The sequence below is a fragment of the Brachyhypopomus gauderio genome, chromosome 1 (genome assembly GCF_052324685.1).
Source record: "Brachyhypopomus gauderio isolate BG-103 chromosome 1, BGAUD_0.2, whole genome shotgun sequence".
NCBI lineage: Eukaryota > Metazoa > Chordata > Actinopteri > Gymnotiformes > Hypopomidae > Brachyhypopomus > Brachyhypopomus gauderio.
The window spans coordinates 50215828-50287916 of record NC_135211.1 but is presented as its reverse complement, the minus strand read 5'-3'; the positions used below and the strand labels follow the sequence as shown (position 1 = coordinate 50287916).

The 72089-nt window shown below is 41.8% G+C and overlaps 2 protein-coding genes across 2 annotated transcripts; one reads left to right on the top strand and one right to left on the bottom strand.

Annotated features, from left to right (window-relative positions):
• Positions 1-10252: 10252 nt before the first annotated feature.
• Positions 10253-30230, top strand: LOC143523642 (uncharacterized). The gene is made up of 6 exons (XM_077018202.1): positions 10253-10288; positions 10474-10578; positions 12761-14419; positions 27521-27663; positions 27739-27845; positions 27946-30230. The coding sequence occupies exons 2-6, from the start codon at positions 10482-10484 to the stop codon at positions 28094-28096; spliced, it is 2157 nt and encodes a 718-aa protein (XP_076874317.1). The 5' UTR covers positions 10253-10288; positions 10474-10481; the 3' UTR covers positions 28097-30230.
• A 6632-nt stretch (positions 30231-36862) lies between these two features.
• On the bottom strand, positions 36863-64544 carry LOC143526031 (uncharacterized). Its single transcript, XM_077020598.1, has 7 exons — positions 64376-64544; positions 57838-58071; positions 55953-55955; positions 39244-39585; positions 38743-38867; positions 38446-38552; positions 36863-37123 (listed from the first exon to the last, which is right to left on the bottom strand). Exons 1-7 carry the CDS (start codon positions 64542-64544, stop codon positions 37012-37014), a joined length of 1092 nt encoding a protein of 363 aa, XP_076876713.1. The 3' UTR covers positions 36863-37011.
• Between the last annotated feature and the right edge of the window lie 7545 nt (positions 64545-72089).

The following is a 72089-nucleotide window of genomic DNA, read 5'->3' as shown; positions in this document are numbered from 1 at the left end:
CACGCTCTCACGCCACACATCCGATTTCTCACGCCGAAAAAAAAAAGTAGTTTATTTACCTCTGATCCATATCTATGATTCAATGAGCTAATAGTTCGCTCTGGCGCCTCGCCCCGTAACAGTTACCGTTCGCCACCCCCCCCCCCCCGTCAACAACTTACGTTCGCCACCCTCCAGGTTCAAATCTCACTCCAAGTGATCTTGAAAAGTTGGCAACCCTGTGCTAGTGTGTCATGAGATAAACTACACACACCCTCACATACACATGCTAGTGTTTCATGAGATACACTACACACACCCTCACATACACATGCTAGTGTTTCTAGAGAAAGTAAAATCAGTGATGTAGGTCTCCTAAAAGGGTAGTTTTATTGAGAGGTTTGAATGAATGAATGAATGAATGAATGAATGAATGTTCGATTTATATAGCGCCTTTCAGAATACCCAAGGCGCTTTACAATTTAACATAGGTACAAGTCACAGACAATCAATCACACACACACCGGCGTTTGAAGTCAAAATGGAAGATGAATTAAGGCCCTTGACATTAGACTAACAGTTTCAGTCATCTTCTGTACTTTAGATATCAAAGGGAAAGAGAGAGAGAAAGATCACAAACATCCAGCCACAAATCTGCCCAGGGAAACACAGGTGCAGATGAGGAAAGAGTGGTAGCAGTATCAGAGGTAGTACAGAGAGAAGAGAAGAAGAAAAGGGTGCTTGCTGAAGTTGTGAACTTTACTTCTCTATCACTGCATTCAACAGCAGATGAATAGCTTTTAATAGCCCTCCAGAGCCCCTAGTGCAGGGGTACTCAACTGGCGGACCGGGGCCCGCGACCCGAACGCAGTCCTGTCCGGACCCAATCTCATTCCTGATTAACTGGATACGGACCAAAAAAAACCATATTTATTCATTTTGACGGGAGAATTAATTTTAAACCAGAGCATTTATTTCAGGGCTATTGAAAAAACACTCCATCACGAGTGTTACATTCGCCACCCCCCCACCCCCGCTGCCCCGGACCTCAGGTCACAGCTATCTGCCAAAATTGGACCGCGGAAAAATTTAGTTGAGTACCCCTGCCATAGTGTATGTTGCTGATAATGACTATGTGCAGCCAAGTTTAAAGAGACCACAGACATCCTCCACTCATGTGAGGGTAGTGCAGAAAAGTACCAGCAAACATAGAGCAGTGCTGAAGAAAAGGGAGAAGTTAAGGTTCATAAAAATAACCTTATTAGGCAGAAATTGGTCAGAAATTGGCCCACCAGGGCAGTCGTGGCCTGGTGGTTAGGGAACTGGTCTTGTGACTGGAGGGTCGTGGGTTCGATTCCCTGACCTGAGGCCATGACTGAGGTGCCCCTGAGCAAGGCCCTTAACCCTCAATTGCTCATTTGTATAAAAAAAAATGACATAAAAATGTAAGTCGCTCTGGATAAGGGCGTCTGCCAAATGCCCTAAGGAACTTGAGTGAAAGAATGAAGGCAAAAAAGCTGCAACGGAAAGTTCATGAACTCAAAGCAAAAAAAAAAAAAAGAATGAAAGTGCATGTGAGAAACAAAAAGACAAAAATAAAATTGCAAAGGAGAAAATGGAGAGTGTTGTCAAATTTCTCACTGAGATATGGATGTTTGGAATGTTCAAAACATCTCGCATGTACAATTTGAATTGAGTTTTTCTTCTGTCTGCTAGATATCATCTTACATTTGATTGTTTTTAATGTAATATGATGAATATGATGATGATGAAAGGTGTATGAATTGTTCTTACTGTATAATCAGAAACGTTAATTGTTACCAGGGCGGTGTATATATACAACCGTCAATGCAGATGGACGATAGCCTGTTATTCATCCACTATTTTTTTATGTCATGCGATCTACCCCCATTCCTTCGCGATTGACCGACACTTCCGTCGATCGCGATCCGTGTAATGGGCACCCCTGGTCTATAGCATATTATCTTAGTTTACTGAAGAAATAAAATATTTTAAATATAATTTGAAATTATATTTCATAATAAATCACTTATTTCATCTATACACTTACATATCTCCTTGGTATGGTAAAAATATCATATAAAATGCTATGGCACCAACAGAAATGCAAACTATACATCTAAACAAACATCTAGCATCTTGTTTTGACATGTTCAAAGCCTATATGTTATTTGGACGTCATACCAACCCTTATTTGTCACTGACCCTGATACATCTCTTATGGAAACATGCAGAGTTGCTGGTGTCAGATATATGACAAGATTATTTTTGTACATTGTGTGCGACCGAATTAGGAAGTTTTAGGTCACCCTTGGGTCAAGGGAACAGACTTATTTGGTCAAATTCATTAAAATTAATTGGTCTCCCTGTAAGAACAGTAAAAAATGGGGATTAGGGGAAATCTAAAGATGCCGCACCAAAATTGTACACCACCCAATGTTAATGATATAACAAATTATGGTTTAGAGAGTGTTGAACAATTTTGACAACAATTCAATTATGACAACACTTGTGATATGGCCAGCGAGAACGTAATTCCCCAGGTGTGGAAAACAGGAAGGAAGGGCAAAGCCGAACTGACCATGGTGCACTGTCGGTGCACCCACGCTTGGGGTCAACGTCGGCGAGGCAGAGGGAGAGGCAGGGAGAAGCTGCCAGCTAATGCCCCCCACCACTCGTGATGGCCCCCAAGGCCAGCAGGCCATTTATAACAGAGTTGTGGAGAAAATGGACATTTTGCTCAAGACTGTCCAGAACGGATCCGTCCGACTGATTAGAGGAGACCTGAGTATTGGGAGACTGGACAGGGCAGGTAAGACACAATTTTCTACTAAAAATGCACACACCACATCTATTGATACATTCCAACTGGTAGAGAGGAATAAAAAAGATCAATGTTATTGATGCTGAGTGCAGCGTGATGATTTGTGAGGAGAAGTGCAGGTTCAATCCTGTGGATGTTTCCCTCTATACAGATCCAGCTGCAGAATCAGTTGCCCGACCTGGAGATCTGCCCCCGAGACTTGCTGAGGTTCCCCCCGTATTGTGGGCATCAGTGAAATATGATCTCTGCCTTGTGAAAGGTGCCACAAGGTCATAAAGTACACAATGATGTGTTCGACTAAATGAGTTAGATATAAAACTGAGTGATGGTAGACGGTGGAATGCTTCTTGTCTTTCTTGCTGCCCAGAGAACACGGTGAGGTCATCAGAAGATGGTATAACAGAAGAAACTGTTACAGAGACTCTGAAAAGAGACAACACTCGGAGAGTGTGACTAAGCGTGGACTAAAGCCTATGTGTTTGGTAAGGACTGGGATAATGCAAGTGCAGGTAAACAATTTATTTAAATAAGAAAACGGAAATAATGTCACGAGACATGGGGTTATAATCAAGGTGCAGGAGTATGCTAGAGCATTAAACATAATCAATACTAACAATAGGAACTAACGAGGGAAAAACCTAGTCTGACTACATGAAAAACGAAACCAATAAGAAGACATAAGAAACAATAACGTGCATAGCCATAAAACATAAGACTAAGGGCAAGGAAACAAAGGACAAAACCCAAATACCCACTACAGTGAACTAACAGACAACCACGATAAACAAGAAGGCAAAACACGAAAGACTTACAACCACAGAGAGACCAAACGTAGAAAGGGGCACAGACACACAAAAACAAAACTTAGATAAAGACAGATCACCAATCAGCATAGAGCAGGGCAGGGCACGGAAAAGGAGAATTCATGGATGGGCAAAATACTGGGCAGAGGACGATGTGCACTCTCTCATAGTCTGTTTTGAATACCGGCGCGTCTCCCTGTTTGTTTCTTACTGCGCTTTCTATGAGGCGGTTTGTCTCCATTGTTGTTAGAGTCCTCATTCCGCAGGACATCTGTTCCGGAGGATATCTGCCAAGTCGAGCTAACGCATAAGTCCTCAAAGAAAAGGTAAATTGACCTGGTTCTTATTTCCAAAAGTGTACTGAAGTTATATGTAATCAATGCCAGTGATGGAGTGGTAAAATAACTAAGAAAAACAAAATTGTCACGGTACGGCAGGCCCCCTACTGGTCGCCCCCGTTTACAGCGACAGATGTCCTGTTATTGTTGAGTTATGTGCATCCCTCAGGTGGGCGGAGCACGTGATCCATCTCACCTGAGGGTTGTTTGTTTGTCTATATATGTCTTGTCTTTGTACCAGTTGACCGCTGGCACCTATCCTTAATTTGGATCGAGTCACGGGTTTTTGGTTTGCGCACTTTACTATTAAACCATACATTTTCCCTGAGACTTGGCATGATCGCTTCCATTTTATTTCGCTCATCCTGCCTGTTACATAAATAAACAACTATTATATAGCATAGTCTGGTTTCACGCCATCTGAACTTTAACAGTTCAAAACACCGTAGTTTAACAATAGAAATAAATTTCATTCTTTTTCATTGTCTCATTCCACTGCTTCTTCTAACTCTACACACAAGCAAATATCCCAAAGCTGTAAGTGGTATAGAAGATTAACTTGCACTAACATGTTGGATAGCTTTCTCTTGGTTTAACATATCCATTAACACAAAGTGACTGAGACTTTGACTTCCTCTATGTAGCACACTAGGTACCTGCCACTGGTTATTCCCCCTGTGCCATTACGGCCTGTCCCTGTGATTAGCAGCCCGTTTGAATCCATTGTTATTGATTGTGTGGGGCCAATTATATTTTTGACAGGAAATGACACAGGCATCTCCCAGGAGATAATACAATGATGTACAAGAGGCATCATTGTGCGGAAAAAATATTTCTCAGCTTTTATTCACATTTGAACAAAAAGTGACATGTCTAAAATTATTCATACCCTTTTAAAACTGTCACAGTATATGGGGAAAATCCAAAGTTCTATACCATTCCAAATAGTCCAAGCTGTTTTAAAGCATCCTAATTACTCTGATTCATTGGGAACAGCTGTTTTAATCAACTCAACAGGAGAAAAACAGCAGCTCTCTGCAGTTGGTTTGTGGACAGTCATGGCTAAGACAAAGGAGCTCACTAAGGACCTGCAGCTGTGCATTGTGGCCGCTCACAAGTCAGGAAAGGGCTATAAAGCCATATCAAAATGTTTTCAAATTCCAGTGGCTACAGTGCAAAGTATTATTAAAAAATACAAGAAGTTCACGGTGTCATGTCAAGGTGGGGAGGCCGGGTTGCCACCAGAGGGCGCGTGTGCCCGTTAGTGATCGCACACCACACACGCCCCCGAGCACTACACCACTCCCACCGTCACTTTCTCCGGAGTACTAGCACCTGTTCCCTATTATGTTGTGCACCTTTTTATCCCCACAGGTCGTTCGGTCCAGTGCTGCACATTGCCTCGCTGGTTGTTGGAAGCTGGATCCCTCAACACTGCTGAATCCCTTCACTGCTTTGTCCGTTTTGAGCCTTTCTGCATTGCCTTTTGCGGTGCTTGTTTTGTTTGCCTCTCGGAGAATAAACTTCCTTAGTTGCAACACTCGTCTCCGGCCACCTCTGTCCCTGTCTTGCAGACGTCACACCGCACTGTGGAAAATCTCAGAAAATGTGGCCGGAAGCCAAAAGTGACACCTGTGCTGGCCAGGAGAATAGTGAGAGAGGTGAAGAAAAAATCCAAGGATCACCACCAACGCCATCCTGGTGAATCTGGGCTCTACTGGTGGCGACATCTCAAGGCAGACAGACCAACGGACCCTGCACATTGCTGGGTTCCACGGACACAGACCAAGGAGGACACCACTTCTCCAGAAAAGGCACACAAAAGCCCGCTTGACCTTTGCAAATGCTCATCTGGACAAAGAAGAAGACTTCTGGTGTTCTGTTTTATGGTCATATGAAACAAAAATTGAACTGTTTGGCCACAATGATGTGTCCATTTGGCGTAAAAACGGTGAAGCCTTCAACCCTATGAACACCATCCTCACTGTCAAACATGGTGGTGGGAACCTAATGTTTTGGGGGTGTTTTTCAGCCAATGGACCAGGGAACTTGATCGCAGTAAATGGCACCATGAAAAAAGAGCAATACATCAAGATTCTCAACAACATAAGGCAGTCTGCAGAGAAACTTGGCCTTGGGAACCAGTGGACATTTCAGCACGACAACCACCCAAAACACACAGCCAAAGTGGTGAAGAAATGGTTAGCAGACAAAAACATTATTGTTTTGAAGTGGCCCAGCCAGAGTCCTGACTTGAATCCAATTGAGAATCTGTGGAGGGAGCTAAAGATCAGGGTGATGGCAAGGAGACCCTCCAACCTCAAAGAGTTGGAGCTCATCACTAAAGATGAATGGACAAAAATACCAGTGGAGACATGCAAAAAACTGGTCAGCAATTACAGGAAGCGTTTGATTTCTGTAATAGCCAATAAAGGCTTTTCAATTAATTATTGAGAAGGATATGAATAATTTTGGACATGCCATTTTTTGTTCAAATGTGAATAAAGCCATGCAGCAGTTCCATATCACACACAAGACCTCCAGTGCATAACATCCTGAATCAGGGCGCTTTAGAAAGGTTTCATCAGACATTAAAAACAATGATCAAGACTTTTTGTTGCTCGAAAGAAAAGGATTGGGATGAGGGACTCCCGTTTCTGTTGTTCGCCGTACGCACTGCTACACAGGAGTCTCTGGGTTTTAGCCCAGCCGAGTTGGTGTTCGGACATATACTTAGGGGACCGTTAAAGGTTCTACAAGAACAGTTGCTTTCTGCAGTCCCGCACACACTGAGCAATGTATTGGACTCTTTTAGTTCATTCCGAGAAAAATTGGACACAGCATGTGAACTGGCTCATAACTCTTTGGAGTCCATACAACGAAAAATGAAATACCGTTTCGATAAAAGAGCGGTTTCTCGAACATTCGAAGTTGGGGATCGGGTGTTGGTTTTGTTGCCTGTGTCTGGGTCGGCCCTATTGGCAAAATTTGTTGGACCGTATGAAGTTGTTTCTCGCCTCAGTGAGACGAATTACGTTATTAAGACACCTGATCGTAAGAAGCAGAAGCGGGTCTGTCATGTTAATATGCTTAAACACTACATATCCAGGGTGGATCAAAAGGGAAGCCGAACCGTCGCCAACATTGCTGTCGTGAGCCCTGTCAGCCAGTCTCCTCTTGAGTACACACCAGAGACAGATGGTTTGGCGTTTGATAGAGCCTGCCTCCCGACTGCTCGTTTACTGAATTCCGAGAGTCTGCAACATCTTCCTTCGATATTAGCCCACTTATCCTAGTCTAATCGGTCAGAGTTGGTCAACTTAGTTCATGAATTTCATGACCTATTTCGTGATACACCCACAAGGACCCACAAATGTTGTGATACACCCACAAATGTTTTAAAGCATGATATTGGTATTGGTGACAATCGCCCGATTAAGCAGAACGCTCGGTGTGATAAGCAGTGTTGCTGCTTATCGCAGCAACCCTGCTAAACGGGAAATAAGGAAAAAGGAGACGGATTATTTGTTGCAGAACTCGTTAGCTGTTCCTAGTTCAAGTCCGTGGTGTTCTCCATTTGTGTTGGTGCCTAAGCCAGACGGTACCTCTCGGTTCTGCACTGACCAAGGGTGGATGACTGTATCGACCGTATAGGGAAAGCCAGGTTTGTGAGTAAATTGGATCTATTGAAAGGATACTGGCAGGTTCCCTTAACGGACCGTGCCGCAGAGATTTCTGCCTTTGCAACCCCGAATGTGTTCCTTCAGTATGAGGTTATGCCGTTTGGATTGCGCAACGCCCCTGCTACTTTCCAACGGCTTATGAATATTGTTTTAGCAAATGTGGAAGGATGTGATGCCTATCTAGATGACGTAGTGGTGTATGCAGAGACATGGGAAGAGCATCTCTGTATACTCCAAGAGGTGTTCACACGACTCAGGAGGCCCCAACTTATGCTCAACCTAGCCAAATGTGAATTTGGCCACGCCACTGTCACCTATTTAGGTAAACCGATTGGTTGTTGTATCGTTCGTCCCGTGGACACTAAAGTTGATGCCATAGCTGCATTTCCAGTCCCTTCAACGAAAAGAGAGCTCTGACGTTTTTTGGGCATGATTGGTTACTATCGCAGTTTTTGTAAAAACTTTTCAAGTGTTGTGTTGCCCTTGACAAACCTCCTGTGTGGGTCCTCTCAGTTTTTATGGACACCTTCATGTCAAGCGGCATTTGAGGCAGCTAAGACCCTTCTCTGTTCGTCCCCTGTGTTGGCTGCTCCGGATTTCGAAACCCCGTTTACCTTAGAGGTGGATGCTAGCGATGCTAGCGATGCTGGCTGTGGTGCTGTACTCTTACAGACAGATGGGACTGGAATGTATCACCTTGTTGCGTATTATTCCTCTAAATTCAATAAACATCAGTTGCATTACAGCACCATAGAAAAGGAGGCCCCCGCGCTGTTGCTAGCACTCAGGGCCGGCGCCACGGGGGGGCGAATGGGGGCGTCGCCCCCTCAGGCGAGGTGTCCCGCCCCCTCAATGTAAAAAATAAGACCCATTTATTTTACAACAATCGCTACATGGTGCCCCCTCGGCCGCTCGACAATCGTTACACGCACCCCCCCCCCCCCCCCCCCCGCTCAACAACTTACGTTCGCCCCCCCGAAATTTTCTGACGCCCCCTCACTGTATATGTTCTGGCGCCGGCCCTGCTAGCACTCAAGCACTTTGAGATTTACCTAACCTTATGCTCAGGTTTTCCCATTATTGCATACACAGATCATAACCCCTTAGTGTTTCTGCACCGCATGTCAAATTCAAACCGATTGGCTGTTCTCCACCCAAGACCCACAGTGCCGCCTTAAAAGACCCACAAAGCAGCAAGATGGGGAAAAACTTTCTCCATATTGATGTTTGGTGTAGTTGGTTGTGTAGTTGCTGGTTTTCTGAGATCTGATTTCCTGGTTTGTTTGAATTGTATTGTACCCCGATCTTGAGTTTGGAATTGCCTCTTTTGGTTTGGTAGCTGATGTACATATTGTATGTGTATATGTATATAAATAGAGTGTGTATAAGTGTAAATATCTGTGTAAATAGTTGTGTTTGTTAATTCGGCCCAAACGGGAAGAAAAGCCTACGATGCTCTTTTTGGTTATCCCGTTCTCTTTGTTTTGTTATAGGTAGTCAGGGTAAGTTATTGTGTTTTACTTTCATTTCTTTAAACATGCTTCAGGTAAGGTAGTCAATATTATTTTGGTTAGAGACGTTTTGTTTATTGTTTTGAGCATTGGGTCGTGTCCTGGAGCTACATCCCTTGGCCATACTTTGAATAAAAACATTTATCATTTCATCATATCTATCACAATCTCCCCATACTTATTCTCTGTTAGGGCTATATTGCCTAGATTAGTCGTAAACACTGCGTACTGCCAGTTGTCCTGATCCTAGAGCTTCACCTGCACCTGCTCTAGTGGAGCTGAGATGGAGAATAAAGACTCCAAACTTTCTCTCAGCTTGGACCCTCCTTGCTGCCAGTGTCACACTGGCCTGGTCTACTGTGTTAGACATGTTGACACTGTAGATTGTGACAGATGTTCAAATAAAATGTAAATTGTGTCTAACTAACCGGTCTGAGGTTTAGATGAGAACTCAGCAAAGCAGCATCTAACACCATCTCTGTGTGCATCACACTCAGAGTCTGGACAATAGCAAGATGCACTTCTACTATCAGTAGGATCAGACTGACTCTCTCTGAGTAGCATTATTACCGTCATGAAAAGTTTATCATAATGGTCTAATTTACAGTACATTCCAGGCATTGATTGATATTGGTGTTACCGGCTAGTACAGTTCAACACAGACACGGTGTGTGTGTGTGTGTGTGTGTGTGTGTGTTCTGTAATGCTGATATAACACCACTGCTGTGACCTCATAGTCTATTATAAAAAAATAATTTATTATAAACAATTGTGTATTATTCATTATACAGCTATATAATATTCTAATTTCTCCATTTTTTATGTTGTTCTCTGCCTGTGTGTTGGTGTTATTGTCTCATACATCATCTACACTCGCACAGCTCTAGTAGATGTTCTGTAGACGATTCTATGTGCCACACTGTTAGTTACAGAGGTACAGTAAGAACTTACAGAGTAAGAAATGTACAGAGACTGTACAATAATTTCTGCTCTTCAAGTTCATGAATGAAAATGAACTCTCAACATCATGCAGCGTCAGGATCCCGTATGCAGTCAAGTTTTCTTGTTTCCTGTTTTTGTTTTGGGTCACATGCTCAAAGGGAGACTTCTTGAATTCTCTATTTAATAAGTGAGTTTACATCTTAATTTTACATATCGTGTCACATGCAGATGCCCAGGAAGCCACATTGGTGAAGGAGTTAGTGAGACACATTTATAGAAGGAGTAGTTTCAGCCAGCAGCTTTTCTCTTAGTTTGATCAAAAATAATTTGAACACAAACTGCTTCATCTGTCTAAACTGATTCATTTTACAGAGAGAAAAATGGAAATGAATATATCTATAAATAAAAATAGAGAAGTTCCTGAAGACAATGAACTGGAGACTCACAGGACCAGAAACAAGAAAACTGAGATCTCAGGTCAGTACATTCGCATGCTCTCTCTCTCTCTCTCTCTCTCTGTTTCTTATTTATGTCTTTGAAACAAAAAAAGTAAGATACAGTGAGAAACATTTAGATAATGTGTCCATGATTTACTTCAGTCTTAAATTTCAATCTTACAGAATGTAACAGAGTAAAAATAAATATCCACAGCTGACTGTTGTCACGAGAGGACAGAGAGACACAAAGGCCAGGGTGCATAAAGTTGCCATATTGTCAATTTTCACAAATTTCAGGACAGCGAGATGAAGGCCAGGGTGGTAGAGGCAAATCTTTATTATCCATCATCCATAAAGTTATTAAATTTCCATATTGTTTTCACCTCAATCAAAATTAGCCCTCTGAAATGTACCCAACTGTGCAATGAGAACACACACACACACACACACACACTAGTGATCACTAGGGGGCTGTGGTACACACATGCCCAGAGCGGTGCAATGTCCTAGCCCAGTGCCTGGGTAGCAGTTGGGATTAAGTGCCTTGCTCAAGGGCACTTCAGAATTTAACCCATGACCTTCTGGTCACAAGATTGGTTCCTTTACCACCGTGTCTATCCAAACAGACGGTGATGCTGGCAACACAGGACAGAGTCCAAGGTTCACAATGAACTGAATAATATACTCAAGTCAGTTAAAGAGCAGATCAGAGCTGTAGCAGCAACAGATTTTAGCAGCACATCTGAGTCACAATGCACAGCACTGGAGGCTTGAACCTGGGAGTTGAGATCCTTTTTAAGGATCATGATTTTAGGATCACTTCCATTTCACTGTTGCATTAAACTTTCACCAAAATATTATTACATATGCATTAAGTTATGGAGGGTCCAAGATGTGTCAAATACCTGTTCATGTACATTAATGCATTAATAGTGATTGTACACTATAACGGGTTAATTGTTGGGAAGTTATTAGCCGTACATCTGCAGACTCTGGCTTTATTCATCCTCCAACAAGATCACACAGCAGAAATATTCCAGCTGTAGTATGTCCTGGATCTCCACTGAAATAAGAGCTGAAATGGGAGCATAACTTTTCGAACCATCGGAGAGTAATGAGAGACAGTGTGAGAGAGAGAGAGAGAATTTATGGTGTAAGTAATGGTAATGGTATAGGTAATGGTAGCCTGTATAGGTACGGTACCCGCTGTGTGCATATCTGTCTATTGTCCTGTGTATAGTTGATATGTTGCCATTCCCTCTTGTTAGCTGTCCTGTTTGCCTGCACCTTCTCCCTGTTATGTTAGGATATTTGTGTTTGTCATTGTCATGGTGTATTTGTATTTGCAGCTGTGTTTGTCTCATGTCAGTAAATGTTCATCGTTTGCACCTCTCTCAGCTTCCCCTTCCCCGCTAACCGTGACAGATGGTAATTATTTCGGACGTGAAATCCGCCGCGGAGTTTTGATGCTAAGCGAGTGCCAGTGCACGTAAAAAACAAACAAACTGGCCGAAAAATATTCAACACGATAAACGAGAGAAAAACCAAAACACATAATTAAACGCGAAAAACGGGAAAACTGAAATACTCACGGAAATTATTCAACACGAAAAAGGAGAAGAAACTAAATAAGGATGCCAGAAAATAAGCTGGCTCTCTCACTAAAGAACAGCAACAAAAGGAAAATTACCCAACCCAACTAATAAACCCGATAGAGAAAAATTAAAGAAAAAAACTTGAGAAGCCAGAGAGAGTGGCACAGGAGTGGAATCACTTGAACAAACAGAAAAATATAGACATCTCCCAACGCAGCATGAGACCAAGGAGACCAGGGTGAAGGTTGGCAGCAATTGATGACATACAACTCAGCAGTGAGACATTGCCTCTGTCTTCCTTAAGAAGCAAGGAAGACAGGTGCAGGTCATCACTGCTGATTGCGCTGCGGTCTGGCTAGTGGGCTCCCCCCGGTGGTGACAGAAGCCCTGACACACACTGTGGTTTGAACTAGTATAGTGTTATATTAGGTTCTGTAGGTCCCACACATATACACACTGTTTGTGGTCTGAACTAGTATAGTGTTATATTAGGTTCTGTAGGTCCCACACATATACACACTGTTTGTGTTCTGAGATTCATGTGAAGCCTTGACTACTCCTCCCAGTTCAACATATGAAACATTTCAATGTATTTACTTAATTCTTAAAAATATGATGTATCTTCAGAAACCAACAGTCCAGGGAGCAGATGCTACAGACTGACTGCAGTGTGTCTGGGGCTGCTGTGTGTTCTCCTGCTGACTGTCATCATAGTGATGTGGGTCAAGTTACAGACCAGATACAACAGCCTGAATGCAGAGAGAGACCAGATACAGACCAGTTACAACAACCTGACTGCAGAGAGAGACCAACTACAGACCACATACAACAGCCTGACAGCAGAGAGAGACCAGCTACAGACTATATACAACAGCCTGACTGCAGAGAGAGACCAGCTACAGGCTAGACACAGCAACCTGACTGCAGGGAGAGACCAGCTACATACTAGATACAACAGCCTGACTGCAGAGAGAGACCAGCTACAGACCAGACACAGCAACCTGACTGCAGGGCGAGACCAGCTACAGAACAGTTACAATAGTGTGATATTAGAGAGAGACAAGCTACAGACCAGATACAGCAACCTGATGACAGAGAAAGGCCTACTACAGAACAATTACAATAGCCTGACTGCAGAGAGAGACCAGCTACAGACTAGATACAACAGCCTGACTGCAGAGAGAGACCAGCTACAGACAAGACACAGCAACCTGACTGCAGGGAGAGACCAGCTACAGAACAGTTACAATAGTGTGATATTAGAGAGAGAGAAGCTACAGACCAGATACAGCAACCTGATGACAGAGAAAGACCTACTACAAAACAATTACAATAGCCTGACTGCAGAGAGAAAACAGCTACAGAACAGGTACAATAGTGAGATATTAGAGAGAAACCAACAACAGACCAGATACAACAGCCTGACTGCAGAGAGAGACCAGCTACAGACGAGATACAACAGCCTGACTGCAGAGAGAGACCAGCTACAGACTAGACACAGCAACCTGATTGCAGGGAGAGACCAGCTACAGAACAGTTACAATAGTGTGATATTAGAGAGAGAGAAGCTACAGACCAGATACAGAAACCTGATGACAGAGAAAGACCTACTACAGAACAATTACAATAGCCTGACTGCAGAGAGAGACCATTTTCAGAACAGGTACAATAGTGTGATATTAGAGAGAAACCAACAACAGACCAGATACAACAGCCTGACTGCAGAGAGAGACCAGCTACAGACTAGATACAACAGCCTGACTGCAGAGAGAGACCAGCTACAGACCAGACACAGCAACCTGACTGCAGGGAGAGACCAGCTACAGAACAGTTACAATAGTGTGATATTAGAGAGAGAGAAGCTACAGACCAGATACAGCAACCTGATGACAGAGAAAGACCTACTACAAAACAATTACAATAGCCTGACTGCAGAGAGAAAACAGCTACAGAACAGGTACAATAGTGAGATATTAGAGAGAAACCAACAACAGACCAGATACAACAGCCTGACTGCAGAGAGAGACCAGCTACAGACGAGATACAACAGCCTGACTGCAGAGAGAGACCAGCTACAGACTAGACACAGCAACCTGATTGCAGGGAGAGACCAGCTACAGAACAGTTACAATAGTGTGATATTAGAGAGAGAGAAGCTACAGACCAGATACAGAAACCTGATGACAGAGAAAGACCTACTACAGAACAATTACAACAGCCTGACTGCAGAGAGAGACCAGCTACAAAAAGAGAGAGAAGGATTCCAAAAAAAGTTTTTTGAAATGGGTAAGTGATCATTTGCATACTATTACAGTCTTATGCACTCTAAAAATTATATTATATATTATATCCTGTATATGTACATATAGAGACATCAGTGTGTCAAAGTTGATTATCATCAACATGCTGAGACATTGTCTAAATCATTTGGACAACACTGGAGGTGCAACAGGCTAGTAGTGTGAAATTATATTGTATTATGCTGTTTGTAATGTTAGCAAGTACCTTTTGCTTTTGTCCTTTGCTTTTCTGTCCATGTAATTCAACAATGAAATGATTCCTGTATATGTACATATAGAGACATCAGTGTGTCAAAGTTGATTATCATCAACATGCTGAGACATTGTCTAAATCATTTGGGCACCACTGGAGGTGCAACAGGCTAGTAGTGTGAAATTATATTGTATTATGCTGTTTGTAATGTTAGCAAGTACCTTTTGCTTTTGTCCTTTGCTTTTCTGTCCATGTAATTCAACAATGAAATGATTCCTGTATATGTACATATAGAGACATCAGTGTGTCATCAACAACATGATGAGACATTTTTAATTAATTTGGGCACCACTGGAGGTGCAACACACTGGAAGATCTACCTGAACTTTCCATTAAAAACAAAGAAAAATCACTACTGCCACATTTCACTGTCATAATCATAGTATTGTAGAAAGTATTTATTTGCATTAATGACAGTGTTACATGGCAGAACAGGACAAACAATTATCAAAGCAAAAATAATTTGTCCAAGCCAGATGGAGAATCTAAAAACCAGAGAGTAATGCCAGTAAACAAACACCAAACAAAAAACAAAATAGAAAGACAAAAATTACAAGGCAAGCAAGTCAAAAGTTATAATAATAATAATAAATATAGCTGCAAGCGGCAATTACGGGGTCCAAGCGCGAGGCATGGGCATCCTCTGGCACGCCTGGCACCATGGCACATGAAGGTATATGAACGGACTCCATGAATAAGGTGGCTGTTCAAAAAACACAAGCCACATGTCAGTTTCTGTGTGTTTTGTATGTGGTCATCACTGAGGTATGGGTAGGTATGGCTTAGGCATTGTATATGTGAAACCTATAGAGAAGCAGTTGTTTGTGTGTGCATGTGTATTACACAGAGATATAGAAGGAGAAAGGGAGCATGGGTGGTTAAGTGTGTGTGTGTGTGTGTGTGTGTGTGCGCGCGCGCATGTGTGTGAGTTTGTGTATAATGGGCAGTGTCAATTGTCACAAGAGGGTTTTCCATCCACCGAGTTTTTGCGCATTTTGAAAATGCGCATGAAAAAAGCTGGATGGAAAAAGACCAAAATTCGAAAAAAGCTCCAAATATCGCAAAAAGATTTTTACGCTAGGAGGAGGTGGAAAAGTTAGACTATCGCATTGCCAAAATTCGGAAAAACTGGATGGAAAAGGGTTTTTCGCATAAACGATGACGTATCATGCCTCAAGTCATGTGGTTCTGTACATGATCGCGATGTAAAGATGACAAATGCATACAAAAACAGTTCTGGAGAGAGTAAAAATTGAATTTAACTTCTCCATGTATAGAAAAGAAAAAGAAAAAAATGTTTCAAAACCTCAACGTGCAAAAATGCGTAACTGCCAGATGGACGTAAAACCACTATTGTTTGGCGTCCTCTCACGTGATCTAAAGTTTATTCGCATAACTGTAATGAATGGAAACAAGGCTTAATTCGCATTTATTTCTGCCGAAACTTGGAAATTGCGCATTATTTTTTCGAAAGGTTTGGATGGAAACCCGGCTACAGTCAATCAATCAATCAATCAAATTTTATTTATATAGCGCTTTTTACAACAGTTGTTGTCACAAAGCAGCTTTACAAGTGCCGAGTCCTAGCCCCCAGTGAGCAAGCCAAAGGCGACAGTGGCAAGGAAAAACTCCCTAGTTTTTTGCATGAGGAAGAAACCTTGAGAGGAACCAAGACTCAGGGGGGGAGCCCATCCTCCTCTGGCCGACACCGGTCACCATGACAACAACAACAATATAGACAGAATGTAGACAGAATGTAAAAGATGCAATAATGTCCATTTAGACCGAAAAAGATGTAATAATGTCCATCATGGTGTAGGCATCCGGTTAGGCAGGAGGTGGCCGGCCAGGATGGATCGCTTGTCTCTCCTCATCTCATTATTCCTCAAGCAGGCGGGCAGCCATGTGGAGAAATGAAACAGGGAAAATTAGCTCTGTATGAGGACATATACAGGACAGGTAAAATTATAAACATTTCTGGAGTGTGGCAGCAACTCCGGCACTAAGTTAAATTATTACAGCCTAGCTAAAAAAAAAGGCAGAACCAGAAGGTAACATAGGCTTGGGGGCATTCTGAGACAATGGCATCCGTCCACTGCACTGTCAACAAACTTGAGTGACCACGAGCAGTGACAGGATGACAGCACCAGCACCCCAGTCTACCAAAAAACCCTTCGTCTATGAACCCCTGGATCTGTACCTTTATCTAAGGGGGATATTAATTATCAAACGCTAGACTAAATAAGTGGGTTTTCAACCTAGATTTAAAGATTGTGACTGTGTCAGAGTCCCGGACACATTTAGGAAGATTATTCCTAAATACAGTGAACTCACATGTCTGATGTTACGGCCTGTCTAGGCGTGAGGACTGTAACAGTGGTGTAGGTGAACAGCAGCACAAATGTTAGTGACCATGGGACTACAGAAGTGGGTGGTTAAAGGTGTATTATATTGAAATTGTATTTACAAGATGTATACATACATGTAACTGGTCTTAGGTTCAGGAGTGGCCCAGGCCAACATAAAAAACAGAACAGAACTATAAAATAAACCAAACACTAACTACTCTAACAGAAAACAAACATTCAATACTACCCTAACTCCCTAACAAAAACCATACAAACAAACCCAAACCCCAAAACAAAATGGCAGCCACTCCCTACTTACCAGTACACCAAAAGCACAGAATTTACAAAATTTACAACCAGCAGACAATCCGACAGGGACAAAGGCAAAAGCATAAACGAGTACAAAAGCAGTCGAAACCAAATTTTCAAGACGATGTATATAAATGCAGAATACTAACAACTACCAACTAACAACACAACCAAGGAGCAAAATGTCTCGCTAGGAGGTACTGGGAAGCCCCTTTTATAAGGGTAGAAAGACATGGAGTGGAGTCTGGAGCGGAGTCTGGAATGGAGTCTGGAACGGAGTCTTGCACACAGAACAGACAGCAAACACTACATACAAACATCTTCATAGGACATAACACTGACAAGACAGGAGTGTGCCTGTGACGTTTGGTGTGAGTACATGAAAGCATTCATGAGCTAGAGCTGTATTTGTTTGCATAGGAAGGCCTGTGTGTGTGAGAGAGAGAGATAGTGAGTGTTATCAAAAACAAACTAAAAGTTAGTTTGTGCATGTGATTGTTAGTCCTTGAAGTATGGATAAGAATGGCTAGGGCAGTGTAATTATGGGGCAGTTGCAATATGAAATATATATGTCATGAAGAGGTTGTAGCAGTGTCAGTTGTCACAGACAACTCACATGTCTGATGATGGTGTATGTACTCAGTGTATGTATGTAGTGTATGTGCTAAACCTATGACTGAGATGCGTAAGCATGTGTGTGTATGTGTGTGTAATCACTGGGTAGGCATGGGTGAAGCAATGTGTATATGAAAGCTATAGGCCAGTGCATGTGTGTGCATGTGTAAGAAAGATAGAGAGAGAGATAGGTTTGTTGTGATTATGTGAAATTGTTCATGAGTTAGGGCTGTATATGTGAATGTGTGTGTCTGTGTGTGTATAATGGGCAGTGTTAGTTGTCACAGTGAACTCACATGTCTGACATGACAGAGTATGTGTTCAATCCATGGTGAATACTAGGGGTGTGATGAGATCTCGTGTCATGAGATCTCGTGAGACGTAACTCCGCGAGATTTCTTGTCGCGTTAAAAATCGGTCTCGCGAGATTTGTGATCCAGCAAGCAGCCAGATTGACGTCGGAAAATACAGGTATTACTATTGAAGATGCCCCCGTCACTTTCAAAATGTTTGTTTGGCAGCATTTTGGGTACCCGGCGGAAATGATAAGTGGCAAGAGAGTGACTGATAAGATGCAAACATTGTATGAAAATAATTCCGTACACAGCGACTAATACGAGCAGGATGCAGAGACATTTACAGCACCACCAAAGCTCAGTATTCAAATCAACATATCTCAGAGGTAGCAGATACAGAAAGGCGCTTTGGCAAGTTGAGACAGCAAAGGATATCGGGAGCAGTGTGGGGATGCTAATATTCTTAACTGAGGGAGCGGATATTTAGCCAATGAGACTTTGCGTAGCACCGAAGACACTAACTAAACGACGCGGCATGATAAGTGAAATAACCAGTAACCAGACCTAAAGTAGAAAACATACGATACTAGACATATGCTACTTCCACTTAGTGATGTTACCCTTGAATCTGAAGCTTCTAGGCGTGTGTCGAAAAAATTATACGCATTGGTTCGAATCACTGTGCTGATGCTTGATTCGTTCTACATTGATCACGTGATCACGTGTTAACAATGATGTCTTTATTTCTACACACAATCATGTCACTGCTTCAACGAACAATTCAAAAGCAGCAAAACCTGGGGCGCACGTCGAGGGTCGTTAGAGGAGAGATATACAGAGAGATCCATTAAATCAGTGGTTCCCAAACTTTTTCTGCCGTGCCCCCCTTTAGTAGATGAGAATATATACTGATCCGATACCGATCTGATAGAGTAAAACTCTGCTGAATCGACTTAAAACATTTTTTTTTTAAACACAGACATACTGAATTACAAGTTTATTGAAAACTCTGCACCAGTATAGCACACTTAAACACACATATAAATATGTAAAAACAACACAACTTGCATTTGTTCAGTCAGTGCAATTATGAATATAACATTGAATGTAAAATAAATAATACCAAACAACCTGAAACTTACAAAAACAATAGGTTCACAACTTTGATCAAACATTAAAAAAATAAACTGCAAGAAACCTTTTAAATGGTTCAAGAATTCTAAATATAATTTAAAATAAATAAGGAGATGAAATAAGAGAAACAGCAATACATATGCGGCTAGTTTGCAAGCGCAGACATCACGCAGAGCACAAAGCATGTAACGGCCAGAAATATGTGTACTGTCTCTTTAAGGGAGCGAGTTGAGTGCGCGTATGGAATATTGTTGTTTTTTTAGCTTTCTGCCGTAGACCGACTCAGACCATTTTATCTTTATTTCATTTCTGTAAGTAACGCATTCAATGAGCTTTGGACAACTCACCAGTTCATGTATGAACAGTCAAGTAGTGCTGGAGCCCAGGTTTATTTTGGTCAACCAGCAAATAAACGGACTAAGTGGAATAGCACCAGCGCGAGTACGAGTCAGTGATTCACCTCTCCTCTGTGTGCTTTGTGTTTCACTGAGTTGCATCCAATTGCACAGCCGGAGAGCCAACTGCAGTTCTAGACCTGCAGTTTTAGACCTGCAGTTCTAGACGTGCTGTAGTTTTAGACATGCGCCACCTAGCGGCTCGGAATGTAGCTAACGACAGCCAACTGCAGTTCTAGACCAGCAGTTCCAATGCATGCCGTAGGCTCAGGGGCTTGTATATTGTAATAATCCATTGTATAAAGAGTTTATTTGTTAAATATGCCCATTGATTCTCAATTGTTTTAGCCAAATCTCTAACATTTGACAAGTTTTAAACGATAATGTACACCACATTTTGTATTTAAATAGAAGTAGTACGCCTCATTTTCCCTGTTCTTTTAGAGAGTTTTGATTAATTTTGTCATTTACACACACAGCTTGTCTCCTGAAGATATTTTATTTTTAATTAAACTACTGGATTACTGGCATAGGCTATTTTGTATTAAAAATCAGCAAAAATTGCATAATGTCCGGATGCTTTCAGTGAGTAAGCATACATTTCCAGAATGTTAGGAGTGATTTATTTTACTCGTATACCTTCATTGGCATGCAACTAGCAAATATTATGTGATACTTGGGGTTTTTCGCTCACACGCCACACATCCGATTTCTCACGCCGAAAAAAAATCTAGTTTATTTACCTCTGATCCATATCTATGATTCAATGAGTTACCAGTTCGCTCTGGCGCAAACACTGGCGATCGATCGATCGCGATATAATACTTAATTTTTGTCCATTTTACGTTCGCCACCCCCCGGCAACAATTTACGTTTGGATGGCATTAGCATTTCTCTCAAAGTCGAAGTAGCTACAAAGTAGCCATAAAGGTAGCCAGAACTAACGAACTAAGACACACTAACGCTAGCCAGATTCATCCTTCATGACATAAACATTGCGATAACACAAAAATGACCTTCAGACCGATCATATTTACATTTACATTTATGGCATTTAGCAGACTAAATATATGTCTATCATATAATAATATGCTCAATTGTATCAATATTCAGAACATAGTCTGGGTTCTTATGGGTTAATAATGATGGGGAAATGCTACTTTAGCTTGCTTACTACTTTTAGTATTAATAGTAGCGTAGTAAGTGCTAATTTCCTTCCTTTAAGTTGTTTCAAATTTAATCAAAGTAGCTACTAAGTAGCCATAAAGGTAGCCAGAACTAACGAACCAAGACACACTAACGCTTGCCAGATTCATCCTTCATGACATAAACATTACGATAACCCAAAAATGACCTTCAGACATTATCATATACAGTTGTGATCAAATTTATTCAACCCCCACTGAAATAAAGTGTTTTGGCCAGTTTGACATTGATTTTGATCATTTCAGTCATCTTATTTACAATTATATCAAAGAGGCACTTATAAATTAGACAAACATAACATAATATTTATGATGGAATAACCACAAATGTCTTTACTGTGCTCACATCATTATCAGTTTTATTCAACCCCCTAGTGACATTATTTTTTAGTACTTAGTACAACATCCTTTTCCAGTTATGACAGCTTTCAAGCGTGAAGCATAGCTTGACACAAGTGTCTTGCAGCGACCTATGGGTATCTTAGCTCATTCTTCATGGGCAAAAGCCTCCAGTTCAGTCACATTCTTAGGCTTGCGCACTGCAACTGCCTTCTTTAGGTCCCACCAGAGGTTCTCAATTGGATTTAAGTCTGGTGATTGCGATGGCCACTCTAGAATGTTCCAGCCTTTCATGTTCAACCATGCTCTAGTGGACTTGGATGTGTGCTTCGGATCATTGTCCTGTTGGAAGGTCCAACGTCTCCCAAGCCGCAGGTTTGTGACTGACTCCATCACATTTTCCTCCAAGATCTCCTGGTACTGAAGGGAATTCATGGTACCCTGCACACGTTGAAGCTTTCCTGTACCATTAGACGCAAAACAGCCCCAAAGCATAATTGACCCCCCGCCATGCTTCACAGTAGGCAAGGTGTTCTTTTGTTCATAAGCCTGGTTCTTCCTTCTCCAAACATAGCGCTGGTCCATTGTCCCAAACAGTTCTAATTTAGTTTCATCTGACCACAGTACACTGTCCCAAAACCTTTGTGGCTTGTCCACATGACTTTTGGCATACTGCAGTCGACTTTTCTTGTTCTTTGGAGTCAGCAAGGGGGTGCGTCTGGGCGTTCTGGCATGGAGGTCTTCGTTATGCAGTGCGCGCCTTATTGTCTGAGCTGAAACTTCAGTGCCCACATCTGACAGGTCTTTTTTCAGTTCCTTAGCAGTCACGCGGGGATTTTTCTCCACATTACGCTTCAGGTAGCGCACAGCAGTCGCGGTCAGGATCTTCTTTCTGCCACGACCAGGTAACGTTTCCACTGTGCCCTTTAACTTGAACTTGCGAATGATACTTCCGATAGTGTCTCTTGGAATATTTAACAACTTCGCAATCTTTTTATATCCATTGCCATTCTTGTGAAGAGCAATAACCTCTTCTCTTGTCTTCTGGGACCATTCTCTTGCCTTCACCATGCTTGGAAACACACCAGTAGATGTCTAGAAGGAGCTGAGTATCACAGTCCTTTTAAATCTGCCTAATTGGTGCTTATCATGCTTGATTGCTGCTCGTTGACATCCACAGATGTTTTCAATACCTGATGGAAAACACTGGAATGAACCTCTGTTCTTAGGAGTGGTAGTCGTAAAGGGGTTGAATAATTGTGTCAATGAAGAAATCACAAAAAGGCCATTTAATACTTTATGACAAAAAAAATTGATGCTATCTTAGTTGCATTTAGTTCTTTAACAAGTCCTTGTAAGATTTCATTATGAACACAATTACAAATGTGCACTGAATTCCATAAAACCCTTCGCAGCATTGGGGGTTGAATAAATTTGATCACAACTGTATCTATCATATATTATTGTTGCTTATAAATATCATTCTTCCATCTGCTCCCGCGACATACTAAAACACTATCTGGATATTACGTTACATACATCTAAAACTACGGCACGTCTAGAACTGCAGGTCTAGAACTGCAGGTCTAGAACTGCAGGTCTAAAACTGCGGTTGGCTCTCCGGGTGTGCAATTGGATGATGTAGGTTTCACTCGCCTGTTAACTGTCCAAGTTCACTTCTATCCGGGACAGAGTGGATATTTAAGGTTGAACTAACTCCGAAAAGCAAGCAATACAAGCATAGAATTAGACTGAATAGATCTGTTTTTATGGATCGGTTACATTGTCACCGATACCCGATCTAGAATTTTTTTAGATATTAATATCGGAATCGGTGCATCCCTAATATTGACACATGTGCACGTTTTACTTCCAAGCTCCGCGCCACACCTAGGGGGCGCGCCCCCCACTTTGGGAACCACTGCATTAAATAATGCGACCATTGCCCCTACACAAGCACCTTCACTCCATACATGAACATAAAGGTCTTTCATAAAATTATTTCCTTCATATAACCCCATGCAGCAAATCTACATGAGCCTTGCCTATGGAAAAATAGGCAATGGACTAATGATACAAACCCAGATTGGTAGGATGTGAATAATAGTGAATAATATTATTTTATAAGTTAATAACATAAACAATCACATGGTGAAGTGAAACAAGCAACAATGTGCAATTAGAATTATAAGTGTAGTTTCTCCAGTGTGCCTTATCAAGATACATTCTAAGTATATTATATATTAATTCAAATTAATATATTAATTCATATATTATGGTGTAATGTCTTTTAATACATTACATTAAATTATCCAGACATCAAAGTATTTTGCCATTTGTTTTATCAGTTGTTTTTTATTTAAACCTTTATTTAAAGGTTTGCACTGGAACAGTTTTAAGAGCTCTAATGTTTTTAAAAGCCCCTCGTCCACTAAATACACAAAGCACTATCAGGTTTTGGCCACCAGATGCCGCTAATGTCCACTGTGTTATGAAGCTCCGAGTGTTGAATCTTTTGTCGATACGGTTAGGAAAAAGGCTTCGTGCTTCAGAAAGCCTCGGTTTGCCATCACTACTTCAACTACAAACCAATAGAATTACAACCACACAAATTAACCCGCACATAGGACAGAACACCCACGATATAAATACAATGAGCAAACTTAACAAGACACAGCTGAAGGGAATATTAACAGGGCGTAACATGATTGACAGGGAGGACAGAGCTAGGCATGACAGATTCCATATGATGTTCAACTGCATGCACTAAATTGAAGTGTGTACCATGAGTACCATGACAGGTATACTGAAGTACCATTACACCTCTACTGCACATGTGTACCTCTTAAAACATGAATCTCTTAAATTAATACTTTAGCTGTTTTGAAACAGACTTTTAATTTCATTACTTTATGTACTATTATAAAGTAGTTCTTCTGTTTAAGACCTGAGATTAAATTAAAAAATGTATCTAGGTTGGCTCACATGTCATTTTTGTGGAAAATGTGTAACTAAATTATTCAATATACTGTATAACCAATATTACAATTGTCACGGTCACAGCTCCGGACCCTTCCCTGTGGACGTGTCATTATGTCGTCTGCGTGCAGTTATGTCCATGTTTGTAGTTCCGTGGGTGTGGGATGGTTGTGAGCGTGTTCGTAGTATCACCTGTGCCTTGTCTCGTGATCACTGGGGAATGAGTTAATCACCTATTTAATGTGCGTTCGCGCAATGTCTCGTGCTCGTCTTTGTCTAAAGCTTGTGTCGTGTGAGTGTGCCTGTGCGATCCGCGCCGCACTCTGTTGATTGTTCACTACAATAAACGTTATATGTTGACGTTACCCGCTCGTTGTGCCTGCCTCATCCCACCGTAACATAAAGACGAGCCGACAAGATGCCGGGATACGCTCCAAGGAAGAAGAAGGGCAAGAAGAAGGGCAAGCGTCGCCATTCATCCTTCCCTGCTCCTGCCCGAGGAGCGTTCATGGTGGAGGGAACCTTCCCCCCGGCAGAATTGGAGGATGAGGGGCCAGTGTTTGTGAGTACAGGTGCGTGGGCGCTGACCCCCCCGGAATACGAGTTTGGGAGTGACGAGTCAGAGGAGGGGGATAGTTTTCCGTGTTCAGGAGGCTCGGAGGACGAGAGCGAAGCTGGCTTCGTTCCACCTGAACACTCCAAATCTCCCCAGACCGACAAAGTCAGCCCTCTGCCTGCGGTGAGCTCCGTCCCCATGGAGGGTTACAGTGAGGATGAGGGCGAAGACGTCAGCCCCACTCCATCAGTCTACTTGGCGCCAACCGAGTATTACGGTGAAGAGGAGCCAGACGTCAGCCCCACTCCTTTCGTTTACTCGGCGCCAACCGAGTATTACGGTGAAGAGGAGCCAGACGTCAGTCCCCCTTCGTCCGTATGCGCGCCTCCCGCCGAGACCGACAGTGAGGGCGAGGAGGCAGCGGGCTCTTCCGCCTCTATAGGTTCAGAGGGGACGGTGAGGTCCGAGAAGAGTGGCCGGCCGGAGGAAGAGACTCGGTCTACCTCAGAGGCAAGCAGGATGGTGTGCTCGCCCTACGCCACCTCAGACGAGGCGATGTTGCACAGCCTGGGCACCTCTGAGGAGGAAGAGGAGATGGAAGTGTCGGGGGGTGAGGAGATGCTGCCCCGGAGAGCGCAAGAGACCCGTGGCCCGAGGGTGTGTTATGGGGTGCACTCAGAGACACCTCGTACCCCGGCCGGTGACCGGCGTCGGGCAAACCCACCGCCAGCGCCCAGGAAGAAGCCAGACGCGCCCAAAGCAAAGCCAGCGGGCGCTCCCTCGCCTGGAGCGCCAAGCAGCGCTGCGCGCGCGGGAGGATCGGTCCCGAGAACCGGGGGGACTCCGCCTCCGGTTCCGCCTGCAGCCCTAGGAGGGTTCGCGCCGCTGGCCGCGCTCTTGCAAGCAGGGAGCGCGATCTCCTGGCTGCCCGTGCCTGTGTGTTTGTCAGTCCCGTTGTTTATCCCTAATTTCCTTTTCCCTCTTGTGCCCCTTGTGTTTCATGTACCTGTGTGTGTGATGGTGAACGTGCCTGTGTTTAATGTATTCTCCCCTGTCTTCCCAGGGAGAGTGTTCTAGAGCTGTCCGCGGCGGTTCCCACCATCGGGGGAGACGGCTCTCGGGGGATCGTGAGTCCGGCGGCTCCGGACCTGCCCGTTGGTGTAGGTTCGGGGCTTTCCAGCTGCGCGGGTCGCTCTGGGAGTAGCGAGCCCCTGGTGGAGGGTTCTGTCACGGTCACTGCTCCGGACCCTTCCCTGTGGGCGTGTCATTATGTCGTCTGCGTGCAGTTATGTCCATGTTTGTAGTTCCGTGGGTGTGGGATGGTTGTGAGCGTGTTCGTAGTATCACCTGTGCCTTGTCTCGTGATCACTGGGGAATGAGTTAATCACCTATTTAATGTGCGTTCGCGCAATGTCTCGTGCTCGTCTTTGTCTAAAGCTTGTGTAGCCAGTGGTACTTGGGGCTGTGGTTAATGGGTTGCGAGTCGGCATTGGCTGAGCTTCCCGGGTTTTTTTGTGGACAGGCCGATATATGGGCAGCTACGGGGTCCTGTTAGCAGAAGTAGCTAAGCTAGCCAAACCTACGGCGTGTGTGGGATCAGCGCGAGTCACTGCAACGAAGCCAGAGTTTGAGACTGAGAGGCTGGTTGGAGCTGCGTGTGCGTGAGTGCTGGCTTGTGTGTATTGCAGCACAGAGAGTAACACAGAGCTCAGAAGTAACTAAAGGCTAGCTGAGAACTGCACTATGGTCATAAGAAGTTGACTAGGAGAACGATAGAATTGCTGCCTGTGAAAGGGATTCCAGTGTGTTTTTAATGGGGCTAGCTGCTGTTTTCTTTTTGTTTTAATTTCTTTTATGTAGCTGTTTTTACTGGGTCACTACGGGTTTTATGATTAGATGGGAAATATAAGTGCTGTTTTCTTTTTCCAAACACTTAGGTTTATTTTTAACTATTTTAACTGCTGCTCTGACTCCTAGAGTATATAACAATTGTTTAATTGTTATTTGCATTGACATTTTGCCTAGGGGGGTCTGGCTACGACTAAATATATCAGGTTTATTTAGATCCGGGTAATGAGACCGCTATCTACTCAGTAATTGTAGTGGTGTGCAGTGATCACTCATTTGATTTACAGTGGAATTTTCTTATTACTAGTATTGGGTTTTCTTTTTTTTTATTGGAAGTATAGTCACTACTGAGTGGTTTAGCTGTCCCATCCCTAACCCGGATATTTTCTGTTATGATTAGTTGTTTATTTATATTTAGTTGGTAATTAAAGATTTCTGTTTTATTTTCTTATTTTAGATTTACAATCATTATTTCTCTTGCTTGCCTGTCAACCTGGTGTGACCAAATTCTGTAATAAAGGAAATTTATATTTTTCTTGAAGCAACCTGTGTGTATCGATATTTCAGAGCTCCCCTTGCTCTAGGAATAAACTAAGGGGTGGCGTAGTCGGATTTTGTTAAATAGCCAAAAAGGGGGTTACGGGCCACACTTGTGTCGTGTGAGTGTGCCTGTGCGAGTGCTTGCGCGATCCGCGCCGCACTCTGTTGATTGTTCACTACAATAAACGTTATATGTTGACGTTACCCGCTCGTTGTGCCTGCCTCATCCCACCGTAACAACAATAACCAAATTTTTGTCTATTTATACAGATAATTACTACAGACAGGGATGGTTATTCTTCAACTCCAAAATGTACTACGTCTCTATTGAAGTGAAGTCCTGGAATGAGAGCAGACAGGACTGCAGAGAGAGAGGAGCAGACCTGGTGATCATAAACAACAGAGAGGAACAGGTGAGGGGGGGGGTGGTTGATTACCAGATTTTCATTTATTTTAAAGATAATAATTTTAAATGTTAAAAATGACAGGAGTTCTTAAGTAAACATTTAGGCAGCAGGAATGCTTGGATTGGTCTGACTGACACAGACTCAGAGGGGGTGTGGAAATGGGTGGACGGTACAGCACTGGCCACTGGGTAAGAGAGAACTGAACTGACCTTTTTAATGGTGAATATACTAGTAGTTTTTCTTCAATACTTTCATGAACATACTGGGACCTCTGATTCTCTATTTCAGCTACTGGAGCCGTGAGGAACCCAATAGTCTTGTTGGGGATGAGGACTGTGTTATCTATGACTTTGCATCCAATACTATATGGAACTGGGCTGATTATCCTTGCAGTCGCAATTTTATTTGGATCTGTGAGAAAAACAAAGCTGCTTTATGAATTTATGCAACGCAAACATGTCTTAAAAGCATTTGACACTGTTTTACTCTTATTCAGTGCGGACATATGCTTACGTACTATACTTTCCCACTCAGTCTGTCCCTCGGTTTCTCTTTCACAAACCTGCATCTCTGGCTGCTGCTCTCCCTGTCTGCTGCTGCTGTCTTCACCTACAGAGGATGTGGAGGCTACAGCAGCGAACATGTCTGTGATTTTTACACATTTTGTAGCATCTATATTGAGACTTCTATTTCTTCAAGCGTAACTTCTCCGCACCTCCTTTCTGCCACTTCTGTTGCTCCATGCTGCCTCTCTTTTAACAACGCGCTCAACACTGAACGTAGCGGGAGTTACAGCGGACCACGCAGAGAAAGGGTGGGGCCACTATTGTCCTATATCCTGATTGGTTCAGTCCACTGTCTATATTGAAGATGGGCCAATGGGCCGCCCCCTCTAAATTGTGGGCCGGTATATCTCGGTATAAAAAAGGGAAGGAAAAAATATCCATCGGCCCCTGAGGACTCTCGGCCCACTGGGCAAATGCCCGGTACGCCAGACTACCAGTAAAGCCCTGATTATATATACAAGCGCGTAGGAGCGGGTTTGACATTGGGGGGGACACATTTGCTATCAAATCAAATCCCGCCCTATCCTCTAAAATATTACTATAAACTGATTCCACTGTAGGTAAGGTAGTTAATCACTTTATGTATAGTGACGTAGAACATTTGTGGAATTACGGTAAATTGCAAATAAATAAATAAACAAAATACAACATTTTCTGTACTTATGTTTATTATTGTGACGTTTGGCCCAAAGCAACAGATGAGGCACAGATCCAGCGTTTCTTGGCCAACGTTACTTTATTTACTTTATTTACACACGAAAATAGCGCAGTCAGCGCACATAGAACACATTCAACAGTTACGTTGCGAAACACAAACAAAGACGAGCACGGGACACTGCGCGAACGCACATTAAATAGACAAACCACATAAGTCCCGAGTGATGATGAGATGAGCCACAGGTGAGACAGATTAACACAAGACGTAACCGCACCCACGGAGATCCACAGACGCAGACGACTAGACGTAGAAAATGTAAACACACGCCCAAAAGGGATGGGTCAGGGACCGCAATGTGACAGACTCCCCCACCAAGGGCACTACCCATCCCGGGGTGCCAACAGGACTAAGTGCCCCGAACCCACACCGATGGGCGGATCCGAAACGCTCAGTCCTGCGTTTGGGAGATGACCGCCCTCGGTGGAGAGTCTGCCACAAACAGCTTAGAACACCCTCCCTGGGAAGACAGGGGAAAACACGTTAGACAAACACACAGGAACATTCACAAACACAGAGACAGGAACACCAACGTCACGTTGCACCACAGACTGTCCAGGAGTTGGCGGATGCTTTAGTCCAGGTCTGGGAGGAGATCCCTCAGGAGACCATCCGCCACCTCATCAGGAGCATGCCCAGGCGTTGTAGGGAGGTCATACAGGCACGTAGAGCCCACACACAATACTGAGCCTCATTTTAACTTGTTTTAATGACATTACATCAAAGTTGGATCAGCCTGTAGTGTGTTTTTTCACTTTAATTTTGTGTGTGGCTCCAAATCCAGGCCTCCATTGGTTAATAAATTTGATTTCCATTGATGATTTTTGTGTGATTTTGTTGTCAGCACATTCAACTTTGTACAGAACAAAGTATTCAATGAGAATATTTCATTCATTCAGATCTAGGATGTGTTATTTGAGTGTTCCCTTTATTTTTTTGAGCAGTGTATATTGTTTTATGTATATATGTTGTCTCGCACTGTTTTTATTCTTTTAATCTTGTTATGTGACTAAGAGGTACCACTCAGAATCTCGTTGTATCATGTACAATGACAATAAATTCTACTCTACTCTCTCTACTCTACTCTACTCTACTCTAGACATATTTGTTATTTGCAGATGCCAGTGTTCAGCAGGGCTGAGTTTTATCTTGCCTGTTTGTTAGCAAAAATGTAAGAGTACAAGAATTTTTTTTTCCTTTCATGCCATCACTAAGAAATATACAGCCTTTAAGGGCATGGCTTTTGTTTTTGAAAAAAAGGATATGTTCAATAAAATTAAAAAATGGATGAATGTAATGCTGCAGTTGTATGTATTTTACATGGCTCTATTGATTGAAATACATATTTTGAGTTTCAGAAGCTAAAAAAGGTAAAAATACAACATGTAGTTGAATTAGTGATGTAGTAATGCTTACTAAACGAGCTGAGTTAAATAAATGGGTGGGGAATGGTTGTATAAACTAAGTATCTTTAGTTACTGTAACTTGGTTATTAGTACATTCAACTTAAATGTTCTATTCCATTCCATTAGGAGCTTCAAGTACATTGAACGTAGTACAATTCACTTACTTAACTAATGCTTCATTACTTTAAAAATTTAAGGCAACGAGTTACCTCAGTTTTTTAAGTAGAGTCTACTTATCTGGGTTTACAGTGCATGCTTCCACATCATCTATTTGCTCTGAGTGTATCAAACTGTCTCAGAGGGTTGCAGAACTTCAGGAAAGAATCCATACCTTACACTCTATAAGGGAGGAGGAAGAATATCTGGACTTGATTCTTGCCACACAAACTGCTGATAAAACCATCCCTGTGACTGGCAAAGAAAGAGACGTTTCTCTGCATTGTCGCTGGCATGTACTGGGGCAAAGCCTAAGCTCATCTTGGCCTCAACTCCTAATCCCGTTCACGAGAACAATGATAAGGGCTGGACACGTGTTCGGAGGAAGGAACGTAGCAGAAACCACCACAGCAGCGGCGGCAAGCAGCAATCTTCAGAACAGAACATTATTTTAGATAACAGATATGAAGCTCTCGCCCCAACTGAAGTAGCAGAAATTGAGCAGCATCAGAGATCCAACTCCAGTCTGGCTGCTAAGCAACAGCAACAGCATGCAAATAACTCTGGCCATTCGCGGACCAACCACCAGGCTGCCAACTGTGTTAGCGAGCAGCATGCTAACAAGCATGCTAAGAGTCGTCCCAACCACCAGCTTGCAATCCGTGCCAGTCGACGGCTAACTAATAAGCATGCTAATAGGGTTAGCCATCGGGATGCTAGCCATGTTGGCCATCAGGGTGCTAACCATGTTGGCCATCGGGGTGCTAACCATGTTGGCCATCGAGGTGCTAACCATGTTGGCCATCGGGGTGCTAACCATGTTAGCCATCGGGATGCTAACCATGTTAGCCGCCGAGGCATTAACGGTGAAAGACGAGGAACACCGCCACAGCCCAAAATGCTGCTAATTGAGGTCATCAGAGATGTATGAAGCAACAGTATTAAGGCGCTTTGCTTTCCTCGTGTTACTGTCTGTGGAGTGATACCCATGATTCCACGCGTGATTGCAGCTATGGAAAGACTGATTGTACATGTCGGCTCTAGCGATGTTTACAACCATCCATCCATTCATCCATTATCTGAACCGCTTAATCCCGCTAGTCGGGGTCGCGGGGGGGCTGGAGCCAATCCCAGCATCTCCGGGCGAAGGCAGGGTACACCATGGGCAGGTCGCCAGTCCACCGCATGGCCAACACACACGCACGCACTTGTTTACAACCAACAGTCTGAGATTCTGAAACAGGATTTTAACCATCTGCTCGACATTCTGGAGTTTTCCCAGTCTGAAGTGTTCATTTCTGGACCGATACCAACTGTGCGTCGAGGCAGTGGTCACATTACCAGACTGCTGGCTTTAAACAGCTGGCTCACTACAGCCTGTGCACATCGGAAGGTAAACTTCATTGACAATTTCAACATCTTTTGGAGGCGTCCTGAGCTTTTTAAACCTGATCAGCTTCACCCTAACAGGGCTGGGACTCAAATGCTTGTGGATAATCTAATGTATGGAATCACTCACATGCGGAACCTGCACCCAACCGCCAGCAGTAACATCAGTAATGTCAGTCAAAGGAGCCCACCATCTCCTGTCAGAGAATCTGTCCACAGTCTCAGAGGTAAACTCCATGAGATTGAAGAGGTTCTGCAACACTACACTCTGCAGTCTTGTAGGAACTCACCTACTTCTCCTGCACACTCAGTGAATTCTCAGGTCTAACACACTGGAACCCATGCTCCTAGTCAGTGCTACATTCCAGTTCCTTTAAATAGCCGGTGGCATGGCTCTCAGAATCGAAATAAAAATGTAATCAGAAGAAAACATAAGGGTACAAAACATTGTAACAAACAAAATTTGATCCCAGTGAAATGCAAAAGTGATGTAAGCGATGCTGATCAAACACATCAAGTCTTCAAAGTCTCCTTACTAAACGTCCGCTCACTCACAAACAAGTCTTTTATAATAGCTAAATTAATTGAAGATAATTGTCTGGACTTTCTTTTTCTAACAGAGACTTGGCTTGATAGCAATGGAGCAATAGTGCTAAATGAAGCTTCGCCTCCCTACTTTAACTATTAACCAAGCGTTATCTCAGTGCTGGCAGTTCCGTGGCCTTCACAGACATGATACACTCCCTCCCTCCTCTCTCAGAAAATGGGCATGAGCTAGTTGAAACATTTACACACAGAGTTAGGAACTGTATTGATGCTGTGGCTCCAAAGGTAACTAAAATGATCTCTGGCAAAATTAAGATACCCTGGAGAAAGACTCCATCTATTGTAAAATTTAGGCAAGATTGTAGGCAGGCTAAGAGACGTTGGCGAAGGTCAAAATTGCAAGTATATTTTGATATTTATAAAACAACATTGCACAATTACAACAGTGAAGTGAAATCAGCAAGGAAAAACCATTTCTCTACATTAATCAATTCATCAAATAACAACTCGGCTGTCTTCTTCAGAAGCATAGATCAGCTAGTAAACCCCACCTCCTGTGTCTTCACTGAGACTGTTTCTTCACTGAGACAGTTGAAAAATGTGATGAGTTTGCAATATTTTTTAGGGACAAGATTACTAGTATAAGGCAGAACATAGCAACAAGCACTAATAGACTATCAACCCTTATATCAGTTACTCAGCCTAACTTTAATATGTCTTATTTCTTATTAAGTTGACATGGTAACACTACGTGATGTGATTTCATCACTAAAATCCTCTATGTGTGAACCTTACCCTTTACCAACATGCTTTTTCAAGCAGGTTCTGAGCTCATTAGCAAATGAAGTTCTAACGATTGTTAATCAGTCTCTGCAATTGCGTGAATTCCCTAACATTTTTAAAACTGCAATGGTTAAACCATTATTAAAGAACAGAAACCTTGATCCCACGATTCTCAATAATTATCGACCTATATCTAACCTTTCCTTTCTTAGCAAAATCATTGAAAAAAGTTGTGTCAATCCTGTTGAATGATTATGTCAAAGTAAATCAAATAAATGACCATTTTCAATCTGGTGTCAGAGCTCTCCACAGCACTGAAACAGCCCTAGTTAAGGTAGTAAATGACTTGAGATTGAATAAGGATGCAGGCAAACCCTCAGTCCTTTTTCTGCTAGATTTAAGCGCAGCTTTTGACACTGTTGATCATGAAATACTTCTTGATCGACTACAGAGCTGGTTAGGCCTTAGTTGCTTAGTCTTAGACTGGTTTAGATCGTACCTAACTGGGCGTGATTACTATGTAGCATTAGGTACCTCTTCCTCCACACGTCAAAAAATAACTTGTGGCGTCCCCCAAGGAACAATTCTTGGGCCGTTACTATTCAACCTATATATGCTTCCATTACCACATATCATTAATAAACGTGGTATTAGTTATAATCATGCAGATGACACTCAACTTTATATCTCGCTAGAACCTAAAGCCCTAAAATCAATTTGCTCACTGTTTGACTGCATAGATGATATACAGACATTTATGTCTGACAATTTTCTACAGTTAAATAAACAGAAGACAGAGGTTCTTGTTCTTGGCAGTGATTCACAAAGGAATGATGTCCAGACTTGGGCATCACCTTTGATAATGAGCTCAGCTTCAAATCACACATCATGACTACATGCAAGACAGCTTACTTTCACCTTCGAAACATCGCTAAGGTCAGAGATACAGTTGTGATCAAATTTATTCAACCCCCAATGCTGCGAGGGGTTTTATGGAATTCAGTGCACATTTGTAATTGTGTTCATAATGAAATCTTACAAGGACTTGTTAAAGAACTAAATGCAACTAAGATAGCATCAATTTTTTTTGTCATAAAGTATTAAATGGCCTTTTTGTGATTTCTTCATTGACACAATTATTCAACCCCTTTACGACTACCACTCCTAAGAACAGAGGTTCATTCCAATGTTTTCCATCAGGTATTGAAAACATCTGTGGATGTCAACGAGCAGCAATCAAGCATGAGAAGCACCAATTAGGCAGATTTAAAAGGACTGTGATACTCAGCTCCTTCTAGACATCTACTGGTGTGTTTCCAAGCATGGTGAAGGCAAGAGAATGGTCCCAGAAGACAAGAGAAGAGGTTATTGCTCTTCACAAGAATGGCAATGGATATAAAAAGATTGCGAAGTTGTTAAATATTCCAAGAGACACTATCGGAAGTATCATTCGCAAGTTCAAGTTAAAGGGCACAGTGGAAACGTTACCTGGTCGTGGCAGAAAGAAGATCCTGACCGCGACTGCTGTGCGCTACCTGAAGCGTAATGTGGAGAAAAATCCCCGCGTGACTGCTAAGGAACTGAAAAAAGACCTGTCAGATGTGGGCACTGAAGTTTCAGCTCAGACAATAAGGCGCGCACTGCATAACGAAGACCTCCATGCCAGAACGCCCAGACGCACCCCCTTGCTGACTCCAAAGAACAAGAAAAGTCGACTGCAGTATGCCAAAAGTCATGTGGACAAGCCACAAAGGTTTTGGAACAGGTTTTGGAAACTAAATTAGAACTGTTTGGGACAATGGACCAGCGCTATGTTTGGAGAAGGAAGAACCAGGCTTATGAACAAAAGAACACCTTGCCTACTGTGAAGCATGGCGGGGGGTCAATTATGCTTTGGGGCTGTTTTGCTTCTAATGGTACAGGAAAGCTTCAACGTGTGCAGGGTACCATGAATTCCCTTCAGTACCAGGAGATCTTGGAGGAAAATGTGATGGAGTCAGTCACAAACCTGCGGCTTGGGAGACGTTGGACCTTCCAACAGGACAATGATCCGAAGCACACATCCAAGTCCACTTGAGCATGGTTGAACATGAAAGGCTGGAACATTCTAGAGTGGCCATCGCAATCACCAGACTTAAATCCAATTGAGAACCTCTGGTGGGACCTAAAGAAGGCAGTTGCAGTGCGCAAGCCTAAGAATGTGACTGAACTGGAGGCTTTTGCCCATGAAGAATGGGCTAAGATACCCATAGGTCGCTGCAAGACACTTGTGTCAAGCTATGCTTCACGCTTGAAAGCTGTCATAACTGGAAAAGGATGTTGTACTAAGTACTAAAAAATAATGTCACTAGGGGGTTGAATAAAACTGATAATGATGTGAGCACAGTAAAGACATTTGTGGTTATTCCATCATAAATATTATGTTATGTTTGTCTAATTTATAAGTGCCTCTTTGATATAATTGTAAATAAAATGACTGAAATGATCAAAATCAATGTCAAACTGGCCAAAACACTTTATTTCAGTGGGGGTTGAATAAATTTGATCACAACTGTATAACTAGTTGACATGCAGATGATCCCATCCAAAACAGCTGGCATGGCCCGTCTCAAAGATGACTGGGACATCCCCGACCGGTCTGCCAGTTCGCTTTGAAACGAGCCAGTTGCCAGGAAGCCGAGCGTTGTCGCTGGCAATGCGCAACTCCTCGCATTTCTCTCTCCAAAACTGGACCCAACACAAGAGGACAGTTCTTGGAAATCTGAAACGGCTTATAAGCCAGTCATCATCATGGGCTAAAGAATCATAATGGTCACGGAAAACGCGCTCTCGGCGAATTCGGCCATTAGCGATATCTTCCAGTAATGCCAACGCTGCCATCTCCCAAGAACTCCAGCGCAACATTTAATGCATGTTTATATAATCTAGGCTAATGGAAACACGTTGAATGATTATTTCAGTAAGGCAGTGAAATTGTCTGATTAATTTTCTGTTTAATTTTCTGATTAATTTACTTTATTTTACCCAGTAAGGGCTTACTACAATGTGTGCGTGAAGGATATCTTAATAGTTGTAATTTCAATGCATCACCTCTAAGTGTCGCTAATTGACGAAAACACATTACAAACATGCGTACGCCAGAGGTGAAGGTGTCGTAGGTTTACGCACTTTCTCACGTTCAAATCACATTTCGTACATCTGACCGCTTGCGTGAAACATAGCGTACGCAATGTTTTTGTGCGTACGCACCGTTCGTACATGAGGCCCCTGGTCTCTGGTTCCCCCCTGAGTCTTGGTTCCTCTCAAGGTTTCTTCCTCATGATATTAGGGAGTTTTTTCTTGCCACTGTCGCCCTTGGCTTGCTCACTGGGGGCTTGGACTCGGACACTTGTAAAGCTGCTTTGTGACAACAATTGTTGTAAAAAGCGCTATACAAATAAAATTTGATTGATTGATCTTTACTCACACACACATAAACACATATAGCTAATCATCATTATAATTTAATTTGGCATGGTATTTTCATCATTATTGTATTGTATTGTTTACATTTGATTTAATGTTGATTTAATGATTTAAGGTTAATGTTGATAAAAAAAAACAAACAAAAAAAAACATTTTAACAATATTGAGTTCATGAAATTTCAGTAACAGTCACTGTATTTTTGTTCTTTTACACGTTGTTAGTGTTGTGGAACTCAATAAGTGTCTCAGAAAGTTCACGAACTATGTTTATTATAATATTTAATTGATTTTCCCATTCAATATATCTAAAGCATTTTCTCACATATGCCTACTGCAGGTTGATGAGAGGGGTAATCACACCAGGTTTTGACATTGACAATGCAGTTACAACACAGTCCTCTTTTCCTTCATAGTTATTAGGTTCACCATCCCACCAGAACCTGAAAGCACAAACGGTGTCAGAGTGCCCTCTATAGTAAAGACCATGGAGAACAGTCACAATAATCAAAGCATCTGTAAATGAAGCCATGATTGAGAGACTATAAAGACAGAGAAGGATGGTCTAATGTTTGCAGTGTTGCACAAGTGGAAGGAACAAATGGATAGAAGAGGTTTAAATGCTCAGTGCAGCAATTGTATTCCAATCATACTTCAATAAAAACAGAAACTTCCTGTTATTAAAGCTGTAACCAGGTCTGTCATGATCTTACTTTGATGCAAGCACAGATTTACGAGGCTATTGGTGGTTGTTGACTCAAGTTTGCAATTAATATTTAACATTTTTATATTGTATTTTAGAATAAATTAGCATGCAAGCAAGCTGGTTAGTGCTAGTGATGTTAACTAGCTATCTTGCAGGCCAAAGTGCAATTTAATGTCCCTCACAGATCTCAGCGCTTCTCAACACAACAGACACCAACACTGCTAATTGTTGTGGATGACTTGTGCAATATTTTGTGTGAATTGTAGCCTCAGTTTCCTGTTCTTAGCTGACAGCAGTGGCACCCGGTGTGGTCTTTTGCTGCTGTAGCCCATCCACCTCAATGTTCGACATGTTGTGCATTCAGAGATGCTCTTCTGCATGCCTCAGTTGTAATGATTGGTTATTTGAGTTACTGTTGCTATTCCATCAGCTCAAACCAGTCTGGCCATTCTCCTCTGACATCTCCTCTGACCGGATCAACAAGGCATTTGCGCCCACAGAACTGCCGCTCACAGGATATTTTCTTTTATAGACCATTCTCTGTAAACCCTAGAGATGGTTGTGTGTGAAAATCCCAGTAGATCAGCAGTTTCTGAAATACTCAGACCAGCCCGTCTGGCACCAACAACCATGCCACGTTCAAAGTCACTTAAATCAACTTTCTTCCCCATGCTCGGTTTGAACTGCTGCAGATCATCTTGGCCATGTCTACATGCCTAAATGCATTGAGTTGCTGCCATGTGATTGGCTGATTTGACATTCGCGTTAATGAGCAGTTGGACAGGTGTACCTAATAAAGTGGCCTTCTACAGGGACTTTGTGTTGGTTCTGAGGTCCCTTACCCAGTGGTCAGTGCTCTGGGGTGAGTTTCCCGAATCGTTCGTAGCGCTAAGTACTTCGTAACCTCGTATGAAACGTACGAGGTTAAGAAGTACTTAGCGCTAAGAAAGTTTTGGGAAACTCACCCCTGGTTTGGTTCTGAGATCTCTTGCCCAGTGGTCAGTGCTGTACTCTCCACCATGTTTCTAAACACTCTGGTTTGGTTCTGAGGTATCTTACCCAGTGGTCAGTGCTGTGCCATCCACCCATGTCCAGTCTCCATCTTTGTCTGTATCAGTCAGTCCAATCCAAGCTTCAAGATGGGGAAAAGTTTCACTGATGAACTCCTTTGATTGAGGCAACAATGTCAATTCAAAAGGTTAACAATCTCTTTCATATTAAAAAAAAATGTTAACACACGTATAGTAGTAAAGATACATAATGTATTAAATAGGTACTGATGAATGTTTCCAGCAAATCGGTACATTACAGATAGAGGACCTGCAACAAAAGTGCACTTATTTCTTTCTCTCTCACCTGTTCCTCTGTGCTGTTTATGATCACCAGGTCTGCTCCTCTCTCTCTGCAGTCCTGTCTGCTCTCACTCCAGGTCTTCTCGACTGTAGTGGTGCTATAAATGCTGAAGCTGAAATTTCTCCATCCTTGTGTAGAGCATTTCAACAGAACACACAGTTGCATAAATTAAGGGGACTGGTTTGGTTTTTAAAGAAAAGAGGCCACTGTGTACTGTAGAAGGCAAAGTAGTAGGCCTCGCTACCCTCGTACCCTCTATGTTAACACTCCAGTTATTAAACCCTGCTCTCCTTAGCATTTGTGTCTGCCTCTTAGCTACCTGTCGTTTCATCTCTCTCTATAGTCAGGTTGGTGTAACTGGTCTGTAACTGGTCTCTCTGCAGTGAACGTGATCCACATCACTATGATGGCAGTCAGCAGGAGAACACACAGCAGCCCCAGACACACTGCAGTCAGTCTGGAACATCTTATTACAATATTGATTCCTAGATTTTATACACTCACCCAGTGCAGCAGAAACTCTTTGGAGTCCTTTCTTTAGCTTTTTTCTCCTTTCAGTCAGGCTGTTGTGTTTGGTCTGTAGCTGGTCTCTCTCTATAGTCAGGTTTTTGTATCTGGTCTGTAACTGGTCTCTCTCTTTGTATAGGTTGTTGTAACTGGTCTGTAGCTGGTCTCTCTGTGTAGTCAGGTTGTTGTAACTGGTCTGTAACTGGTCTCTCTCTTTGTATAGGTTGTTGTAACTGGTCTGTAGCTGGTCTCTCTGTGTAGTCAGGTTGTTGTAACTGGTCTGTAACTGGTCTCTCTCTATAGTCAGATTGTTGTTTCTGATCTGTAACTGGTCTCTCTCTGCAGTGAAATTGGTCCACATCACTGTGATGGCAGTCAGCAGGAGAACACACAGCAGCACCAGACACACTGCAGTCAGTCTGGAACATCTTCTGTCTGCAGTGATGCTTCCTGAAGTTCCAGAAGACAAGTCATAGTTTAATAAAAGTTATAAAAAAGTAATAGATCAGTTTTTTTTACATGCTAAGAGTGTAATGAAGGCATCACATGGATATCAGACCACAAATTATGTGTTGATAAACTGACCTACTGAGGACCATTGCTGGTGTTCAGGCCCTGTGACATGCACACACAGATAGTGTTAGCTGATGCATTGCTAGCTCACACCTCTACATCAACTATATCGACTACATCTACTCTATATCACACTATATCTACATCAGCTGACAGAATTTACATGCTTTAACTAACTATCGTAAACACATGGTGTAAAATGTTTGTGGTCAAAGTGTGAAAACAACAGAGCTCTGACACCATTTTGTGTTATTCTTAAATCCTTGGAATGTAATTCACATTAATATGCACACTGTGACACCTGCGTATGTTGACTGAAGTGGCCGATCATTTGTCATAGTCACATGCAGGATCATGTAGTGCATTTAGACTCCGGTCTGGCTATTAAGGGCAGGTGTATCTGCAGTTAACCAATCTCAATTTAACAATGCTTATTCCAGCTAGGGGGCGCTGTATTGTTCATTGGGCACCTTTATTCCCATGGCACTTTATGTTTTTTGTTCTTCACTGTAAGAGTGGAGTACAGTGGTACCTCGAGATACGAGTTTAATCCGTTCCAGACCCGTGCTCGTATCTCGAACTGCTCGGTTCTCGAAGCAATTTAACAATGTAAAGTATTGTAATTGGTTCCGGTCCTTAAAAAAGTCACAAAACTAGCATAAATATGGAAAAAAAGACAAGTTCTTTATTAATAAAGGCACACGCAACATGTATAATTGAACAATAAAATAAATGTAGGAGAAATAGTTATTACAGTACTACAAAAAACGTTTGTAGTATTGAAATACTGTACTGTATACACCGTACATACTGTTACTCGTTGCAAAGCACTCGTGCGAATGGCTGTGATGATCAGGTACAGGAGTCGACCTTACCAACACCTCAAGAATTAAAAAAACGCTATTGGCTGCTAGAACGCGCTAAATGACGTCATCTCCGCACATACAGGTATGTTTGTGTTTTTGAACCTAAGGTTGTGGGGGAGGGAGAGAAAGAAAAGCGTTTGAGTGTGTCTTTGAGCTGATTAATGATTTTTTTTTCCATATAGTACTGTACTGCCACCTAGTGGTTCATGCTCGTATCTCGAGCGTGCACTCGGGTGTCGGAACAGAAATTTTGCTCGTCTCGGTGCTCGTATCTTGGATTGCTCGTATATAGAGCAGCTCGTATCTCGAGGTACCACTGTACTCAGTTGTCATTTGTTAAAGGCTCATCAGAACTGTTTGTAATGGCTCAGGGGGGACGTGGCGTAGTTTGTGTCTTGCGCCTCTCTCCCTGGAAGATGTTGAGGATGTTATTTGGAACTTTGATCACTGGGGTTCTGCCGATTGGATTAGGTGTTGCCCTGGTGTATCTGGAAATTAAAAGAGTGGGGTCTGAACGCCCACGAAAATTGCCCAACTTGATTGATGCGGTGGGTAGAGCTGTTGGAACTGTTGGAACACAGACTGTGACTTTTAAAAAGCTGGATTTGATCATGGATGGAATCAATGCTCTACACGTGAAGCTGGATCAGTTGGGAGACCGCTGACTTAAGAGGAGTTTGTGTGCTCAAACACTCAAGGACGAGCTCCGTGCTAAATTCTTCATTCATGATTATCTGCATTGATGCCCAAACAAATTTCTCCCAGAAGGTCGTCGTCTTGGTTACCTGCTCCTACCCCACACAGAGACTGTCAGAGATGGCTCTTGCCTTCCACCGCGAACTTTGACACAAAAACTGTGTGCCAGGGCCCTGGGCAAAAACGCATTTCATCTTGTACTTGTACAATGTATGATGAATAAATATCTTTATCTTTATCCTTGACCATCTAAGAAAGAGTGTAGGATATAAGCTCCTTTCTCTTAGTTCACGAATAGGAAAAGTGATATGTATATTTGAAGAGTTTGGTTCCAAAACGCTATAAATCCATTTTGATCAATTTGAGTAAAAATGTCTTTTCTTTAGTAAGAATGTGGTAGGCTGAAAAACCACTGTTTTCTGTTTCAAACTATCAAATACCATACTAAGGTTAAAAACACAAACAAATCAAATCAAGATTTTAGTATTTAAAGATTTATTTAAAAAAAAACAATTCGTTTTTTTGCAAAACGCAATAAATCCATGCCATGTTTTTTTCAAAATGTCTTGTATATCCTTTGGCATCAATAGAACATTTTTTTTACTAAAAATGTGCAAAATACAATAACAAATAACTGTAAATTGTACATTTTAATATATTAGTTTGACCATTGGGCCTAAAAACACAAATTTCAAAACATTTCATTAACGAACAAGACATTGTCACGCTACAGCCCCGAACCCCTCCCTTCGAGCGTGTGTTAATGTTGTCCGTGTCTTTATATGTACGTCCGTTGGTGTGTGTGTGTGTGTGTGTGTGTGTTCACTTGTCTCGTTAAGACTAATGTGTTTCACGCGGTGCTTGTTAGGCTACGTGTATATAGTGTGTGTGTTTGTATCGTTTGGTGCTCGTCTTTAACGTGACATTAGTTGTGTGTGTTAAACCGTGTCAGCATGCCGTGAGCGTGTACTGTTCAGTGTGATTGACAGCTGTTTCAAGACGACGTGAGTGTGTCCAGCGTCAAGCTCAATAAACGTAGCCTTTGAACGCACCTCGTCTTTACATCCTCGACTCCCTCGCACCCGTTACAGACATAAATAGTAAAACAGTATAACTATTAACATAAATAGTATAACTGCTATACGAACAGGCTCCTCTATACTATCAAAACCGTTCATTTTCATGGACTTTGAGAGTGAAAAACGAGATATATTTTAACAAAGTAGGCTACAAGAAATGCCGGGCTGCTCAACAGGTCGCGTTCTATGGTGTTTACATATGTGGTGGTGCGCTGTGATTGGATGAGTGGAGATGTGGCGTTCTGCGGGAAATCAGGATTGGCGTTTGTTGCATTTTGGAAGGAAAGAGAGAAAGCAGGGCAGTATTACACGACGGATGTGGCGTTTTGGTAAAAAATTAATATTGGCTTTTCAAGAGTGGTCACATACCATTCTGATTCTAACTCATTTTTTTTATGGCGTTTATCGCGTTTTGAAACCAAACTCTTCATTTATTTTCAAGTTTCAGATGTTTCAGATGTTTTTGTGTTAACGAAAAACATTCTAATAGTTTGTCCTCTAGAGGTGTGCCAAAAAATCGATTCATATATCAAAAATCAATTCTCATTTACTACGATTCAGAATCGATTTTAAATGTCCCAAAATCGATTCTAAGTCGTGGTGAAGTCTCGCGTTACATAATTACAAAATTACGCGAGACTTTATGCAGCAGATTCTGGGACATACTCATGTGCGGAAAAGTTTCAAAACAAATGGAGGAAAGAGATATTCAACCTGTCCCATCTTCATTTAAGGCAAAAATATGGGTTCAAATATGACACAATGTAGCTTGTGTGCAAGGCTTGTGTAACGCGTGAAATAATATAGAGAAGGGTGGACCCAAGTGAAATAATATAGAGAAGGGTGGACCCAAGTGCCGGTTCGCAAGAGCAAGACGTTTGATACTTGTCAAATGTATTAGCAAGAGGGGAACGCGGATAGAACAAAAACAAAACAACGCGGAAGACTCAACTCGCAAAATAATAGAAACAAAAACCGTGAGGGCATGGAGTAAATAGAAAATACAACGCGTGGAAAATAACACTCAACTGCAGAGAGATAGGAGAAAGAAGCAAAATAACAACAGTAACTAAAAAACAGTGTGGATAAATGCAATGCGAAAACGAAACCAAGGACGCCAGCAGAAGTAACTGGCAAAAAACGCTGCAGCAAAATAAAACCCTTCCCAAAAATAAAGGCAAAACAGATAGGAAGAAATACAGGATTGGGAAAACTTGAGATGAGTCAGGAAGCGACACAGGAGATAGATACTCGAATAAGTAAAGAGAAAGCATAACAGAGAGAGGTGGCAAGACACCATTAAACGAGAAGCAACCACAGAGAAAGCAGGGACCTGGCTGTGTATGGTTACGCCGGTGGAACTGCATCCGAGCTAGCCCTGAGAGCTTGCAAAATGAAGCTAAAGAATTTTGGTAACACAACAAAAAGCATTTTATTTTACCAAAGCACATTATTTTTGTTAATTAAAAGTGAAAGACACTTTTTTTTTGTAAAGCAGACTGTAGTAGATCATGCAGATTTTATAGACTGAAGCAGAAATTTTTATAAATCAAATTGTTTTTTGAATCGAAAATCCATACTAAGGTTAAAAAAACACAAACAAATCAAATCAAGATTTTAATATTTAAAGATTTATTTAAAAAAAAACAATTTGTTTTTTTGCAAAACGCAATAAATCCATGCCATGTTTTTTTCAAAATGTCTTGTATATCCTTTGGCATCAATAGAACATTTTTTTTGACTGAAAATGTGCAAAATACAATAACAAATAACTAAATTGTACATTTTAATATATTAGTTTGACCATTGGGCCTAAAAACACAAATTTCAAAACATTTCATTAACGAACAAGACATTGTCACGCTACAGCCCCGAACCCCTCCCTTCGGGCGTGTGTTAATGTTGTCCGTGTCTTTATATGTACGTCCGTTGGTGTGTGTGTGTGTGTGTTCACTTGTCTCGTTAAGACTAATGTGTTTCACGCGGTGCTTGTTTAGGAAATCGTTTTGAATCGAAAATCGATTTTGAATTGAATCGTGGCACCCAAAATCGGAATCGAATCGAATCATGAGATAGTAAACGATTCCTACCCCTATTATCCTCCATGTGAGATTCCTTTTAGTTCTATGATGCAATAATGTTGGTGTAATGACACGTGTCAGGGTCAAAGTGTTGTTGTTAATGCAATAACGGGTGGGGGGGGGGGGGGTGTGATTACACAGCACGCTTCAGCTCTAAATGATTCTGTGGGTGAGATCTCAACTTTATGCCACTGACAGGAGGAAGTGACAGGGAAAGCATTTCTGTGGTGTCTGTTACCTTAAAAATAGTGTCATTATCTGTTGCCTAAACTCTTTACAGTACATATAGTTCTTTATTTTAGCAACTGTATGCCTTGAATATTTAGATATCTGTACAGAATGAGTTATGATGTATTTACCCAATATCTGATGTTGTATTATAAAGTTATCTTCCCATTTCAGCTCTTATTTCAGTGTAGATCCATGAAGTACTACTTCATGATATATCTCTACTGTGTGATGTTGGAGGATGAATAAAGCCTGAGTCAGCAGATGTATATTTTGGTGAGATATGTACAGATATGTACAGATATGTAATATTTTGGTGAGAGATCTTCTAATGCAACAGTGAGATGGAAGTGATCCTAAAATCAAGATCCCAAGCACAAGAGAGACGCCCACTCACACATACTATATATATATATATATATATATATATATATATATATATATATATATATATATATATATATATATATATATATATATATATATATATATATATATATATATATATATTGTTCTGCCCTCAGTTAATGAATAAGTTTAAATAAATAAATTAAATAATTCCTTGTTTGATAACTCATGTTATCGTGTAAAGTTTAAAAAAAAGGAAAGAATTGTATAGCTTACGTTTACGTTACCTGAGTTTTATTTTGAAACCAAACATTCGTCGTGACAAGCATTGTGGGTAGCATAACGGAAAAAAGAAAAAGGCTGTAGCCAGCGTGCGAACGAAGTGCAGTTTAGTTATGTCCCTCTGCCGTCTCAATCCTCCCTAAGCCTTCAGAGAGCAATGGCTGTAAGTTTATTAGTGTTTTGAGATTATTTTGATTACCTTGTGTGTTTCATATGCTTGTTGGAGATCGTTTGTAGCTTGTTGTTTCCCGCTAGCATGCTGTAGCTACCGAATTAGCATTTCAAAGCAACTATTTTTAGACATTGTAACGAGCTCGTTGGCATAACGATGAATCGATTTTTCTGTTACCTTATTTCTGATTACAAACTGTAATCAGTATGTATGTTTTTTCCTTATTTATTTTCCTTGTTTCTGTACATTTCAGTTTTACTCGACCTTTTAGAGCCAGGAGTTCTTAAAGCATATAATAAAGAGAATAGTGGCTCATGAAAGCGAGTTTGGCTTGCTGTTGATCTACGTTCACGTACAGCATAGAGTATCAACACGTAGTGGTAACAGTAAATCAGGGTTCATACACTTTTTTGACAATCAATTTCCATGACTTTTCCATGACTTTGAGGCAAATTTTAATGACTATACATTCTCTAAACATATGTGTAGACATGAAAAATAAGAAAAAATCCAGGCCAAAATTCCACAGTATATCATAAATTAATGACAAGCCACGTGGTTTAATTGAAAAAATAAACATTTACAGTATTTTCAATATCAATATAAACCGGAGTTACAACCTACTTTTTTGTTTATTTCGCGCGTGCACGGAGGAGCAGTGGCAGCACAGTGGAGTGTTGTGGAGTGTTGTGTACGATAAGCTGAGGCAGCACAGGCTCCACTGCAGCCCATCTCGGCAACACGATCGCTCTTTCTCGCGTTGTACGCACGAGGACATCGTTTTTTTTTCTATACTGTGTTTACGATCAAAACGTATCTAAATCTAGGGTCGCGCTTAACGACGAAAACTGCTTTATGACGGACTTTTCAGTCTCTAACCCCATCGTTAACCGTGCACATTTTGCACGCCCCGTGTCCTTGTCTTTCACAAGCCATAGCTTGTATTTGTCCAACTGAAGCAGTCATTGTTTAATCGGCATTTACCAGCATTATGCTGATTTACATCAAAGTACAATCTACAGCTCCGCTTGGAGTCCGACGCTAACGCAGTGAACTAATGTGTGAAGTTACGTTAGCGGTCCGCACAATGAAAAAAAATGGCTATATTATATTTATTAATTTTTTCTTCCGGTTATCAGAACAACATACCAGGGTTCCCACGGGTCCTTGAAATCCTTGAAAGTTTGTGAATCTGAAAAAATAAGTTCAAGGCCCTGGAAAGTTTTTGAAAACAGGCATAAAAGACAGCCGTCCTTGAAGGTCCTTGAATATTTTGGGGGGTTTGAAATTTCATATGGATGAAGACCGCAGTCAAGGAATAATAGGGCAAAGTTGGTAGAAAGTCAATATTTACAAAAGATTGTCATAATGTTTTAAATTTCTCATCCTTTGTTGAAAAATATGATCTGATATGATCAAAGTTTCAAAGTTTCAAAGTTTATTTGTATCGCGCTTTTCACAACACATGTTGTCACAAAGCGCTTTACAGGATTTAAAAGGTTTAACAATACTATGGGTCCAGATCCCTAATGAGCAAGCCAAGGCGACAGTGGCGAGGAAAAACTCCCTAGAGTTTTGATAGTTATTATAAAGATTTTAAGTCTGCAAAGTGATTCCTTTAGCATTAATTCAATTAATCAAAAATGTAATTTTATATTCAGAGTTGAATGAATGAGATTCTTTAAAGAAACATCCTAATACAAGTTATAAAACCACAATGGCTTGTCAAATGGCCCATATCTTCTAAAGTAAAAGAGACTCATTTCAAAAGAATAAATAAGATATATCCTGTAGCCATGTTTCTTGAAAGAAGATTTAAACTTGATGTGGATTCACGTGCCTTTTGTAAGTCAGAAGATGAATTCCAGGAGCATTAGTTTTTTCATGTCAATATTCACAAAGTTTTTGCATGGACACTAGAAACTCAATTAATCTCAAACTTAACATTCTTTCTTTTGATACCATTTTACTTTATGCTGAAGACTTCAGAAAAGTTCGGATTTCTCTGATGCCATAAATGTAGTCGTACTTTTAGCAAAATACCACATTCACTACAGTAAGTGGAGTGGTTAAAAGCCTTCTTTTCTCTTTATGATTGAATTAATTAAGAATCATTAAGTAGATTAAAAAACTTGAAAAATGCAAGAATCCTCTCACACCAGATTTCTCTAATCTAATCTCATTATATGTGCTGTATGTGTATATGCATATGTGTATTATTGTTATTATTATTTGTCTACTGTCAACGTGTCATTATTTTGCCAGCACAAGTTCATTTAAAATTATAATGATTCTACAGAGCCTATGCTGACTTACTTTGCAAAAGTTTGGTCATTCTCCTGTAGAGAGAATGTTTGTTCAGCACAGAAAGCTAGTGTTTCCTGTATGTAGTTAACGTATGTGTAGCCGCTTTACGTGAATGTCACCTTTTCACAGGTACACTGCTTAATTGCCAGACATGTACGAGGCTGAAGTTGGTTCCTTATTCGCCAGTGTCTTATTCGCACTTTCCGTTTCACCTGAAAAAAATAAAGCGGTAGTTTCATTATGTCGCCGCGATAAAATGTATTGTACGTTTCTATGGCTGTATCTCCTGATTCTTACATCGTGTCAGAAATCTGACGAGCAGGTTTGATTGACCATATAAGTGACTGTATAAATCCAGAAGAAGAAGAGTTTTTACTGTAGAATATTTTTATAATCGTCCTGTGAAGTTGGCATGTCAGGCGATAGAATGTAATGTGCATATAGTGCAATTGTCTTATGGCGCATTTCCACTAGGGCCTGCTTGGCGCGGTACGGTTCGATTCGCGACGGTTTGTGAGTGTTTCCATTAGTACCAGTTCCCTGTGAGCCGGCCCCTTTGGGTACTTTTTTCGTACCGACTCGCTTGAGGTTCTAACCGTTCCGAAGCGGTACAGTTCTGTGACGTGGAGGAACAGCATGACACTGATTGGCCAGGGAGTGTCGTCACAGGTTGCGTCAGGAGAGCGACTCCTCCGCTATGCTATGGACTCCTCATCCATTTTTAAAACCCAAGGAGCGAAGTCTGTTCCCTGGTCAAACGCCGAGGTACAAACCTTTCTGTTAATAATCAGCGATCAAAAAATCCAGGGCGAACTGGACGGGGCCACTAGAAATGTAAAGGTTTTTAGCGAGGTTTCCGCGCTAATGGCCACTCATGGCTACCAGCGGTCCGTTCAGCAGTGCCGGTCGGTCCAAGCTAAAAAAGCTTAACGCGATTACCGGGCGGTGAAGGACCACAACGGACGCAGCGGAGCAAACCGCAAAGACTGGAAATGGTTCCAGCAAATGGATGTCATATACGGTCACCGGCCAGCCAGTAACGGAAGAGAAAACGTGCTGGACACGGCGATGTCGGTGCTGGAGGCCACGGAGAATGGTGAGTGTATTGTGATTTCAGTTTTACTACTAGGCTCGTAAAAGACGTAATATGAACGTAATATGAACGCATCTATTGTAAACGCAGGAGTTTAGAGCTGTGTTTGTAGTTAATGTTACCACCACAGTCACTACTGTACAATAGCTAGCTCTTAGCCTTGCTAGTTGCTAGTTAGCTGTAGCCATAAACAAAGCATCAGCAGCGATGACGTGCTACACAGTTTGTGCAGTTACGCTCGTTGTTGCTTTCACGGGAATACTTGTGTTTAATATTTGTTATTTTTTACGTTCAAGATTCCCCTTCCACTGGCGAGGCGAGCGGAGTTGGCGGAAAATGTTTCCTTCAACCGGGCTTTCCTTGGGGTGCTTGGCGAACTTGTGAACACCATGCGAGACAGACGCCAGTAAAAGCACACAAAATGTTGCTTGTAGTACTATAAATATTTATTTCATATAAAGCTATACGTATATATTTGCTTTTTGCACTTTTAAAAACTATAACTATTATTTACATATGTTGTACTTTAAATATCTATATTTCATAATAAAGTTTGATTTCATTTGATTGTATGACTGATGCTTTTTATGCAGGGTGTGTTCAGCCTGTTTGAGTAATACCAAATTATTATCAATAATTAGAGCAACCACATACAATAATGAAGATAATGATAAATAAGATACAATAATGCTATGCGTTAAGGTGCATCGACCGGTGTTGTGGTCGTATACAAATGATGTCACGACACTACAACCCGCGCGCCAACAGCGACTCCACCCACATTGTGTTGGTCCACCATTGTAATGGAAACACAACGCGACCGTACCGTTCCGTTGCGAATCGACCCGTATCGAACCGTACCGCGCCAAGCAGGCCCTAGTGGAAATGCGCCATTAGTTTGTATGGCTGTATCTCCTGATTCTTACATTGTCTCAGGGATCTGACAATCAGGTTTGATTGACCACATAAGTGACTGTATAAATCTAGAAGAAGGTTTTTTACTGTAGAATATTTTTTTAATTGACCTGTGAACTTGGCATGTCAGGCGATAGAATGTAATGTGCATATAGTGCAATGGTCTTAGTTTGTATGGCTATATCTCCTGATTCTTACATCGTCTCAGAGATCTGACAAGCAGGTTTAGTTGACCATATAAGTGACTGTATAAATCCAGAAGAAGAAGGTTTTTTACTGTAGAATATTTTTTTTATTGACCTGTGAAGTTGACATGTCAGGCGATAATGTACTGTGCATACAGTACATTTGTCTTAGTTTGTATGGCTGTATCTCCTGATTCTTACATCGTCTCAGAGATCTGACAAGCAGGTTTAGTTGACCATATAAGTGACTGTATAAATCTAGAAGAAGAAGGTTTTTTACTGTAGAATATTTTTTTAATTGACCTGTGAACTTGGCATGTCAGGCGATAGAATAATGTGCATATAGTACATTTGTCTTAGTTTGTATGGCAGTATCTCCTGATTCTTACATCGTCTCAGAAATCTGAAGAGCAGGTTTGATTGACCACATAAGTGACTGTATAAATCCAGAAGAAGAAGGTTTTTTACTGTAGAATATTTTTTTTATTGACCTGTGAACTTGGCATGTCAGGCGATAGAATGTAATGTGCATTTCTTACATCGTCTCAGAGATCTGACAAGCAGGTTTAGTTGACCATATAAGTGACTGTATAAATCCAGAAGAAGAAGGTTTTTTACTGTAGAATTTTTTTTTATGGACCTGTGAAGTTGACATGTCAGGCGATAATGTACTGTGCATACAGTACATTTGTCTTAGTTTGTATGGCTGTATCTCCTGATTCTTACATCGTCTCAGAGATCTGACAAGCAGGTTTAGTTGACCATATAAGTGACTGTATAAATCCAGAAGAAGAAGGTCTTTTTCTGTAGAATATTTTTTTTATTGACCGGCGATAGAATGTAATGTGCATATAGTGCAATGGTCTTAGTTTGTATGGCTGTATCTCCTGATTCTTACATTGTCTCAGAGATCTGACAATCAGGTTTGATTGACCACATAAGTGACTGTATAAATCTAGAAGAAGAAGGTTTTTTACTGTAGAATATTTTTTTATTGACCTGTGAAGTTGACGTCAGGCGATAATGTACTGTGCATACAGTGCATTGGTCTTAGTTTGTATGGCAGTATCTCCTGATTCTTACATCGTCTCAGAGATCTGACAAGCAGATGTACTTGAGCACATAAGTGACTGTAAAAATCCAGAAGAAGAAGGTTTTTTACTGTAGAATATTTTTATATTCGTCCTGTGAAGTTGGCATGTCAGGCGATAGAATGTAATGTGCATATAGTACATTTGTCTTAGTTTGTATGGCAGTATTTCCTGATTCTTACATTGTCTCAAAGATCTGACAAGCAGGTTTAGTTGACCATGTAAGTGACTGTATGAATCCAGAAGAAGAAGAGTTTTTACTGTAGAAATTTTTTTTTATTGACCTGTGAACTTGGCATGTCAGGCGATTTAATGTACTATACATACAGTGCATTGGTCTTAGTTTGTATGGCTATATCTCCTGATTCTTACATCGTCTCAAAGATCTGACAAACAGGTTTAGTTGACCATATAAGTGACTGTATAAAACCAGAAGAAGAAGAGTTTTTACTGTAGAATATTTTTTTTATTGACCTATGAACTTGGTATGTCAGGCCATATAATATGTTCAGTATATTTTACTTTTGTCTTATTTCATACGGTTTTATCTCCTCATTATCACCTTTTTTTAAACTCATTTTCTATGCCATTATTTGCTTATTGTCAAACTTTCAGGCAATTAATTAAACCAGTGTAACCCATTTGTATACTTGTGAGTACAGTAACATTTATCTTCACTTGCCCTTTTTAGGCACTTAAGTTCAAATGTATGTACTTTCTGTCTTGTCCTTTCTGTCCTTGCTCGGTAATCTTTAAAATATCACTCTAACATGAAACATAATTTAGCCTACTCCAATAGACTTTTCCTTTCAGCGCTTGTAAAGGAAATTGGGTATTGGAATGATTCATAATCAATAAAGGGTATTATTAATTATTATTTTCTCTAATTAAGTAATGATAATGTATGCTTGTGTAACTGAAACTGTTTGTTCTCAAAACACTTCTGTGAAACCAACCTGTTCAGTTAGGAACACGGATTGTGAATCAATTTCACCTGCTGTTGTGTAAATGGAATAGACAACAGGTAGAAATGAGAGGCAATTAGCAAGACCCGCCCTATAAAGGAGTGGTTCTAGAGGTGGGGACCACAGACCACTTCTCAGTACCTATGCTTTCTGGCTGATGTTTTGGTCACTTTTGAATGTTGGTGGTCCTTTCACACTCGTGGTAGCATGAGACGGACTCTACAACCCACACAAGTGGCTCAGGTAGTGCAGCTCATCCAGGATGGCACATCAATGCGAGCTGTGGCAAGGTTTGCTGTGTCTGTCAACGTAGTGTCCAGAGGCTGGAGGCACTACCAGGAGACAGGCCAGTACACCAGGAGACGTGGAGGAGGCCGTAGGAGGGCAACAACCCAGCAGCAGGACCGCTACCTCCGCCTTTGTGCAAGAAGGAAAAGGAGGAGCACTGCCAGAGCCCTGCAAAATGACCTCCAGCAGGCCACAAATGTGCGTGTGTCTGCACAAACGGTTAGAAACCAACTCCATGAGGATGGTATGAGGGCCCGACGTCCACAGATGGGGGTTGTGCTCACAGTCCAACACCGTGCAGGACGCTTGGCATTTGCCAGAGAACACCAGGATTTGTAAATTTGCCACTGGCGCCTTGGGCTCTTCACAGATGAAAGCAGGTTCACACTGAGCACATGTGACAGACATGACAGAGTCTGGAGACGCCGTGGAGAGCGATCTGTTGCCTGCAACATCCTTCAGCATGACCACAGCCATACAAACTAAGACAAATGCACTGTATGCACAGTACATTATCGCCTGACACACAGGTCAATAAAAAAAATATTCTACAGTAAAAACTCCTCTTCTTCTGGTTTTATACAGTCACTTATATGGTCAGTCAAACCTGATTGTCAGATCTCTGAGACGATGTAAGAATCAGGAGATATAGCCATACAAACTAAGACCATTGCACTATATGCACATTACATTCTATCGCCTGACTTGCCAAGTTCACAGGTCAATAAAAAAAATATTCTACAGTAAAAAACCTTCTTCTTCTAGATTTATACAGTCACTTATGTGGTCAATCAAACCTGATTGTCAGATCTCTGAGACGATGTAATAATCAGGAGATATAGCCATACAAACTAAGACCATTGCACTATATGCACATTACATTCTATCGCCTGACATGCCAAGTTCACAGGTCAATAAAAAAAATATTCTACAGTAAAAAATCTTCTTCTTCTGGATTTCTACAGTCACTTATGTGGTCAAGTATATCTGCTTGTCAGATCTCTGAGACGATGTAAGAATCAGGAGATACTGCCATACAAACTAAGACCAATGCACTGTATGCACAGTACATTATCGCCAGACATGCCAACTTCACAGGATGATTAGAAAAATATTCTACAGTAAAAAACCTTCTTCTTCTGGATTTATACAGTCACTTATATGGTCAATCAAACCTGCTCGTCAGATCTCTGAGACGATGTAAGAATCAAGAGATACAGCCATACAAACTAAGACCAATGCACTGTATGCATAGTAGTACATTTTCGCCTGACATGCCAACTTCACAGGACGATTATAAAAATATTCTACAGTAAAAACTCTTCTTCTTCTGGATTTATACAGTCACTTATATGGTCAATCAAACCTGCTCGTCAGATTTCTGACACGATGTAAGAATCAGGAGATACAGCCATAGAAACGTACAATACATTTTATCGCGGCGACATAATGAAACTACCGCTTTATTTTTTTAAGGTGGAACGGAAAGTGCGAATAAGACACTGGCGAATAAGGAACCAACTTCAGCCTCGTCAGACACGTTGTGTGTGAATTAAGTTTTCGTTTAATCAGTGCTTAACGTCATGCACAGAACATTTCAGGATGCATGGCTTGAAATGGCATTCTGTCTTTTGAATTTGCATTGAATTAACATTGTTTTTGACAACATATTAAGGGGTAACAGTAGGTAAATGGTGCCAGGTGCAGTCCTTGAATTTGAGGAAGTTGGTCCTGGAAAGTCATTGAAAGGTCCTGGAATTTGATGTTAACCGAGGTGTGGGAACCCTGACATACATTTATTGTGTCAAGCAAATTTCCATGACTTTTCCAAAACATTTGAGTATTTTTTATTTTTCCAAAACTTATCCAGGCCTGGAAATTGCTATTTTCAAATTCCACAACTTTCCATTTCCATTGTTTCTATGCACAAATAAGGACTAATTTTTTATGATCTACCACAGGAAACAATGCAGCATTATCTATATCCAAATAAAGACACTGATTCACGGGTGTTAAATATTTTAATAAAATGTAATGTACGAGGTTGGTTGTTACCGTAGCACTCAGGAGGAGCGAATGACTTTCAAACTAAGAATTACGAGAACAGTAACACACTTGATACCGAAGTTCACCTCCGACTACGTGACCTCGCCATTTGACTTTGTTCTACGTCGTTACTGACAACCGTGCATCTTATATATTTTAATGACAACCTGACTTATTTCATTTTTAATAGGATAAAATATTAAAAAGACAAATATTACCTAAATATATCTTATTATGTAGCTAGGACAAACCTAGAGTGCTCAGTGAACTAAGTTATAATCACAGTACTCGAACCCACCCCGATTAACAGGGGAGTATAAATTTGGCAATTAAAAATGAGTCCTTATTTGTGCATAGAAACAACGGAAATCGCGATTATCGTCTGAAACGTCTATATGCGCGTGCACGCTAGGGGAGTAGGATTCTGTCGGGGAGTCGGAATTCGGCACAACACCTGTTACAGTTCCTAAAAATGAATTTTCCATGAAGCAAACCTGGCGACTTCGTGGCTGCATCCATGTAAACATACGAACGTACGATTTGTAATTCACAGGTTTTGAAAACTCGCTTACCCATTTTGACCCAGTTCCCAACCCAACTTTAAGAATAGATTAACGGCGATAATTTTTATATCGCCCGATAAGAGTATTAAATTAACGAACGCCGTTAACGGCCCACCACTAATATATATATATATATATATATATATATATATATATATATATATATATATATATATATATATATATATATATATATACAGACTTAAAAAGTCTTAAAATCTCTTAAATTTAATTTTCCATATTCAAGGCCTAAAAATGTCTTAAAATGTCTGGAATTTTATGAGGGGAGGCATAAAATTATTATGTGTGTGTTGCTCAGTTGTTCTGTTTTATTTTACTGACGATATGTATATTATCATTTCCGCAATGGCCGTATACTCCGCATGGTAGATGGCGCGATGTGAACTTTGCCGAATCTAGCGCTAGGACCATGCAGAAAATAACCGCTCCAGGGTCCTAGCGCTGGATTCCTAGCGCTGGAGTATACGCCCCATAATTATATATATAATTTTTCTTTTTTTTCACTTTATATAAGTTTTCTTTGTAAGACTGAATTTAATGACTGAAGTAAATCATGGACACATTATCTAAATGTTTCTAACTGTATCTTACTGTTTTGTTTCAAAGACATTAATGAGAGAGAGAGAGAGAGAGCGAGCGAGCATGCGAGTCTACTGACCTGAGCTCTCAGTTTTCTTGTTTCTGGTCCTGTGAGTTTCCAGTTCATCCTTAATGTTTTCATATGAATTATCATTGTCTGAATCAGACCTGTTGTCTTCATGAACTTCTGTATTTGTATTTGTATATATATTCTCATTCATTTCCATTTTCTCTCTCTGTAAAATGAATCAGTTCAGACAGATGATGCAGTTTATGTTCAAATTATTTTTGATCACACTAAGAGAAAAGCTGCTGGCTGAAACTACACCCTCTATATATGTGTGTCTCACTAACTCCTTCACCAATGTGGCTTCCTGGGCGTCTGCACGTGACACTATATATAAAACTTGAAGAGCAGAAATTATTGTACAGTCCCTGTACAGTTCTTACTGTACCTCTGTACCTAACAGCATGGGCGCAGATGTAAATTCTGAAGTGAGGGGGACCAAGCTGTACAATATATACGTTTATGCTTGTAGATGCTAGATTTCGGATGGGGTCAATATAAATCTGGAGGGGACATGTCCCCCCCGTCCCCAGTGCTATCTGCGCCCCTGCCTAACAGTGTGGCACATAGAATCATCTACAGAGCCTCTAATACAGCCGAACCTCCCCACTGTTACTGCAACATCTCTTTCACTCACAACGTCACAAATGGTGTAAAATGTGTAGCAATTACAATATTGTATTATGCATGGAGCACTTTCATCTCTGGCTTTTCACCCCTAATATGATCACACACACATCACCTGTGTGTTGAACTGTCCAAGTTAACAACATCATTAATTTCTGGATTGCGCACACACACACAGTAATAATGCTACTCTCGGAGAGAGTCAGTCTGATCCTACTGAGAGTAGAAGTGCATCTTGCTATTGTCCAGACCCTGAGTTTGACGCACTCAGAGATGGTGTTAGATGCTGCTTTGCTGAGTTCACACCTCAACCTCAGACCCATTAGTTAGACACAATTTACATGCTATTTGAATATCTGTCACAATCTACAGTGTCAACATCAGTGCTGTGATTCTGCTCTCATTCTATTACCCAGTGGTCAGTGCTGTGATTCTGCTCTCATTCTCTTACCCAGTGGTCAGTGCTGTGATTCTGCTCTCATTCTCTTACCCAGTGGTCAGTGCTGTGATTCTGCTCTCATTCTCTTACCCAGTGGTCAGTGCTGTGATTCTGCTCTCATTCTCTTACCCAGTGATCAGTGCTGTGATTCTGCTCTCATTCTATTACCCAGTGGTCAGTGCTGTGATTCTGCTCTCATTCTCTTACCCAGTGGTCAGTGCTGTGATTCTGCTCTCATTCTCTTACCCAGTGGTCAGTGCTGTGATTCTGCTCTCATTCTCTTACCCAGTGGTCAGTGCTGTGATTCTGCTCTCATTCTCTTACCCAGTGGTCAGTGCTGTGATTCTGCTCTCATTCTCTTACCCAGTGGTCAGTGCTGTGATTCTGCTCTCATTCTCTTACCCAGTGGTCAGTGCTGTGATTCTGATCTCATTCTCTTACCCAGTGGTCAGTGCTGTGATTCTGCTCTCATTCTCTTACCCAGTGGTCAGTGCTGTGATTCTGCTCTCATTCTCTTACCCAGTGGTCAGTGCTGTGCCATCCACCCATTTCCAGACTCCTTCTTTCTCTAAATCATTCAGTCCAATCCAAGCTCGACTGCTCCCCAGTTTCTGAATGATGAACTCCTGTCATTGTGATCGCATGATACCAAAAGATACAGCTGATCAGAACAATGCTCTCTCTCTCTCTCTCTCTCTCTCTCTCTCACCTGTTCCTCTCTGCTGTTTATGATCACCAGGTCTGCTCCTCTCTCTCTGCAGTCCTGTCTGCTCTCACTCCAGCTCTTCATTTGAGTAGAGAAGTAATACATACTGCAGCCAAATATCTTCCATTCTAGTTTAACATACATATCACACACACACACACACACACACACACACACACACACACTGAGGATCATTATATAAGCCATCTGTGGCAGCACTTTTCAGGTTTTATGAGGATCACTCCACAATTCACAGTGTACATTAGGAAAGCATATAGGATAATGGTGTGATATTTCAAAAATTATGTTCTTACCCAAATTAGGACATTGTTTTTGTAAACAATCCCTCTCAGCTGTTGATTGGTCCCTCTTACTGGTTAGATGTTTGATTGTGATCTGTAACTGGTCTCTCTCTATAGTCACATTAATGTAACTGGTCTGTAACTGGTCTCTCTCTATAGTCAGATTGTAGTTACTGGTCTGTAACTGGTCTCTCTCTGCAGTGAACGTGACCCACAGCACTATGATTACAGTCAGCAGGAGAACACACAGCAGCCCCAGACACACTGCAGTCAGTCTGAAACATCTGCTCCCTGCAGTGTCTCCTCCTGGTGGATAATACACACAGAGAAACACATATGAGCTTCAGGTTCATATAGTCTATATATTCACAATAGGATATGTTTTTATAAATGGCTAACCTTGTAATGATGTTACAAAAATATACATTCTTTTTCAAATAAATATGCACAAATGTGAGGTGTGTGTAGGTAATTCCACTATTGTAGCTCTCTACTGTTCTGCACTGACAGACTATTGTGCTAATATGTCAAAGTCTCTGTCACTTTGTGTTGTCAAATTTGTGCTCAATTCTATCTAATCACTTTCAAATGTTAGTGAAATATCCTTTAAATTCTTTAATATATGTAGCCTAGTTTGCCTTTTTCACAGAGAGACATGTTAGGAGCTAACCCTCCAGGGAGGACCCACCAACAAACCAGACTAAGACGTCCTCCCTGGGAGGACACGGGGAGACACACTCAGTAAAAAAAGGCATGGTTAGAAGGAGGGACAAAGACACAAAAGACAACACAGAGACAGTAAAAGGAAGACAGGGACAGGCTAAAACACATTGGGGATTCCCAGGCACCGTGCTGGAACACAGGCACCCATCAAAGGGTCCTGGTCCACAGAAGCAGATGCAGGCTCTCTGATTTCCCTGGTATCTCTGGCAGAGATAGGGACTCGAGTTTGGGACTTGGATTCGAGTCGCACTTAAGTCGCATATACAGTCACTTCAGACTCGACTTAGACTTGCATTCAAAAGACTTGCGACTCGACTTGGACTCGTGATTTGAGACTCGTGAACAATCTTTTATTTGTAATGTTCTTTTGTGTTTCATTTGACAACATTTTCTCCGCCTGTCTGAATGCTTTTTACTTCGCGCTGACGTAACATTTTCGGCGCGCGGACCCTCGCGCCGGTCGCGATGCGTCAAGTATTTCGCAAGTGACCGTTGCGCGCGACTCCACACACCTCACGCGAACGTGGCGCTGCGCGCGCCGCAAAACATCGCAATCACAGCGGCGCTGGTGAGGATGCTCGCTTCTGTTCCACCATTCATAATAAGTTTTGGGTACAAAACAAGTACAAGTAGCAAATAGAAGAGCAGCAAACTGCAGCGTGTGTGGCATGAAAATACTGGACGCTGGTTCCACCACATCTAACTTTATTCGCCACCTGAAAACCCAGCCGGAAAGGTTAGTCACTGCCTGAAAGGTTATTAGCAATATTGCAATATTGGTATTGACTTGCCACCAGTGCACCAGTAGAGAGGGTGTTCAGTCATGGAGGCCTCATAATGCGCCCTCACCGAGCCACGCTAAGACCTTTCATATATATATAGTGTTGAGAAAATAAGTTTTTGCTTAGCAATAACATTAGCAAAAGTATATTTTGCTCATCAATGAAATGGATATTAAAATTAGATATGTAATTATTAATTAGATAAATAATTGCTGCCTTAAACTATTAGTTTATACGTAATCTTAAGAAGGGCCTCACAGGGGGCCATATAGCATATTGTTGCATCAGAGAACAGTTTGGTCTATAGGGAGTGAAGTGTCTGTAGAATATGTTCTATACTGATAAGCTCCACAGAAGGTCACTTGCACCAACTGCCTGTAAGGACACCCTATTAGGTTGGGACACAGTGGACATGAAATAATGCAGAGTCATGCATGTAGGTTGAGAACTCTAACTATGACCATGCAAGAGCACTGAGGGGGTGGAGCCTTACCATATATAACTTACATGTTACTAGTAACTTTCAGATCTCTCTGGTGTACATGTTTGGTGTGTGTGAGATCTCCAGAGATATCTCTGTCTTAATAAAGGCCTTTTTGGTATTGCTATAATTTTGGTATGTTGTTCCTACTATCTCTTTCCCATCAAACGAACACGCTGGGCTAAAGTGGTTGATAGAAGTTAAAGCCCCAACAATAGTTAAAAATGTGATTTTTTTTATTTTTATTTCACAGCCCTTCTTTATCTTTTAGAACAAAATATAGCAGATGTTCTACTGAAAGAAGAGAATATTGTATCCAGAAAAATGTCAGTTTTGTTAGAAAAATACTTTTTGGAGAAAAATACGGATACAAAATTTATCTGCGTGCACACTTTTTTAAAAATTGTATTTCTTCATTTACCAGTTTAAGCTATTATACATCAGAAGTGTCATAACAGACCATTACAACTATACAGTGATTTGCGACTACAGTGTCACTCAACAAACAAAGACTTGAGAACAAAGACTTGAGACGTGACTTGGACTTGAGACCAGACTTGAGACTTGACTTGGACTTGCAAAAGATGACTTGTGAGCATCTCTGATCTCTGGTCTCCCTGGTTCCCCTGGTTCCCCTGGTCCCTAATGCAGCTGCTGGGCAGCTGTGACAGTTTAGTCTCGCTCAAGGGCAACACCCTGGGAATTACACATGGCCGGGTAGCAAGACTGTAGGGGTGGATGTGGATGATAGAGGTGGATGATATTAAAGGTACTCCAGTATTACTGTACTCTACATTCTTTAACGATTCAGACAAGTTACAGACCACATTGAGGGTTGTTAAGCTTTCACCAGAGCACACTTTCAACATATGATCTTTTCAAAGCATTACTCTTTAGTAATTGTAGCAGAGACAGCCAAAGACATTGCAAAATCACTTTCACCTTGGAAGGCAAGAGACTAACCCATCCACAGCTCTTTAAGTGTATGTAAACATAAACACTGGTCCTTCGCTCAGTAACAAGCACCAAGGAATTCCTACTCCTAATGGCTCTCCTCTCCAAAAAGCTTAGGAAGACTTAACTTATCTGATCGTCTGAGAGTAAAACAAAGACCTTTAACGTGCTCTGGCCAGGATCAACCCTTCTCAGGAGGGCACAGAGCACAGAGAGCAGGAAAGGTCTACACTCATAAACCTAAATCACAGGCCTATCTGATTCCCCAAGGTTTAACCCCAGTTTATAACACCTTGAATTCTTGTGTTAAGACCAAGAACTAAAAGGTGCATTATTTCAGAAATCCTTGTAACTCCAAATCTGAACTGTACACGGAATTGGAGTTCAGCCTACAGGAACCAGCTCGGCGAATGCAGTCTAGAGACACCAAACATGACTTTCACCCAAGGAAAGGACAAGTATGCGTGAAACCAATATCCAGCTTCCCAGCCTTATGGAACCAGGACAGAGTACCTCTGAATTGAACATTATGTGATCTGTGGTTGATATAAAGACACAAATCGTAATCTTTTATGTATTCAGCATTAAGTAATGTTATCAGAATCTCTGTGGTTATAATCACACCACATTGATGCATGTCCATGTATTACTACAATCTCAGTAGTTAGATACACCCATCTTTGTAGATTTGAATTGTATTTTGAAGGCATGCATGCATATACATATTCTTGTATGTTCTGCTGTTTAGACATGCATGCTCATTAATTCTGTGTGTTAGTCATAGTACACTTGTGTACTCACATAGTCCTGTGCTGCATTATTTCAGATATATCAATACACTTGTATTTCGATGTAATATTAATATAGATTTATATATAACCAAGTATCAACATGTAATGTGCTATATTAGGCATATGCCTATTTATGTATTAGTTTGTATGTCACTCATCAAATGTAATCATTTTTATGTGTGCTTATATGACCTCACATTCATGCCTGTCTGTGCACTGTGTCATTTATTATCAAAAAATGGAAATTAAGAATGGCTCAATGTGTTGACTAATATAACCAAATTAATACTTATTTCGGCAGAGTATGTAAGTCAATTTATTTAAGAATAGGAAATTCCTTTTTGTCTTCAAATTGTGCTAATCTGTCTTCTTTGGTTAATTCATTAACTAGACCTTGAAAGACGGGCACTCCTCGCTCCCTCTCTCTCTCTCTCTCTCTCTCTCTCTCTCTCTCTCTCTCTCTCTTCCCTGTCTGGGCATAGGTGATCAATATTCATTAATAACAGGCCCAATGGTCAAGGACATGATGTCCAAGGAAGCGCCTTCGATTACGCCCCTAAAACTTGTTTAAAAGCCCTTGCTCGAAGCGAAACAACAAGCTTGGCAGCCTGGTAGATTTGGGGAAACTTGGAGAATTTCGCCAGACTCGAGACACTCAAAGACTCGAACTCGTTGGAAACACGCCAAACCATTGCGACCAACAGTTTACTGGACTCACGCCGAACACCGCAGTGTCCAGTAGAGCGATGCCAATAGACCGCAACTAATGGCCCATTTCCACTAGGGCCTGCTTGTACGGTTCGATTCGCGACGGTTTGTGAGTGTTTCTATTACGCTCTCACCGAGTCCAACAGAAGATTCTTCTTTATTTTATTTTATTTTATTTCGTCTAATCTCTCAAGTCGAGCACATTTTCTTTCTCAGTCAAGTTATCTGCACAAGTTTGTCTGCGCCCTCCAGCTGCGACTGTGACGTCACCGCTCAGTCTGCGATTCGAGCCGTCTCATGAGAGCCGCTCCGTCGGACTTTAGCCACCTCAGGAAACGAATCGTGAACGCGCACCGGTTGGTCCGCATCACCACGCCTCTTCTTCGAAGTAAGACGCTCAGTTCATATGCTGTTTGGGGTTGCCAGCTTTTCTATCTCTCCCAGAGTCCGAAATAGTAAATACTGTTACCATTAACCTGCCCAAACTTTCTCTTCTCTCTCTAAAGACCTCGTGTCCGTCCCTGGGTCCTACGCTAGTTAGGCAAGCCTTAGGGTAGTCATATAATCCATTTAAATCTAATGATCACTGACAGTTGTTTATCATTCGCTGTTGTTGTTTAATTTTATATTCTTTGTTGTTTACTATTATATCCCTGGTTTAGATTAATAGATTCACATATAGGTTTAGTTTCATTTTGAGCCAAATTATTCCATATGCTATTCTTTATATCAATTGTAATATTTACCATTTAATAAATTTAGACATTTATTCATTAATCTGGTCACGGTGGTAAATACATATTTTGGTCAATGGTATTAGGTCACTGCGCGGAACCAGAATTTAACCCTTTAGTAATGAGACTGATTAAACCATATTCCACCTATCTCCGTTATCACAATACTGGTTTCTGAGCAATCAGGATGGTGCCCCGTTCATAATCCATAAACTAACATATGTATCCACTACATAATACCAACTGTTACTGGCAGCTAACCGCAGTCCTCTTAGCAGGCACAGGTGGTTTGTCATAGCGTTCACATCATGAGTGAGGAGGGATCTCCCTCCATACACCTGACTAGGCCTTTATACTTATAGCTCCGCCCCCAGCTAAACCAACTTCCCCCTCAAGGAACGACGTCCTTTTAACTCAACATAAAACACATTTCACAAATTCATATATATATATATATATATATATATATATATATATATATATATATATATATATATATATAATACATTTATAGTGTCTCCAGCTATTATTCCAAAACATTAATGTGTTTGTTTATATTTTTTAAAACTTCACAATATACTCGGGACCCTCGTCACCCCCATGGGTGAATCCAACCCTGCTGGGATAAGTAACTCCCTTTGTATGATCAGTTCAGTCTTATATCCATGTTTCGGTGATGGGCTACCTTGCACCATCTCCGTCTCTGACTCAGAGCAGCCAGAGGACTCCCCAGTGTCATAACCCTCCCACTACTCAGTGTAGGAAGGAGATGTTGGGGAATCCCCCTAGACAGGGGTCCCAGGACTCTTCATCCCACGACCTACAGCCACACTCGCATCTCACTCCTGCTTATGACTACAAATGTCTCCGTTGATGAGACAGGAGACATGTGGGACAGATAATACTGACATATATACAGACATATGCACAAACAACCAAACAAGAGCGCAGACGCAGACACAGACAAGACCGAGGGAGGAGACAGGGGCAGAAATCATGACACAGAAACATTGAGGCTGTAGCTATAATGTACATTTGGACAGCAACACTGTATTCTCTGTCTCAGGCTGTTTATATACTGTAGTCAAAAACAATCCCTATTCTAAATATAGCACTGTATATAACACTCTATTGTTGTTTATTCTAACTGTGTTCAATTTCTAACTCTGTTACACCATTTTCGGGGACATTGACATGCAAAAACACAAAGTGGATTCCCAGGCAGCATGCTGGAACCACAGCACCCATCAGAGGGTCCTGGCCCACAGAAGCAGCCACAGGCTCCCTGGTTGCCCTGGTCTCTCTGGTCCCTCTGTTATTAAAAATACTTAGAACTACTTCCTAGTTCTGAATTACCAATGACAACTTGCATCTGATGGAAAAAGAACCCATAGCATCATTCAGCCGTACTGAAATTGTAAAATAAAGTTTATGCACCTGTATGTTTAGTTGATATATTCCTGTTTGTGAAGTCCTCCATCTGTGTGTTGATATCATGACCTTTAACAGCGTCTGCACTCTCATAGATAACCACCGTCATCTCCACCCGCTCTCCTCTCTCCAACTCCAGAATACCATTAACATCATCAGAAACACTCCAAGACATGGCTAATCTATCACAGACTCAATCAAACCCTAAACTCTAGTGTCTCTGTGTGAAGACACTACAGTACAGCTGCTCTTCTTTACTCATGTGATGTTTTCTGACTGAGTTTAATTAATGTGCTGCTGCCAGTTAAGGAAGTGACCAAGCAGCAGTGGCATCTTCTATAAATAAGATACTGTGGTCAAAGTGTGAAAACAACAGAGCTCTGGTCGTTTGTGTTGGTCTTTAACTCTTAAAGCGAGGTAGAGAAATAATCCTGCACTTTCACCAGCAGACAGGGTTTCTCTGTAGCAGCCTGCAGAATCCACTCCCTGCAGCATAATCTAGTGGAGTGAACACAAATACACATGGACTTTCAATGAATATTCACATTTTCATAATTACACTGTCTTTAGTTTACCCTTATTATTATTCAAACATTTACATTTACGGCATTTAGCAGACGCTCTTATCCAGAGCGACTTACAAAGTGCTTTGCTTCTGATCACAGAATACATCCTAGGAAATAGTACAGATAGGCCAGAATTCAAGACACCATTGAGTCAGACTACTACTAAACTACAGGAGTCAATATCATTACCTAGTGTTTTGCGAGTTAGGCATTTGCCAAGAAGCACAAATAACCATAGACAGACATACAATTTAAGAACACGGCAAGTGGTATCAACTGAGTTAGTGCTCTGGTAAGAACTCAACAAACAGGTGAGTCTTCAGTCTACGCTTGAAGATAGCAATAGACTCTGCAGTCCTAGCAGCTAATGGAAGATCGTTCCACCATCTTGGAGCCAGGACGGAGAATAGTCTGGAGCTTTGTCTTCCATGAGACTTTAAGCATGGAGTTTCAAGTCGAGCTAAGCTTGAGGTTCTAAGTGTTCGCTGTACAGATCGGCTTTTGACCATGGACATCATGTAGGGAGGGGCCAGTCCATTTTTGGCTTTGTAAGCAAGCATCAAGGTTTTATTTCTGATGCGTGCCGCTACTGGAAGCCAGTGAAGAGAGCGTAGCAGAGGAGTCACATGTGAGAACTTGGGTAGATTGAAGACCAGTCGTGCTGCAGCATTCTGAATTAGTTGTAGAGGTCTGATGACCCGTAGAGGAAGACCTGCAAGTAGGAAATTGCAGTAGTCCAGCTTAGAGATTACTAGAGACTGCACAAGTACTTGAGTAGTTGAAAGGAAGGGTCGTATTCTCCGTATGTTGCAGAGGAGAAATCTGCAGGATCTGGTCAGCTTTGAAACATGTGTTGAGAAGGACAGCTCGTTGTCCAACGTTACACCCAGGCTTCAAGCAGTTTCTGATGGTGTTAACAAGATGTTCTCAAACGAAACTGTGAGGTCGATGTGTGGGTTCGGGGTTCCTAGAATGTACAGAAGCTCAGTTTTGCTAGGGTTGAGCTTCAAGTGGTGAGCAGTCATCCATGAAGCAATATCTGCCAAGCATGCAGAGATACGCCTAGAGACCTGGGTGTCAGAATGAGGGAAGGAAAGAATTAGCTGGGTGTCATCAGCATAGCAATGATAATAGAATCCATGAGACAAAATAATGTCACCAAGGGAACGAGTATATAAAGAGAAGAGGGCCTAGGACCGAGCCTTGGGGGACTCCAGTGGAAAGTTTACATGGATTGGATGTAGATCCTCTCCATGTTACCTGATAGGAACGGTCTTCAAGATATGACTGGAACCATTTCCAAGCAGAGCCAGTCACACCTAGGCCAGAAAGAACAGAGAGGAGGATGTTGTGGTTGACAGTGTCAAAGGCTGCAGAAAGATCTAGAAGAATTAAAACTGATGATAGCTTGTTAGTCTTGGCAGCATGGAGCTTCTCAGTCACTGCTTTGAGGGCAGTTTCTGTTTGAAGCCAGACTGATTAGGATCATAGAGTTGGTTCTGGGTGAGGAAGAGAGATAATTGGTCATAGACTGCTCGCTCCAAAGTTTTTGATAGAAAAGAAAGAAGTGATACCGGTCTGTAGTTGTTCATGTCAGAGGTGTCAAGTGTTGCTTTTTTCAGGATTGGTACCACCCTTGCCATCTTGAACACGGTAGGCACATGACCCAAAACTAAGGAGTTGTTGATGATTGCCGAGATGAACGGAAGGAGTTATCTTGACATATTCTGGAAAAGAGTGGAAGGAATTGGATCCAGTGGGCATGTAGTAGGATTGCTAGAAGTCAGAAGTTGATGTATCTTGTCTGAGGAGAGAGGGGAGAAAGAAGCCAAGGAGTTGAGTGTTGGGTTAAGAGTACTAGTAGGAAGTTTGGGAGCTGGGGAGAAGGACTGACGGACTGCTGCAATCTTCTCTTCAAAGAAGATGACAAAATCCTCAGGAGTGAGAGAGGATGGAGGAGGGGGTGAGGGAGGGTTAAGGAGTGAAGAAAAAATACTGAATAGCTTGCGTGGGTTGGATGCAGATGATTCAAATTTCTTTCTGTAGTAGGCTGACTTTGCTGATGTGACTTCCAGTGAGAACTTTGAAAGGAGAGATTGATATGAGCAGAGGTCTGAATCTAGGCGACTTCTCTTCCACCTCCTCTCTGCAGTTCTTAGATCTCTCCTGTGGCTGCGAAGCACTTCAGTTAGCCAGGGGGTGGATGGAACAGATCTCTTAAGCCTGGGGGAGGGAGGACACAGAAGATTGATGGATGAAGAGATCGTAGAGAGGAAAGTATCAGTAATTGTGTCCAGCGAGAGAGAAGACAGACAATTCTGATTAGGAAGGGTGGACAAAATAGTGGTAGCAAGGGTTGAGGGATTGATGGAACGCAAACTTGGGTGAAAGTAAGAAGAATGTACAGAGGAAGTGTGAGTGGAAATGGCAGGGAGGGGGAAAGAAAAGGATAAAAGGTGATGGTCTGACAGGTGGAGTGGGGTGACTGTGATGTCCGATGTTCCGGTGTCTCGTATCCAGCTGGGATACTGGCTGATAGCTGGTGCAGCCTAGGTCGAGTTTTACTTGATCGGTGTATGTAGCGCGGTCGGCGATTGAGTCAGACAGAGCGGCAGTAGTTGTATATGTCCGAGTCCAGACGGTAATGCGAGCGGAGAGAGCGCAGATCGTCGGATGTGTATACAATCCTACAATCTTGCCCATCCGTCCCATGGAAAGCTGAGACCATATCCCCAGATCCAATAAGGCAGACTACTAAGAGCAGAAACACGGCAAGATTCATAGTCTACAGCCGAAACTCAAGTTCCCAACACAGCACTGAGGTGAGGGAGCCAGCACAGGAGCTGGATTGAAGACAGGGTGACGCGAACACAGCAGATATCAAAAGATTCAAGTCCGCCGATTGGAAATAGGCAGTAGTAGTTATTGTGAAGTCCAAATAACCATAGGTTTGAATCAGGAGAAAGAAAAGAAAGTAATAAGAAAGTGAGACCGGGAGGAAGCGGCAGCCAGACGCGCACAGCGTTCTCCAACCCGGAAGCGAAATCTCTGATGTGTCCTCATGTCAGGCAGTGGAGGACTTTGACTCCTCCCACTTCCCACTGGTACTATAGGAGTCTGGCTCCTCCCACCTGCCACCAGTACTACATGAGTCTGGCTCCTCCCACTGGTATTTGAGTAGTTTGGCTCCTCCCACTCCCCTTCCTACTTTCTCAGTTCCTACAGCAGTGGAGAGCCTTTGCTTTTCTGACCCTTTTTTGCATGACATGTCTTGCTGGCTGACTTCATTAAACCAGCTGTGTGTTCCACTTCCTTTGCTTTCTTTTTGACCTTCTTCTCTGTCCTTTTCTCTTCTCACTTTCTCTATTCAGCCTCCCACACCTGTCTCTCCTGCTCCTGCCTCAGCAGTCATCTCCTCTTCTTCTGTTCGACCTGTGCCACAGTGGCAACTTCACCACCTTTCCAGAGTGCCGATCCTGTTTGAAGAGAATTTATGTTGAAAACTGGTTGGAATTCTCCTTGTGTCTCTTTTTAAGGTGGACTATAATGTCTTTGCCCATCATACTTTCCATTTTGGAATTTTTTTGTGGTGCACATTAAGATACTATGGACTGTTTAAAAAGGCCTCAATTACTTGCATCTAATTATAATAGCAAAACTTAAGTGGAATTAATTCCGTAGAATGACAATGTCTGTAAAGTGTTTATAAACAACACACTTACTGAGAAGCTCCTGTCCATTTTGCTCCTCCATCCTGATGCTTTCCAGTCTTGCTTTATGGTTGGCCTCTTTCACTTTCTTATTGAGCCAACCAATCAGCCTCCTCCTCTTGCTTTTGTATTTGGGGCAATCTCCTTCCCCAGCTTTGGGCTGAGCCTCCATGTTCTGCCCCTCTGGCACAATAGATATCTGAGGCTTTGCAATAGCTTCTGCAGGCACTGCAGTGCTCTCATTCCCCAAACTGTGCCCTGTGCTTGGATTGGCTAGGACAGCTACAGAGGGTGAGGGCACATCGGGCTCTGGACTCGGGTGGACGGGTTTAACAGAAATAATGAGGGTTGCGTGACTGGACAGCCCCGGGTCTTCTCCTGCCCCTCAGGATTGGTCTGCTCCTGGTCATGGCTATCCTGCTGGACTCCATCAATAAAAGAGGCATTGTTGATGTGACCTTTCTTTTTTGGTGTAAAGGTCAGCCTCTGAGAGAACATCTGCTTCGTGCGGTCTCTCTTGTGCTGCTTCTCTCTCTCCATGTGATTCTTTCTTGCCTCTTTTATTCTCTAGACCTCCAGCTGTCTCTCTCTGTCTCCTTCTCATCATCTCTCTGTTTCTCAGACACAAGGAGCCACATATCCTCCCCCAGTTTCTCCTCTCTCTGTTCTCCGTCTGTTCCTTCTTTCTTTCTTCCTGCTTCCTCTCTTATGTTGACCATTTCTGTTTCATGCTTTAGTTACTTGAACTCTTCCATTTCCTTCTTCATGCTCTCAAACCATTCTCGTTTGCTCTCACTTTCGCCACTCCAACTTTTCACATTCTGGTGTGGTTTTTCCTTTTGTCTGATTTTTTTAGACCTTCCTCTGATGGCATTTCATGTTTCTTTCTCTCTGCTGAACACACTGAGTCAAGCATTTCAGACTTTGTCTCTTTATATTTGCTCTTTTCCTTCTCCCCTTCCTCAAACATGTGATTCTTGCATTCCCTCTTTCTCAACCCTTGTTTCTTCACGTGACTCTGAGTATGTCCATATACCTTTGATGCCACCCCGTGTTTTTTCAGATTTTTTTTTCCATCCTTTCTCCACTTTTCTCAGAGACTTTTCACTTTCCTGTTTCTCGCAATTTCTCTCATTATCTCTTGCATCTCTGTATAGAATTGAGACAAATGTTTTAAATCATATTGTAGCGTTGGTCCAATGGGGGACAGCACTACGTACCCATGAGCCCCTGCGGCTCCGGTATTGCTCTATGTGATGTTGTGGTTATTGTTACGTGATTATTTACATTTACGGAATTTAGCAGACGCTCTTATCCAGAGCGACTTACAAAGTGCTTTGCATCCGATCACAGAATTCATCCTAGGTAATAGTACGGATAGGTCAGAATTCAAGATACCATTGAGTCAGACTACTGCTAAACTTGCATCTCAATCCATCTTCTCCCTTCTCTGATCTTCTGAAGTTCATACTGCAAGTGGATATTTTCCTTCTTATAGGCCAATATTTTTTCTTTCCTTGTTGCCGGCATTCTAGTCTTCAGCTGTTGTTCTGACTGATCCTCTTGCAGTCTCTCCATCTCTCTCAGTCTCTCAATATCCTCCATGTCCTTCATCTCTCTCTTCCTTTCTGGCATTACATATCTTTCCAGAGAGGCAACTCTGTCCTTTACTTTCTGAAAGTCAGTTTTCATGTTATTCTCCCAGGTCATAGCCACTGTTTTCACTGTTTTCATTTCATTCTTATATTGTTTGATTATCTGGGTGCCAGAATATTATCCAAGAGATAAATATTAAAGGCCAAGCATGTTCCAGTACCCATACGTGTTGTGGTGGTAAATAATACTTCCAGTGATCTCTAACCATTGTGGCATATAGACTCTGTTACGGCTCCTTGAGAAGCCTTCAGGTTTCTCATTATTAACCTGGATTTCTAACACCTGGAGACGGACCAACTGCCCAATGGGAGTGCTGGTGCAGGAATACCGGAGGCAGAGCGTCGGCCTTAAGAGACTCCTGCCGGCCTGCGAGAGAGAGAGCTGCTCTTGGACCTTAACCCTGTAACATCTGTTTGGGTTATAGTGTATATCATTGAACAATGTAAGTAAACTGGGCAGGTAAGATGGGGCGCCCTGTACATTGTACAACACTGTCAGAATGACGTTGTTAGGTTTCACTAGGTAAGTGGGCGGGCACTACTTTTGTATGTTTGTTTTCCTTATTTTGTAGGTAAGTTTAGGTAGGAGATTTTTGGTTTGTTCTGTTAGGGGGTTAGAGGTATGTCAGGGAAGTTTTCTTACTGGTTTTGTTTAATTCTTTTCTTGAGTGCCGCTCTAGCCCAGTTATGTTACTTAACATGAGTGTTGGTCCTTGAATAAAAGTATTTATTGGCATTGGATCAGTGGTGTCCGAAGATTGGCCTTTATTTTATACATTCACCACGTTTCATGTTGCTGTTCCTCCTGAGGCCTGGACCGCTGGTGGAAAGGAAGTCAAGAAAAAAAGGGGGGGGGGGCGTAACATATGGGGGCTCGTCCGGGATTACAGCGGGGTTCTGTGTGCAGTTTTAAACGTGGGTTGAGTGTTTAGATATTGAAGTGACGTTTACAGGTACGATGGCCCAGCCGTTTGATCTGTCTGCATTCTTGAGTGCACCATCTTTGGCTTTATTGGATACTTATAGGAAAGATGATTTGTTGCACTTGGCTTCCCATTGTGAGGTTGTTGTGACTAGGCAGATGGTGAAGAAAGATATCAAACAGCTGATTGTTGAGAAAATGGTGGAGACGGGTGTTGTGAGTTTGTGTGCAGCTTCAGTGGAGAAAACTCCCGTGTTGATGGTGGATAGAGCTGTTATGGTGGCGGGTTCGGTTGGTGTACCAATCCTACCGTGTTTTGATCCAGAGTCTGTCGTGTCCTCTGGGGTAAGAGAGCCTTTATTGAGATGGGAATCTGACCGTGAGGAGAGAGCGGAGCAACGGCGGGTTGATATGGAGCTAAAGTTGTCTATGCGGCGACTGGAGCTCGAGATGGAAATGGAAAAGGAGGTTAGGTTGCGGGAATTGGATTTAAAGGAATTGGAATTAAGGGCGAGGGTGACGGAGTCCGCCCCACGTATTCAAACCATGTTAAATTTCCCACCACAAAATTTGCGTGAGCCTGCACCTGCGTCGCAACTTTCTTCCGGTCCGGAGGTAGGTCCACTCGAGGACGTACGCTCTGGTTTTGCTGTTGCTAAACATATTGCTCTAGTCCCACCATTTAGAGAAACAGAAGTAGATACGTATTTCGGCATTTTTGAACGTATCGCTATGTCGTTACGTTGGCCTCGGGAATATTGGACTCTGTTGTTGCAGTGCAAACTCGTCGGAAAAGCTCAGGAGGTTTGTTCCTCTTTATCATTGTCCGATAGCATGGATTATGACATTGTTAAGTCCGCTATATTG

What these genes read in the sequence shown, in the direction of transcription:
- LOC143523642 (XM_077018202.1), top strand. Translation starts at nt 10,482, where the DNA reads ATGGAAATGAATATATCTATAAATAAAAATAGAGAAGTTCCTGAAGAC. An exon ending in AAAAAAGTTTTTTGAAATGG is followed by an intron (nt 14,420 to 27,520) that starts GTAAGTGATCAT and finishes CTATTTATACAG; the next exon opens with ATAATTACTACAGACAGGGA. An exon ending in GGTACAGCACTGGCCACTGG is followed by an intron (nt 27,846 to 27,945) that starts GTAAGAGAGAAC and finishes TCTCTATTTCAG; the next exon opens with CTACTGGAGCCGTGAGGAAC.
- LOC143526031 (XM_077020598.1), bottom strand. Translation starts at nt 64,544, where the DNA reads ATGTCTTGGAGTGTTTCTGATGATGTTAATGGTATTCTGGAGTTGGAG. An exon ending in TATATCAACTAAACATACAG is followed by an intron (nt 58,072 to 64,375) that starts GTGCATAAACTT and finishes ATTATCCACCAG; the next exon opens with GAGGAGACACTGCAGGGAGC. An exon ending in AAGAGTTTCTGCTGCACTGG is followed by an intron (nt 38,868 to 39,243) that starts GTGAGTGTATAA and finishes GCTCTACACAAG; the next exon opens with GATGGAGAAATTTCAGCTTC.